The 68,804-nt window shown below is 41.3% G+C and overlaps 2 protein-coding genes, 1 long non-coding RNA gene and 2 other non-coding genes across 8 annotated transcripts; 1 reads left to right on the forward strand and 4 right to left on the reverse strand.

Annotated features, from left to right (window-relative positions):
* Positions 1 to 9,747: 9,747 nt before the first annotated feature.
* On the reverse strand, positions 9,748 to 48,540 carry RASL11A (RAS like family 11 member A). Of its 2 annotated transcripts, XM_088793351.1 has the most exons (5): positions 48,039 to 48,540; positions 11,933 to 14,761; positions 11,492 to 11,548; positions 11,308 to 11,387; positions 9,748 to 10,445 (listed from the first exon to the last, which is right to left on the reverse strand). In XM_088793351.1, the coding sequence occupies exons 2-5, from the start codon at positions 12,039 to 12,041 to the stop codon at positions 9,978 to 9,980; spliced, it is 714 nt and encodes a 237-aa protein (XP_088649477.1). In that variant the 5' UTR covers positions 12,042 to 14,761; positions 48,039 to 48,540; the 3' UTR covers positions 9,748 to 9,977. The 2 variants fall into 2 exon arrangements, with proteins under 2 accessions (XP_088649477.1, XP_019592169.1); XM_019736610.3 differs by lacking the exon at positions 48,039 to 48,540 and having other exon boundaries at positions 11,933 to 14,819.
* On the reverse strand, positions 18,754 to 23,317 carry RPL21 (ribosomal protein L21). 2 transcript variants are annotated; one of them, XM_019736582.3, is made up of 6 exons: positions 23,048 to 23,317; positions 20,708 to 20,786; positions 20,365 to 20,426; positions 19,717 to 19,829; positions 19,136 to 19,286; positions 18,754 to 18,945 (listed from the first exon to the last, which is right to left on the reverse strand). In XM_019736582.3, the coding sequence occupies exons 2-6, from the start codon at positions 20,772 to 20,774 to the stop codon at positions 18,856 to 18,858; spliced, it is 483 nt and encodes a 160-aa protein (XP_019592141.1). In that variant the 5' UTR covers positions 20,775 to 20,786; positions 23,048 to 23,317; the 3' UTR covers positions 18,754 to 18,855. The 2 variants fall into 2 exon arrangements, with proteins under 2 accessions (XP_019592141.1, XP_019592140.1); XM_019736581.3 differs by having other exon boundaries at positions 22,771 to 23,056.
* On the reverse strand, positions 19,546 to 19,672 carry LOC141571425 (small nucleolar RNA SNORA27). Its single transcript, XR_012496168.1, has one exon. It is a non-coding gene; the product is annotated as a small nucleolar RNA SNORA27 (small nucleolar RNA).
* LOC141571416 (small nucleolar RNA SNORD102) lies at positions 19,943 to 20,013 on the reverse strand. The gene has a single exon (XR_012496159.1). It is a non-coding gene; the product is annotated as a small nucleolar RNA SNORD102 (small nucleolar RNA).
* On the forward strand, positions 23,310 to 59,897 carry LOC109449801 (uncharacterized). Of its 2 annotated transcripts, none has more exons than XR_012495596.2 (5): positions 23,310 to 23,418; positions 24,317 to 24,343; positions 39,695 to 39,792; positions 43,411 to 43,566; positions 45,154 to 59,897. It is a non-coding gene; the product is annotated as an uncharacterized LOC109449801 (long non-coding RNA). The 2 variants fall into 2 exon arrangements; XR_002137756.3 differs by having other exon boundaries at positions 23,375 to 23,580.
* Positions 59,898 to 68,804: the final 8,907 nt, after the last annotated feature.

Raw genomic sequence — 68,804 nt, forward strand, 5'->3', positions numbered from 1 at the left:
CAAATGTCTCGTTGTTGCCTTCTTTCATTCACTCACGCAACAAATATTGATCGAGCACCTACTATGAGCGGGGCACTCAGGGTGGAGGGGTGCGGACGTGAGAGGAGGCTGCATGGAGAAAGCAGCATTTGCGTTTCCCTTGCAGACGGGCTGAGATCTTGATGGGCAGAAAGAATTCCAGGTAGAAGGAACCCATGGATAATGGCCAGAAAACAGGAAAAACTAAGCATATTTAGGGTTGAAGTCAACCTTCAGAGATCAAGGAGAAGGGGCAGCAACACCAGAGGAAGGCAGATCATTCTTCCTTCTGGGGAAGGGTGGCAAGAGGAAGGAAACAGTGATGACGAACGTGCTCTGACTATAAACGGCACGTGTATTCTTCCACTTGGAATGTACTGTAGCTCTGGGTTCTGACCATTCCAGTGGGCGTTCAGCTTTGCATGTCAGTTTGGGAAAAATGACTTGACTGCCTATTTTTGAGCATCTAAATCTGTCACCAGTTGAATGATGTTGGTATACCACTCACAGGGTGAGTGTTATTGCTCATGCAGATACTTCCTGTCAAAGCAGGATGGCGGGGGAGCCAAGAGAAGCCTATGCTGGGGCCCCTAATTGGCCTCTGAGACCAGTTAGTGCCTATAGCAAGACCCCCGCCAAGTGCCCCTGGAATAGAATCACAAGTGAACATGTTGGCTTCCTAAAGTATGCTGGGGGTGGGGACAATAGAGCGAAGCCTGTGCCATCCTGAACTGTCCCTTCTATGGGGCGTTTGAGAAGACCGACGGGGTTCAGACAGCCAATCCTAACTATTCAAAGCTGAGTCATTTGAGTAAGCAAGGGCCTTCCCGTCCAAAGGTGTCAATCAAGAGTTCCTTCTTGCTTGCTTATGGAATTCTGAGTTTTCAGTTCACCCAAGAAACGGTAAAGGAAAACTTGTTATATGTGTAGTTTTCCTTTCGGAGTATGAGAAGAGGAATAGGCTGCTTTGTCCCAAAGGAATGGGTGAGGCACTACCTCATTAGAAAGATGTAGAAATGTTGTTCAGGTAGGTTGTACTCTTCTCGCCCTGAGTTATCTTCTGACTTGAGGGCATCTTCATATTTCCTTAATTCAACTTCCTCCTCCACCCAGCCCTCTGTTGGGGTTCCCTGCAAAGAACACTTCTTTTCTCCCCTTTCTTCCACATTGAAAGGGTCACCTTCCATACTTGTGTCTGCTTCACTCTAAACCCCAGGCCCCCTCTTTCCTGTGGGCTCTGCATTTGAGCCGTTCCTCCTGTACCCTCTACCTCCCGTCCTTTCCCCCTGACGCTGCCCTGTCCCGGGGACTGTGGAGATGGCCGCAGGCTCCTGGAGTCCAGCTCGCTCTTGTGCTTCCTCAGCTCCCTCAGAGGGCTCCCGCCACCTGCAGAATGGAGCCATTCCCTTCTGGTCTTAGCAGGCCATCGGGCTCTTCACAATCCGCTTGCTCACAGACTCGCCCCACCTCCCCTTGGACCCTTCTTGCTTGTACCCCACACACCAGCCAAACCAAAGGACCTGCTCCTTGAAGAAGGCTGTCACGTCAGCACTTGGAACTCTGTGCTCAGTCGCCTCCCTCGGGCTAGACGCTCCCACCTCCCTCCTCTGCTGAGAAGCTCCTCACTTGAGTTCCCTCCTTTTCTCTGATGCTTTCCTTAATCCCGCCTGACAGAAAGGCCAGAATCCCCTCACCGACCACCCACCCTGCTCCCAGAGCACATGCTCGTTGCTGTCACGTGGCTCCTGTCCAAGTTTGCCTAGTACTCTGTGATGTGGGTCTTTGCTTCTTGACTAAAGTGTGAGTTCCTTAGGGGCAACTGTTTACTTAAGCAGCCAGCAGAGCAGCTGGTTTGTAGTTTATGACAGCCTCTTGTCAAAACAGTAGTTGAGAGCAGGGGATCTGTAGCCAAGGCCTGGCCTGGGTCTCAGCTGTGCCTCTCCCCAACTTAGTGACCTGGGGCATGTTTCTCAGCTGCTGTGTGCCTCAGTCTGCACATCTGTACATTGGGGATAATAATACTACATACCTCACAGGATCATTGCCAGATAAAATGAGTTAACCCACAAAAATCTCTTTAGAACGGTGTCCAGCACATGCTTGCACTGGATGGATGTACTGTTACTCATAGGACCCACCTGGAATTGCTGTCTCAGGGTCTCTGGGAGTGGGCCCAGGAGTTTGCATTGTAAAGTACCCCCCAGATGATTCTACTGCACACTAGGTTTCGTGGACCACTCATGTAACCTAAATCTCTTGTTTTATAAATGAGGAACTTGAGGCCAAGTTGAAAAAGGAATCTCATAATCCACTATCTAGTCCACCTTTAATCATTCATGGACTTGAACAAGCTCAAGCAGGGCCAAACGAGTTTGATTTTCAGATGCCTTCCCCACTCAAGGGTCTTTTACCGCATGGGCAGTCCAGAGGGGACCAGAGCCCATGGAACTGGCACAGACAGGAAGCCCAGTTTGGGCCACTACACCCATTTCCTTTTACGCCAGCAGTGAGAGGACCAAAGCCCATAAATTGCCACTGCTTTCATTTCTCCCCATTCCAAGCTCCTCAAGTTCACAAATAAGGATGGCCTTGACCATCGGATGGTTCTTCAGTCTAACCACGTCCCTCTAAAGCAGAGGACCTTGCTGTGATTTGTGCTGGTCAAACATTCTTCTGGGTTTCTGCATGAGACAAACATTTGAATTCATAAATTGAGCAAATAAAGCAGATTGCTCTCCCTCATGCGGGTGGGACTCGTCCAGTCAGTTGAAGGACTGAATAGAACAGAAAGGCTGACCCTCCTCGTGTGAGGGAGCTCCTCCAGCCTGACTGCCTTGAGCTGGCACGTTGGTCTCCTGCTGGCTTTGGAGTCCAGCAGCAACATCGGCTCTTCCTGGTCTCCAGCATACCAGCTTTTGGACTGGAACTGCACGTCGGCTCTTCTAGGTCCAACATGCCAACTGCAGATCGTGGGACTTCTCAGCCTCTGTAATCACATGAGCCAATTCTTTGCAATAAATCTCTTCATATAGAAATATATCCTGTTGGTTTTATTTCTCTGGAGAACCGTGATTGCTACACTGCAACACAATAGTGCATATTCAGTAATCATAGCTAGTTGTTAGTTTTATTATTATGCTACAAACAGTGTGACTAGCACACAGACCCCCGCCGATCGCCCCTCAAACATTCCTGCAGCATCCTCATATTTTCCCCATCTGGGGAAATTCATTGGCCTTTCCTTTTCAACCCTGAACCTGTTCCCTGTCTCTTGCCCCTCCTAGTATACATGGACACACACACACACACACACACACACACACACACATTGCCATCCTGGACCAGACTGAGTTGGGTGGGGATACACTTTTAGTTGCCACCCAAGATGCTTCTGGCATCTTTCCACTCGATAGTAAATCATTCACTCCCTCAGCCCTCCCCTCCCACCCCTGATATTCAGCCACTCTGTATCTCCCCCAACAAGGTGCTAAGCTCCTGCCTCCAGAAGAAAAGAATAGGCCTGAACCCCTGGGGGCTGAGTGCAGGCTGCTTCTCAGGACACTGGTCAGAGAAGAGGCTGAGGAGAGACAGCCAGTGGGAGGGTGTCCCTGGGGCACTCAGACTTTGATAATGCCCTCCACCCCCCACCCCAACCCCCCCATCTCCTGTCCACAGTCCCCAAACCCATCATGGCTTTCAGAGTGGTGACTCTGGGAAAGATGCCACCCTAGAGAAGGCTGTGGCTCTGCCAGGTGGTGCTGGGGAAGCTCCGGGAGGCCACCCCACCCCACACCCAGTCTCATCAGGAACAGCAGCAGGCCAAATGCAGAGGCTCCCAAATGCCCCCTTGTGTGGCATTTCTGTTTCTCCCTGCAAGTCTGACTCCCCCAGGTCAACAGGAAGCAAGTCCAGACTGTGATCTTGCTCAAAATCTCCAAACATGAGACATCCTGCCTCAGTACTACGACTCGGGGAGTTCCTTCAAGGACGGATTTCTCCGCCATGGCTCAAATACGAGGTGTGATCAAAAAGTACAGTGCATGTTTAAATAGACAAATTTATTACAGTAAAAGACACTTTGTCATTAATCCTCCTCAAAATACTCCCCCTTGCTTCGAACACACTTATCCCATTGTCCTTGCCACTTTCTGAAGCAGTTCTGGAAGTCCTCTATTGTGAGTATCTTTACTTCATCCTCCATAATGAACGTTTGGTGTCACACATCACTTCAGGTATACGGTAATTTCTGTCAAATAAAAACATTACGGTGTGTCCTCATCCACCTTATTCACCAGATATGGCACCGTGTGACTTCTGGTTCTTCCCCAGAGTCAAAATCATTCAGGACATCGAGGCAGCCACGGCAGCGCAACTAAAGACACTCACGCAAGAGGACTTTCAGAACTGCTTCAGAAAGTGGCAAGAATGAGGGGATAAGAGTGTTTGAAGCGAGGGGGAGTATTTTGAGAGGGATTAATGGCAATATGTCTTTTACTGTAATAATTTTTTTTAATTTAAACATTCACTGTATTTTTTTTATCACATCTTGTACATAGCAACAGTCTTCATTTTTCATAAGTTCCCCTAAAAGATGCTGGTGCAATACACCTGGCCATGGGAACAGCCCTGAGCTGATGGGAATTCTTGTCCCTGAAGCCGGGCCTCCTGGTTCCCTGGATTGTGTACGTTTCGGCCATTGGGTGACCTCTCTGAGCCTTAGTTTCCTAATCTGAAAGATGAGAGTGGTAATAGTTCAACCTCAAAGGACTATTGAGAAAAAGTGTCCGGTACATAGTGAAGGATCAGTAATGTTTGGTATCAATATTACTGAGGGAATAACTGCTCCCCTGCAAACTTTCTTTTTCCCAGATGTGAAATAGCAAAAGTCACATCTTTCAAAGCAACTACTATACCTTTTAGAGTATACAAGCAAGCTCAAAAAGCACTCTTTTTCCAAAAACCGCTTTATAGTTTACCAGTGTACCTTTAACAAAATAATAAGACAACTACAACACACTGAGCACCTCCTAGGTGTCAGGCTCTGCCAACAGTTCTGCCCAGTGGGTAGTATCACCTCCATTTTACGACAAGGAGACTTACAGTGCACCGTGCCCAAAGTCACACACCCATCCCTGGCAGTGTGGGGTTTGAACCTGATTTCACTCGGGAACCCATGCGATGTTGCCTCCTTAAAGCTCGTTAGTAACCATTCATGACTGAGAGCTCCAGAAACTTCTTTATTTTTCCAGAGTTAAAAGTCCAGGTCAGTCTTTCCAGGCAAAACCTGTTTATATAAGCAAGCCTTGCAGTTCACAAGGTTCTAACTTACATAGAGAATGACAGTAAGAAATGGCAGGAAATATTTCCCAAATGTAACTCATTAATCCTCAGCTAAACATAATGATGCTCAAAGGAAGTAATGCTTTACAACTTACAAAGCAAGAAACGTCATTTTCTTAGTAAGGGTGTGTCATGCAGGGCGACATGTGGGGTCTCAGCTCCCGCTCCCCACATAAGAACACAGGACATGGTGAGGCCAAAAAGGAACACCCACGGAGCCATAGGTAGGGGAGTCATACCACAATACTCTCGCTGGCGGCTGGGTTGGAGACACAGGAAGCAGGAGCCACACTATCCGCAACCTGCCATAAATAACTATAATCCACTCTTGCTAGTTCAGCCACCACCTTCTTGCTAGCCCCCCATTTGCTGCTGGCATAGCCACGGCAATTAGTGGCCAATGGCTCACTGGTTACAGCTGACGGCCAACTAGCCACAGCGTATGGCCATCCAGTCACAGCTGATGGCCATTTACTACCTGAGCTAGCGCCTTTCCACGTGAGGCCGAGAGCCTGGAAACTGCACTCGTGGCTCTGCCCCCACAGGGTGCTTTCACATTCTTGGGGTAGTTGCCTCCGCTCCCCACTCTTCTCTGATTTGCAGCCTCAACTAATTTTGTCAGCACCCTCAGATTCGGATCAGCGTCTTAGTTCACCTTTCACACCACAGAGCTGTGCCCTCAAGGCAGGGCCCCCAGAACTCCTAGACAAGGAATGCTATCTTGGTCACAACAACATAAAACACAAGGCTTTGCGTGAAGCAGGTTTTCTGTAAACGTGATTTGAAATCATGCAAATCACTATTATAGTGGTCTTTACAAAGAAGTGAGGGAATTTGAAAGCTACGATATCTGTTGTTTAAGCAGCCCTGCTCTGGAGAATGGCCATCTCCAACCGTTTGGCAGAGGGAACCCAGCATATGAGTATACAGCACTGGGCTCCTGTGCTCTACAAAAGTGACACCAGGGACTCCTGAATTTCTCTAGGGGTTCAGCTTAGCAAATAGTTTTGAGGATCCTGTTTTGTACCAGACGTTCTAACAGGTGCTGTGGAATTAAGAAGAATGAGACCCACCATGCCATAATGGAGCTGATTTCCCCCTGGACAGAGAAAATGCATGAGGGCTGACTATGTTTTTTTCTAGGATGGGAAAATTTCTACTCTGTACCCTGAGACCGGTTCTGTCATTGCAAAGGAATCATCTCTTACATCGATTAATTTGCCCTAGAGCCCTAGCAAGTTTAACAATGTTTGGAAAATAATCATCTGGGTTTTTTTCCCCTTTATCACATCTTTCTTATTGAGTGTCAAAGCCAGTTAAGACTAATTTTCACAAAGTCTCTCAAAATATTCCACCTTTTGGAGACAGATGAAGCAGTAAGAATAAATTATTAACCATACGAAATATCTTTGCAGTATAAATTTAAATTGGTAATTTTGCATTCTGCATACTGAGAAGTTGAAATTACAATACATACAAGGGAAAAAATGCTATTTGAGCCCCAAAGTCATGACTTAGGTATCCTCTTGTCTTTCCTATTTGCTCTTTGGTTCACTGCCGCCTTCCATGGCTATTTATTTTAATCTATTTCTTCAACAGATATTAATCAACTTTAGAACTTCTGTTGAGCCCTTGCCCTCAACATAAGCAAACAGATTTATTTTCTTCTGTCAGAATTGATTTCTTTTTCTCTTATTCATGTCTGCTTTTCATGAGTCGAGGGTGAAGACAGAATATTTGTAGGATGTACGATTTAGCCCTTGGATCCCGTCCATTTCCCCAGGACCACACTGATCTGCTCGTGAATGAGATCATTCTGCAGTTTTAGAGCTGAATGAGACCGAGCCTTGACCAGAAGAGGAGTGACCAATGGAGACCTGGGGATTTCAAAGATGGGGGAGTGGACATGAAGAGGGAGCAGGGACACTGTAGCTCCACTTTCCTCACGAGCAAGGCGGACACAGCACTCTACTGATGACACTCAGAGGTAAGGCAAAACTACCAGGTGAAAAGGTATAGACACTGGCCTCTTCACATCCACCCAAGTTTTCACTGTTCTGCCCAGTGTTTCAGGAATTCTGCCCCCACTGGCAACAGAATGACCCCATGTCTCCGACGGCCCTGCCCTCCTCATTCCCCAGGGGAAGGAAGATGGGCTCCGGGCACAGATTCCCCTATAAGGGCCTCCAAATGCTCAGATCCTCTTCGCCATACACACATCTAACAACTTCCCGCCCTAATCGCCTCCTGATATTTCCCTGCCTTCCACTTCCATCTCTACGGCTACTATCCCAGGAGCCTTCCAGATGTTTCCCAAGCACCTGACTCCCATGAGATCCCACTGCCATCAGCAGGAAGCCCCGGGAAGAGACAACAGGCTTGAGGTCCCTCTGAGACCAAGAAGCTGGGCCAGTTCTGGGGATCAAAGGATAGAGGAAGCTATGAGGCCCTGGAGGGCAGTTATCTGTGCAGCTGACGGGAAAACTACCGTGTGGAGCAGCCGGCCTGGACCCCTAGATGCTGTCACTCCCTTTGGAAGTGCGCTGTGACTCATCTGACCCCTCTGGCCCACAGCGTAGTGCTCTCCTTTGGGAGAGCTTGAGGGTACTTCCTGTCCTCACTTGGAAATCCATCACAGGCAGCCTTGGGACATCTCTTGCATTGCTCTTTAGCAGTCACATTACCATTTAGCCTGTGTCCATGGGATATTTGATCTCTGCTCCTTTAAGGCAGAGGAGCCCTGGCGCTGGGTGGCAACCTGGGCGTGCTGGGACACGACCCAACCAAGAGGACCGGTTGTTCTTCTTGTGTCCACACCTGCAATGTTAAGATGAGTGGCAGGAAGCATGGATGGACAATGACAGAAAGAACTCTTGTTCTGAATGTATGCAAACGAGCAAGGAGAATCAGGCACTTTTTAAAAAAATCATGGAATCTAAAATAATATTTTTCCTTAGATATTTGGCCACTCCTTTAGACACAAATTTTCCAGTTTTCTTAACCTTTCATGCCATTTTGCATAGGTAGATGCCCCTCAACCACAGGGAAGAATGGTATGACCCTCACAGGTCTAGACAGAGGTATCCTTGGAAGAAAGGGTAATGGTGTGTAATGGCCAGAAGCTTCATGTGTCACTTTCTATCACTGCCAAGAATCTTTACTCAGAATATCTTCTGTCCTTGTTCTGCAGAAGTGACAATTTGTGTCATTGTAATCTCCCATCATTGTCCCTTGATACTAATAAATAATGCATTCACTCATTTATTCATCAAATATTTACTGAAAACCTACCACTCCATGTGTAAGCACTGGGCTAGAAGCTTGGAACACGAAGCCATAAAATGCAGTTACTGCCTTCAAGCAGTGCTCCTTCCAAAGGAGGTGACGAATAGCTACATGACATGGTTGGGTTATAACACAAATGCTACAGGAATGGAGGAAAACTCAGAGAAGGCACCCAGAAGCTGAATGCAGCATGTGGCTTGGGTCTTGGGAGATTAGTTAGCCATCCTTTAGGTGGAGAAGAGAGAAACATATTCAAGGCAGAGGGAATAGTTCGTGCCAAGGCAGGGAGGCGTGAAAGAGCTTCGTATATACTGAGAAAGGCAGACTGTCTGTCAGGTGTGTGTGGGGGGGTTTTGGCAGAAGGTGATGATGAGGCTGGAGAGGTGGTAAAGATTAATTTGATGCCATGTCTCATTTATGTCTTATCCAGTAAATAAGGGGAAACCAGCTGCAATTTTTCAACCATGGAAATAAAATGGTTAGGGTTGGTTTTAGCAGTTGTTCTGGTATGAAGAGAGGTGTCATTCCAGAAGCCAAGACACCAGTCTGGCCTAGACTCTTGCTTGCCCGTCTAGGCAAGAGCTGCAAAGGACTAAAGTAAAGCAGAGTGATGCTTTAGAGAAAAATCAGAAAGAAAATTGACAGATCAGATACCCTACTGAATGTGACGCTCAGGGAGGCAGAGAAAAGGAGAATTTTCAGGCAACTCCTGCTTGGTAAAGTGCGCTTACTGACATAAGGAATACAGGAAAAGGGTGTTTTGTTTCTTTTAATAAGGGTGGAGAGGATAAACTTCCATTCGCACCAATAAATAATTTTTTTATGTTCGTAATTGTTTAGCTCAGTGCGCAATGAACTCCTTCCCTAGAAAATCACATGATTTCAATTTCATGCCTGTGGCAAAGAGCTCTAATTAAAGACATCCTGCAGTTATTCAGATCTCTTTCCTCCCCCACATACTTTCTTTTCTCCCACCACAGATTCCCTCTACTTAAACCCCTCCCTCTGACACCAATCAGAGTTCAGACTGAGGGCAAACGTGGAGCTGTTCTGGGCTCTGGTGCAAGTATGATTTCTATAAAAAGACATTTAAGAAACAAGGCACAATGTTGCCTTTTTGCCTTTAATGGAAAAGTGGCTAACAGTTACAGTACAAAAAAAAATATTTTATTACAAAAACCAACTTCTAGGCGATCACTGAATTAACACACACACTTACAAACCGATAGTCTGTATAAAAATAAACTCTGAATGTATGATTAAAAAGGGAGACCCCCAGTCTTCTCAGCTGCACAAATGCATGATAGAAAGGAGCCAGTCTGTCGGAGATGGATTTACCCCAATGCAGAGGGGGCTTTGGCTTTGGGAGACAGAGCCTGCTTGAAACGCCTCTTCAGGTCTTGCATGTTGGGAGAACGCGGCCGAGGAATGATGGAGGCCCTTCTCCTCTCCCCACTGAGGCTGTGCAGCTTGCTCACTTCTTTGCAGAGATGCTGAAACACATCACAGACGTCCTGGTAGTTTTCACTGGTGGAAATTTCAAGGAATAGGCTGCCCAGCTCGTTGGCTAGGTGAATGCCGTCATCCGTTGGCACCTGCCGGGCATGCAGAAGGTCCCCCTTGTTGCCCACGATGATGACAGGGACCTTCGCATCAGGGTGGACCTTCCGGATATGCTGGTAAAGGGGGCGGATGGACAGGTAGCTGTCGTAGTCTGTGATGGAGTAGACCAGCAGAAAGCCCTCTGCCCACTGCACACATTTGGACAGGCAGTCGACCACCTGGGTGAGGTTATCTTGGACCTGAGAAAGCAAAGGGAGCCTGGATCAAGGAAGCCTTAGTGGAAGGACCCAAAATAACATCAGAGTAGCCCTTGAAAACCCTTTGAACAAGAAATCACTAAATATAGTTCTTAGATTCTGCCCAGCTTCTGCAGAAGGAGGCTTTTGATACAGAGAGATCAATGCTCAGGCTCGTTCCCTACCTGGATGATTCTATTAGTTGTCACCAGGGCATTACTTTGAACCCCCTTGCTTAGCCGGCAGTTGGTGATAAACAGTGGCTGACGGAAGAATGACTTCAGTGAGAACTTTAAATCAGAATGTCGCAATTTTTAGGGAACTAACTCAGAATAAACAAAACTTTGAAAATAAGCCAAGATAAATATCTGTTCCCAAAACCCATAAAAATATTTTTAGCATGTCCTTCTTGAGAATGTTACAGAAACAAATTCTTTCTTTCTGTTCTTCCACAAGACCTTTTCCTCCCTAGAAGGGAGAGCAATTAGTAACTTGTTAGTCAAGTTACATTCCTGACCAGTGGCCAAGAGATGGTCTGACTGCAATTACTGACTGACTTGAGGGAAGAGCTTATAACAGAAGCGCTTTTGCAGTCCTTGCCGGAAGAGAAGACCCTCCATCCCACCCCACCAGTCTTGTTAAGGGTTCCATGGCCGAGCTCTGAAATAAGTGGGGAGACCCATCCAGTAGTGATGCCCTAACAGCTAGAAACGAAGCAAAGAGCACAGGAGGAAGCTGCCCAGCCTCCGCGCCCCTTTGGAGGGTTTCTAGCACCCCACTGACTGGCCGGGACAGCCCACTCCTCCATCTAAATGCACAGCAAGCGTGTTTAGACATGTCCCCGCCGGGTCTCGCCAGTCCTTACCTGGATTCCCCCGGGAGTGTCCTGGATCTGCAAGGAGAGCTGGTCTCCCTCGACAGAGACAAGCCGTGAATACAACTTGCCTGGAGAATGAAGGAGAGTGTGCGTTTAAATTCTTACAGTCTCAACGGAAAAAAGGAAATCGGAGCATGCAGCCACAAACGCGGGGACACGGAATTATTCTAACCTGTATTCGGTTCATAATCGCCAATGAATCTCTTGGTCAGGAAGCGCACGATCATTGCTGAAAAGGAAATAGGAAAATCAGCTGAAGGACTCGGACAAGACCGTCAAACACGGACCCTCTCGGGAACAAGGATGGAGGGATGGGCCGCGGCTCCGCAAAACCCAGCGGGCGGCCGTCGCAGCCTCCCGCGCCTTTGGTGGCCGGGAACTGCAGGCACTCGACCTGCCGCAGCGGCCGCCGTTCTCCAACAGGTGCCAACCTCGGCGACAGCCCACAAGTGGATGCTCTGGGAAGCGGCCGGGAAACCGGGCGGGTGGTGTCCTGCGGGTTCCTCCCTGTGCCCTGCCCTCCCAAACCCGCGAGCTCGGCTCTTCCCAGCTTCCAGTGGCCCCGGCCTGGCCCGCGGTGGGCGGCCCCCCGCGCGGTCCCTTAGGCACTCACCACTCTTGCCCACGCGGCTGGCGCCCAGCACGGCCAGTTTGATGTCCCTGGGCAGGAGGTAGTCGGAGGAGGACTCGGGGATGGGCGCGAGCAGAAAGTGCCCGGACATGCTGGGCGGCCGCTGCGGAGAGCGCAAGCCTACCCACCCGGGCCTCGGCCGAGCGGGAGCCGCTGCAGAGCTGGGAGCGCGGCGGACCGCGAGCTGTCACCGCCGGCGGCTTTTAAAGGGCTGGGCGCGCGGGGTGGGCCGCGGCAGCTGCCTCTGGCTCCTCCTCTTCCCCGCCCTCCCGCCAGCGGCGAGCGGGGGCGGGGGCAGGAAAGCGGGGACAGTCACCGCGGGCGGGGGCACCACCTCGCCACCTGACGCGCTCTGCGTGGCTCCAGGTTCCCGAGCCCTGGAGATGCGGCCACCGTCCGGAGAGCGCAGGGGAGGGAGGTCTCCCGCTGAGCTGTGCCTGCAGAGCCCTGGCGACCCTCTCCACCCGCAGAGGCGACCCTGGGTTACTAGACTAGTGGGTGAACCTGAGATCAGAGTTAGGAGCTGGGGAACAAAAGGAAGGAAAAAGTGAAATGAGTTGGATGGTTCTGCAACAATGGGAGGAAGAATTCCTGTCGAATGTTTCCCTTTATATTTTCAAAGAGGGCTGAGGGGTGACATTAATAGAGGAAAAGGGAGGGAGGGAGGGCCCACGAGCCCAGAGTTCGTACCAGCATAAGGTAACCGCAGTCTCTGAGACCTGCCTCAGCTATGTGGAGGCCCCCAGGCAGGAGCTGTTTGCAGCACAGCTGGCACTGGTTGACTCATTAGTGGCCACTCAATAAGCCTTCCATGGGCTGGGAGCTGTGGCTCTGGACTAAATCTCCATCATTGGTACTGACCTGTGTACCTGAGTCCTGCATGTGCTTCACTAGTCAAGTACTGACTTCCAGGCGACAAGTGGAGTTTAGGTCTGGGTTTCAAGGCCCGCCATGGCAAGGCAGACTGGGATGCTATCCTGGCAGGTTAGAAGACTTCCTGCATTCCAGCCTCTTGTCCAATCGCCTGTTAGCCAGCCCCACCCTTATCTACCCCTTCCTCTGTCCTGGTTGAATCAGTTAGCTTTGCTGCATGACAAACTGCACAGAACCAATTGGCTTAAAACAGTGATGCCTCACATTTGCTATCAAGTCTGAGGGACAGTGGGGGTTTTCCTAGTCTAGGCCAGGCTCAGTGGTCTTTGTCATGCACCTGCAGAGCTGGCAGGTGGCTGTGAGGGGGAGGGACAGTGACTGAGTCATAGGTGTCCATTCATCCAGCAGGCTGGCCAACGCTTGTTCTTTGGGGGCTGAGAAGGGTTCCAAGAGAGTGACTTGAAGTGGAAAAGGCCTCTTGAGACTTAGGCTAAGAGGTGGAACCTATTAGCTCTGTTGGCAGTGGGGCCAAAGCAAATCACACCACAAGCCCAAATTCAAGGGGTGGGGAAGTACACTGCCTCCTTGGTGGAGGGAGCTGCAGACAATGGTGAGGGCTGGGATGCAGAAAGGGGCAGAGGATGCGTCCGCTGTTAAATTGACCACGAGGGTTGATGCGCCTCCACCCACCCAGTACCCCAGCGAGCTCAGTCATCCTCGACTCCACGCTCTCACTGCCAAGTGCCGTCATTTCTACTGCCTGCGTTTCTCCGTGTCTCCTCCTCTCCACCCCTACTGTTCACTTCTCAATGGAAGGATCCGGAATAATCCTGAAGGAATAGATGGTGACTAGTTGACTTGTTCCTTCCTTGGAAGCTTCATCTGACCACTGCTGCCATCCACACCTTCTCCCAGTTACTCAGGGCACTGCTGGCAGCACTCACCTGTCACTACTTTCTGATGGAACGTTTGCTTCACATGTCTCCAGGAGGGCAGCATGTGTCTTCAGTACCCAGCACATAGTGGTACCTGGCACTTAGCAAGATCCTGAACAAATGTTCCCTTTCTGAATGAACAAATGAATGGGGTCTTCACTGTGTGAACTGGAAGACAGAAATCACGTGTGTAACCTTTAGCCCAATACTCTGGTTTAGAGAGCAACCTGCTCTCAGGAGCAAGTGTCCCAGGACATGTCCTGAGCTGAACCGCCATGTATCAGTTACACTGACTTTTAGCTGTTCACAAGGCAGCCCCCTCAGTTAACCTGAAAGATGTGAAGCAGGGCACCAAGGCCTTCCCTGACCGGGGAGACGGCACCATAAAGACAGTTAATATTTACAAAATATCCTTGAAACTATTAGGTTCCAGGGTCCCTGAGCAGTTCAGTGACGGGGTCTGGGTTGTCGTCTCACATTCTCCTGGCCTCTCCTTGGACACAAAATGGTTCCTGCTTCACCAAATACCAGGTCTTCATCCAAGCAGGCGGGGAGGGAGGGACTCGCTTCCTTTGTCCCTTTTTATTATTAAATAAAATTCTCAGCAGAACTCCGTCCAACTTTCTCTTACATCTCAATGGCCAGAACTGAGAAGCTGGAGAGTTTACCCAAGCATCTAGCAAACTGGGATTAGCAAATCTAGCCTGAACAGACACATTGTTACCACGTTAAAAATCAGGGGCTAGGGGGCCGGCCCGGTGGCTCAGGCGGTTAGAGCTCCGTGCTCCTAACTCCAAAGGCTGCCGGTTCGATTCCCACATGGGCCAGTGGGCTCTCAACCACAAGGTTGCCGGTTCAACACCCCGAGTCCCGCTTGAACATGGCACCTTGAGCTGGGCTGCTGCTGAAGCTCCCGGATGGCTCAGTTGGTTGGAGTTGACGGTTTGACTCCTGCAAGGGATGGTGGGCTGCGCCCCCTGCAACTAGCAACTGGCAACTGGACCTGGAGCTGAGCTGCGCCCTCCACAACTAAGATTGAAAGGACAACAACTTGACTTGGAAAAAAAAGGCCTGGAAATACACACTGTTCCCCAATAAAATCTTAAAAAAAATAAAATAAAAATCAGGGGCTAGAAAAAGGATCTCTTGAGCAGCTGTCAATAGGATGTGCCACAAATACCCTTCTTCCCTGGCGTTTAAATGCCTAATTTTCAAGGGAACAGAGACCTTTCTTGGCAGAATCTTGCATTTATACTGAGCCTTTGCTGAGAGCTCAAAATTTTATTCCATTCTCCTTGGAAAGCTTTTTGCATTTGCAAATACACAAGATAATCCATGACCTTGCAATGCAGGCAATATACTACCAAACAGTGGAATTATAGCCTTGCATAAATTGTTGCTGCTTGTCTTCTATTTGGATCTTTGTGTCGTTATGTAAAACTGGTGCCATCAACCTATCAAGCACACTCAAGTCCTTTTAGAAAGACAATGGAAATGCGTAGGCACAGGTATGGGTATCTGGGGGTGTTTAGAGTGTGAAGGACAGAATTTGATAATATGCAAACATCATGAGGCTTGGGAAGTTATTAACCCTTTACCAGCCAGGTAAGCGTGATTTCTAGCCCTGCGGCAAAACTTTGCCAAGGGTCCTTTAGTTCAACATCCTTCCCATCATCATATCCCCCAGTATCAGTTATCTTTCCTATGTGTCCTAAATCCTTGATATTGCTCTTAGTGGAGACTCAGAGACGGCTTTTCAGTACTTTCTTTGGAATAAGAATTACACTTCTGTCCTCTAAGCTCCCCCCTGTACTTCAGCAGTCACAATGACTTCAAATCTTCTCTCTGTAAGGCTCTGTCACAAAGAATAGCGTTCTAGTTACCAAACATTTGCTAAGAGGACAGCCAAGTGTGAGACCCTCCCACCTGCCTTCACAGACGTCCCATATCAGTTACTTGGCGCTGTCCGCTGGTGTGGAAGGCAGGATGGCGAGCACTGGTCAGGTCAACGGGACGACAACGCGAACTGTTGACTTATTTCCCACGAGCAATTCATCAAAACCTCTCAGCTCGAGTAAAAAAATGCAACCATATCTTCACTTCAGCTAAGCCAGCACCTCATTTTCTAGACAGTAGTGCCCCCATTGAATTTCTTCCAATCCAAACTTCCATAAATTCTAATCTTGCCAGGAAAGTGTGAGAGAACATTTTCTGTCACTTCCATTTGTAGCTTTGTGAGATGGCCTGTCAATCACTCTCCAGGCACTTTCATTGTTTTAATCACAACACAGAACCGTGAGCGGGCAGCTTAGCCACTCCGTGGTACTCTTTCCCTCAGCAGTAACAGCTGCAGGCACTGCCTCAGTTACTACTCATAACCAAGCAACTAGTCTAACAGATGTTGTGACGGTGTTTGCATGAATACGTTTTTTTTCCCTTTAAGTGGGGCTGGGATGAAGTATGCGATAAACTCTTATTCCAATAAACCAAATTCAATTTTCAATTATTTCTCTTTTACTCAATAAATTAGACTTACCTTGTTTATACTTTAGCAATTGTTTACATTTTGGCATTTCTCACGCTAGCAGAGAAAACACTAACCCACACTAGTGAGAATTTAGATTTTTTTTGCAACATTCAGAGGACAACTTCAGAGTGTGACAGTTTTATTCAACCCTTGGGATTGGGTTCAACTAAAAACAGACCTTTTAAAACATACCTGGCTAGATCAAGAGAATTAACAGTTCAAGAAGTCATGACCTCATTTATGATCATGGCTCTTATTAACAGGGTGAAAAGTTCTAGTTAGAATACTTTTCTTCATTCTCATCAAGTTTAAGAAAATTGTATAGCAAGGAATCTATAAATTCACAATCTGTGACTGTCGTTACTTAAAAAGACCTACATTTCAAGGCAGGCACACAATATGCACTTGCATTACTCAAGAGCTCAGGGACCTTCCGCTCATAGAACCTTGCTAATCTGTATTTGCAGGACATCCAGATGGAGTTGCCCAACAGGGAGCTGGAAATACAGATCTAGAGCTTCAGAGAAACTAGGCTCTGAAATCTGAATCTCGTGTCTTTGTAATTTCTAAGACAAATTGGTGGTTCTCAAACTTTAACCTGCATCTTAATCACCCAGAGCTTGTTAAAAGTGCTGGGCCCCATCCCAAGTTTGATTCAGTGGTTCTGGGTAGGTCTTCGTGTTTAGTGTTCCCAGATGTTGATGCCTCCAACAGGGAAACTGCATTTTGTGAACCACTGATTTAGATCACCCAGAAAGAACTCAGTGGCAGATGTGGAACATTAAGGTGTAACCAGAATGAGGGGAGCCAGGTAGAACTGAGTCAAGTATGATGGCACAAGCCTCTGGAAGAGAAAAAAATTGCTGGTTCTGTCAACTATTTGGGGAGATAAAGTAAAATTAAAGTCTAAATTTAATTAGCAAGTATTCGGAGACTGGGAAATTAAACTATGAAAGGCAGGCAGGCACTGGAAAAGTTGCTCATTTAATTTGCTGGTTTTAGTAAGGCTGAACTGAAGTCAAAGTAGCAGCAAGTAGGAAGGCCAAGGACACAAGACCCAGAACAATCAGTGCAGTAAGAGCCCTCCCTGCCAAACACTCGCCCCTTGGCTGTCCTTTTATATTCATGCCTTGTTTTATTACAGGGCTTGGGATCTTACTGCTCCTCCTGGACGGGAGGGAACCTTAATGGTTTGCTTCTCTTAACCTCCTTTCCCTCGCAAAGGGAGAAAGTGCCTACTAAAGAGATGGGAATAGGAAGAAATGGCTACGAAATATATTCAGGAAATAGAATTTTAAAATATGTAAATTGAGGGACACGAGTTTAAAATGACTCCAACTGGGCCCATGGTGGTGTCATCAACTAAGACTGATAAACACAGAACAGGAATGCCAACTGATATAACTGGCAAGATTTTCCTTGTTTTCTGTGGTAGTGGTAAATTCTGTTGACCAATATAATTACATTCAAACACAACTCTCTACCATTAGATGTGAACCTAATGGGCAGTTAACCACCATTTGAGTTATGTTAGGCATTTACCGAGTTTCTCAACCAGGTTTGCTGGATTCCAAAGCAGACCTATTACCATCACACTTCACTGGAGAACTGAAGGCCATCAACACTGGGTTTTTACCCATTCACAGCACTGACTGAAGTTGTGAAAAATGAACAGGTTCTTGTCCTTGAATCTATTAGTGCGCAAGAGAATATGAGAAGTCAAGGTTTCCATTTTAAACAGAGACTGTATTGGTACAGCCATCAGAGAAAGCTGCAAGCAGCAGGGATGGTTATGTGGAACTGGAGGTTTGCCACATCCCAGTAGATATCCGGGACACAGAATAACCTAAATATGATCCAACTATACAAAGTAGCCTTAAAATCTTCCCAATAATGAGGCAATACAACACTAGTGATTGAGGCCTGATTATGGAGCCAGATCACCTGGGTTTGAATCTTTGCCTGACACTTTGCACCTTTAACCTTGGGCAAGTTAACTGTGCCTTAGCTTCCTCTTACGTAAGATGGGCAAAATAGTACTTACAAGATTTTTGAGTAAATTATGTAAAGTGCTTAGAATGCCACACAATATACTAACTGCTATATAAATTTTTACCCTTGGTTAAAATAAAAAAAGGTATTCTAGTTCCAAATTACACACAAACACTATAATTTTCTGAGTCCTGTTCCATGAAAGGTGGAAGCAACTGACAACTAGTATGTAACTCACAAAGAACAGGTTGCTTTGAACAATCTATTTTTAAGTAACAGGCTTCAAAGGCGTTCCTCATCCTTAAAATAAGCTATTTATCATGCAATTATGAGTAATCAACTTTCCCTGAGCTCATTGTAATGCAACACATGCAGTTTCCTAACAAATGGAGTATATTCTGTCACACAATAAACCACTTCACATCTTTCAGCAAGAAGAAACGCTACATTAGAATAGAAAGACATCAGCCAATGAATTAGGACACAAAAGTTTTCCTTAAATAGTTCTTTGGGGGAGGGGACGCCATACTCCTCAATGAAGAGAAATATTTTTACAGAGGTCTTTTATTTTTTTACACTTATGCCATGAATTCATAGGGAATGGGTTCCAGCAGCTCAGGCTCCTTTCCATTGGTTCTCACAAAGTGTGCTTCTCTGGGTGGGGCAGGCTATTAAAAAGACAAGGTAATAATTATGTAAAGTACTGTAACTCAATTTCAAAGTGCTGTCAGAACCAAATGAAATTAACGTTTGTATTCAACTCCTTCACATCACTAACTTTCATTTAAAAGAAACTTATCACTGAGCAAGTTTTAAAATTCCCGAGACCAACCAGGAAACCCTTTGTCAAGCACTTACCTGGCGTTTCAGTTGAACCCAGGTACCTTTCTCTTTGGCTTCCTTCTTTTTCTGATCATTTTCCTTCACCCGTTTCAGGAAGCTGTCTCGGCTCTTAGAGTGCTTAATATGCTCAATACGAACATTAATTCTCTTGGCAAGAATCTTGCCCCTAGCGAAAGCAGAAATTCTTATAAATGCTTTGTACAAAATATAACCAAAATTCAAAACTCTTCTGGTATTTTCGTTTATTAAATAAACCATGAACATTTTATCCAGATAGGTTAAGGCGTCAGACACTGAAATACTAGAAAATTTAACGAAAACCAGATCACTAATAAAATTTACAACGAATTAAACTTTTTATACTCTAAAATCTAGAACTAATTAATACCAAACCCCGTAAGACTTTCTCCAGTAAGTGTATTTCAATTTGTTTCCTCTGACAGGATACAAGACAAACACCCAGTTTGCTTGAGTTTTAAAAGGATATTTCCTTTGCCCCACTTGAATGACCAATAAAGACATAAGTCCAATTGGCAAAGTGAAAAGGGGGTATGAGGGAATGCTAAGTAGCCACAAAGAACAATGACATTACTTACTTGACTTGTTTGTTTACAACAATGCCAACCGCATGCTGAGTAACATTGTAGACCCTTCCCGTTTTGCCATGGTAACATTTGTGGGGCATTCCTTTTTGAACAGTGCCCATTCCCTGTTTAAAGGAGATAAATGTTATGCCAGCAATTTCCCTTCCTTTTAAACCCTGACTTTTATTCAAGTATCCAAGACACTCTAAGATTTTTCTCTTTTAAATGGCAACTCAAAAGCTTTCAGAGCCGGTGAAATGCATTTTTCACATTGCTTTATGCAATCAAAAAGACAATCATCATTAAGCTTTAGAGTGCCAGGACACATTTAAATATTGGTCACAGGAGAACATAGCTTTTGCTGTTTTTAAATTAGTTATCTCTATCAATTGTTAAATTTTGCACTAAAGTATTCCTTTTCATCTCAACAAACTCTCATGATTATTTCCCCCAATTTTTCCACTGGCTGTTAAAACTGGTTTTGAAAGTAAAATTAAATTAGCTGTTCAATACTCTTGTATGAGCTTAGTCAGGGAACGGATTTTTCCCATTTAGGTGGATAAAAATGAGCCAACAGGTGACATATACACTAGTATTTTAGCTCCAATATTAGATTAAGTCTAACTTTTCCAACTTGTTACTTCCCGTTTTATAATTTACCTTGATGTCTACAATATCACCTTTCTTGTAGATTCGCATGTATGTGGCCAAAGGAACAACTCCTAAAAAAGCAAAAACCAAAACAAGTAGTATCAAGATTAAGAAGAATCAAAATACACAACCTTACTAGTTTTCAACACACACCATCTTTGACAGTTATGTACATTTTAAAATCTTGCTAGTTGACGATTTAAGTACTATATAAAATTCATGCTTATTACAAAATAGATAGGTGCTAGTTAATTTATATCATTAAGAATACATTATATGAAATGCAATACAAATGTTATTCATAAAACACAAATATATGCCACGATTTCTCTCAGAGAGTAAATCTACTCACCATGTTTTCTAAAAGGCCTAGAGAACATATAGCGGGTGCCTCGCCTCTTTCCCTTTGTGTTGGTCATTTTGACGAATTACTGAAACCAGAAAGTGTAACAATCAAGCACAACCACAAAATTGATTATTTACCTCTTTAACCAAAAATACTGTAATTTCAAATGGTTGCATTCTAGCAGCAATGTCAGAATAAGGAAATAATCCAAAAAGCTGGCTCACCAACCAATATTTCTTATGAAGGGTAAAAACCATCATTTTAGCAAAATCTTTGCCAAAACTGCCTAAGTTCTATAACATTAAAACTCCTCAGTAGCAGAAGTGGATTTTAGAACGCCAAAACAGTACTTCCCCTATTAGAATATAAAAACACAACAGGACCTCTACCACACTATCTGTGGAACCTAGGCTAGAATGCCACAGGCACTGGAATTTATTGTTGGCATTGGAACTTATTGTTGGAAAGCATAACAAAACTCAGCACTGCATTTTTACATGGTGCGTTAAACAAACTCCTTTTCTTACAAAGTTAATGACAGTATATCTTATACAGAATCTATTAACTGTCAAAATCTCCAACTCTTCACATTTCTAATTGTTTACACAATTCTTTGTTAGGTAATGTATAATGTAGAGGGGGAAAAAACCAAGTTTTATAACCACTGACCTAATTTTGACATAGGTTCTGCCACTTACTTGCTGGGAGCCCTACATTTATTCCTGATCACCTGTAAAATGGGATTAATACTTTTATAATGAACTGAGGTCATGTCTACAAAGCACTCAACAATTCCTAGCTCGTGCTCACACAAAGTGCCTACTAGTAAGTGGTAACTTATCACTGCCTAAGAATTCACCTACAGGCATTTAGAATGGAACATTTCACTTGGTTTCCCAAAAGGTCAAAGTAATAGTTCCAATTGCTTCGGACAGAACTACCATTGCTGGCAATTACTCCTACCACACGGCAAAATATACTCAAGTCAGGCTTAACCTGTTGACAGTGTTGTAACATAAATTAGTTTCAATTTATTAACACTCCTTAACCTTAAAGGAAACTGACTCCAAAGTACCTTCTCCATATAACGTGTATGGCGAGGAGACAAGAATGTTCCACCTAATCCAATAAAGCCAAACCATTCTCATAAGGAATGCATCCTTTCCTTTTAAAAGGCAGCTAAGGTCTATTAAGTGCCAGGAACATTTCAATCTTCACATTCTCTATTAAGTTCAAATACACTGTGCAAAGTTCATGAACAAGGAGATACTCTGCAGGTCCAAGTCACTTCATGTCAGAAAGTGGCAGAATCAGTAATGGGAGTCATTTCTGACCCCAGCGCCTCAGCTCCTGTACCAGACCCATTTTCCCGAGTAAGAAATTCATTTCACATCCCGTAAAAGTCAAACGAGTTTTTAAGATACTTAAGTATCAATGCAAAGCGATGATACTTTAGATTCGATTATTTACAAACATAGGACCCATTACGGGATACAACCTGCAGTTTGCTTAACTCGGGTAGCTACTATCTACAAACTAGACCCCCCCCCCAAAAAAAAGAAAGAAACTACGATTAAGTGGTTATTCAATAACTTTCCCCCTGAACTTCTAAATCAGACACAAAGCTATTCGGGAATCCATTCATTCAACACAAGCTATGCTAGCACTAACAAAACGGCATTTGCATGTGGCAAACTTAGTATTTTCGTTTCTCCAATTGAGATCGGGGCCAAAATTAAAAACTGGAAATCATTTCATGCACCAACGACGAGAGATCTGGGCTCATTATCCATGTCAACATAGTGGCCACCTATCCCGTTTTCCGACCCCGAGTCCAGGCTTTCACACACACAACTAGGCCTCACCGAAGATTAAAACCGACACCTCGTTTTAAACCGTTCCCACTGCCCTGAAGTCCCAACTCGACAGTATTTCAGGTGTAGGGTTTAGGTTACGGGTAAAAATGTCACATTGAAAGGAATTCGAAAGGCATCAGACGAGTCTGTCCTTCCGAGAGGACCCAAGATAGCGGGGCAGAGACACAGTTAAGAATTCCTGTCCAGACTGACCAGTCACCACACCCCGATGATTCGGCCTCGTTTTTCTCGAGCCTGGCCCCTGCAGAGCCGTGGCATAAGAATCTGGTTCACAGCCGCAGCCCAGGCCCGGCCCGGCCCGGAGCACGCCACTCCTAGCCTGAATGGCCGTAACTCCACCACCTAAGCCACTGGGTCCCAGACAGTTTACACAGTCTTGCTAGGGCCCCAGCGCAAGGTCTTAGCGGCCAAAGGGTTAGAACTCAAGGCCGTGCAATGAGACCTGCGGAGAGCCACGCGCGTGGCCTACCTGGAAGATGGCGGTCCCGGCCGAAAAGGAGGAGGCGGAGCCGCGGCGCGCGCCTTACAAGGGCCTGCGGGCTGCCCGCGGCGGTGCCTGAAAGAAACGCCAACCGAAAGCGCCTCTTCTGGGGTTAGGGAATGTACCTGAGAACAAGGAGAGCCTGTAAGAATATTTTCCTTTCTTACGAAAAATAGGCGATGGACCAATATAACCTGATACTTGGATCTTGCCAGACAGCCCGGAAAAGGGCTTTCAAAAGCGACACCATATCGCTTACGTCCTGAGCGTGCGGACGTCCGCCCTGCGTTAGAGGTTACGCCGGAAGCGAGCGTGTGGCTGCGTCTCTGGGCACCAAGGAGTGGTTTGTCCTATAGCGTGTGAGTGTTTTACGGTGCTCGTAGCTGCTGGTTGGTTGGTTGTAGAAATGACTACATGGCCACAAAATTCAAACTATAGTAAAGGCAAGAATATTATCAAATTTGTATGTCTTTCAAAAGCGCCCCCACCCCAAATGCGGCAGAACATACTACGCAGCTGCGGTAGGTGCCTAAATGTTGCAACCCCTTAGGAAAGCTTTTGGGCAAAATCTAGTGAAACTGAAACTGTTCAAATATTAAATCCCAGCGTTCCGTCCAAAGTACATATTTTATAGAGACTGATATATAGACAATGATGGCACTGTGAGTAGAAGCAAACAATTGGAAACATCCATCAATAGGAGAGTAAACACGTTATGGGATATCTAGGATGGAATATTACATGCCAGTAAGTTAAGACTGAACCTAGAAAGAGGACGAGGCAAAAGAGAATGGTGTAGAATATATGCACTTACGACAATTTATGTGCATACAATTTAAAAACATGTATTGTTCAGGTATGTATGCATATGTAGTGCAAGTAGTCAAGAAATACAAGGAGATAAAAATCAAATTTAGAAAAGTGCTGATGTCTGATAGGAAACTATAAAAGAGGTATAAGAAAGGCTTTAACTGTTGATAATTTTAAACCTGGATATTGAATATAGAGGTCATTGTGTTATACTATTTAATATGTATTAATAGAATTTTTTAAGAGTAGCTTTAGATTTATTTTTAAAAATTTGAGAAAGTAGTACAGAGGTATCATACTTGACACCTAATCTCCTTTTATTAACCTCTTAAAACTAGTATGATATATTTGTAAAAATTAATGAGCCAGTATTTTATATTATTGCTAACTAAAGTTCGATGTTCATTCATATTTCCTTAACTTTATAATATCCTTTTTCTGTTCCAGGATCCCATCCAGGATACCACATTTCAGGTATTTATCATGTCTCCTTATGCTGTGGCAGTTTCTCAAACTTTCCATGCTTTTGATGACATTGACAGTTTTGAGGAGTACTGGTCAGGTATTTTGTAGAATGCCATAATAAGGAATTTGTACGATGGTTTTCTCATAACTGTATGTATTGTTTTTTAAGTTTATTTTTTGATTACAGTTGACATGCAATAATATATTAGTTTCAGGTGTACAACATAATGGTTAGACATTTATATGCCTTAAGAAATGAGCACCACAAGTCTAGTGTCCATCTGACACCATATGTAGTTATTACAATATTATTGACTATATTCCTTAAATACTGTACTTTACATCCCCGTGACTATTTTTATAACTGGCAATTTGCACATCTTAATCCCTTCACCTTTTCCATCCATCTCTCTTAAACCCCCTACCATCTGGCAACCATCAGTTTATTCTCCGTATCTATGAGTTTATTTCTGTTCTATGTCTTCATTTGTTGTTTTTAGTTTCCCCATATAAGTGATGTCGTATATTTGTCTTTGTCTGTCTGACTTATTTCATTTAGCATAATACCCTCTAGGTCTATCCATGTTGCAAATAGCAATATTTCATTCTTTTTTATAACTGAATAATATTCCATTGTATATATGTACTGCCTCTTTATCCATTTGTCTGTTGATAGACCCTTAGGTTGCTTCCATATCTTAGTTATTGTAAATAACACTGCAATGAACATAGGGGTGCGTATATCTTTTTGAGTTAGTGTTTTGGATTTCTTTGGTAAATACCTAGGAGTGGAATTGCTGGGTCATATGGTAGTTCCATTTTTAATTTTTTGAGGAACCTCTATAGTATTTAACATAGTGGCTGCACCAATTTGTTATCTTACCAACAATGCACAAAGGTTCCCTTTTCTCCACATCCTCACCAACACTTCACTTGTTTGTTGATTTATTGGTGATAGCCTTTCTGACTGGTGTGAGGTAGTTTCTCATTGTGGTTTTAATTTGCATTTCCCTGATGTTGAGCATCTTGTCATATGTCTGTTGGCCATCTATATGTCCTTCTCGGAGAAATGCTCATTCAGGTCCTCTGCTCATTTTTAAATTGGATTGTTTGTTTTTTTGATATTGAGTTGTATGAGTTCTTTATATATTTTGGATATTAATCCCTTTTCAGATATATCTTGCAGATAACCTCTCCCATTCAATAGGTTGCTTTGTTTTGTTGATGGTTTCCTTTGTGGTGCAAAAGTTTTTTGGTTTAATGTAGTCCCATTTCTTTATTTTGCTTTTGTTGTCTTTGCCCTGGGAGACTATCCAAAAAAACATTGCTAAGACCATGTCAAAGAGTTTATTGCCCTTTTTTTTCTAGGAGTTTTATAGTTTCAGATCTTACATTTAAGTCTCTAATCCATTTTCAGTTTATTTTTGTATATGGTGTACGAAAGTAATTTAGTTTCATTTATTTGCATGCATCTATCCAGTTTCCCAATACCATTTATTGGAGAGACTGTCTTTAACCCATTGTATATTCTTGACTCCTTCGTCATAGATTAATTGACCAGATAAGCATGGATTTATTTCTGGGATCTATTCTATTTATTGATCTACGAGGTCTGGCAATTAAGTTCGCAAACTTGCCACCATGCACTTATATTGGCAGCAGTGTCCAAACAGATCAGTAAGGTTTCATAATATTGGTATATCAGTGTCTCACAGCTGTGTTCGTGTCGATGTGTGGTGGTGTCTTGCTGAGTGGTGTTCATTGTTGTTGTTGAGTGTTTTTGTGTGCCATCGCGAGAGTGTCTGAGCTTCAATTAGAGCAACGAACAAACATTCAGTTTCTTGTTAAACTTGGCAAGAGTGGAAGTGAAATCAGGGACATGTTAGTCCAAGTTTATGGGGATAATGCCATGAAGAAAACAGCAGTGTGCAAATGGATTCAACGTTTTTCTGAGGGGAGAGAATGCGTCACTGATGAAGAGAAGTCAGGGTGGCCAGTAACCAGCAGAACTGATAAACATAGCAAAATTCGTCAAATTGTCCATCAAAATTGTTGACTGACTGTGAGAAGCATAACAGACCAAGTGAACATCAATAGAGAAACAGTTAGGAAAATCTTACCTGAAAATCTTGGCATGAGAAAGGTGTGTGTAAAAATGGTCCCGAAGGAGCTCACCAATGAACAAAAGCAAAGGAGAGTCAAAGTTTGCCAAGACCTTTTGGAGAGGCAAGATAGTGTTTTGGGCTGTGTTATCACTGGTGATGATGAAACATGGGTGTACCAGTATGACCCTGAAACACAGTGTCCAAGCGCGCAATGGAAGTCAGCCAGTTCTCCACGACCAAAAATGTTCTGTCAGTCCAAATCAAGAGTCAGAACGATGTTGCTCACCTTTTTTGATATCAGAGGGATTATTCATGATGCATTTGTACCAACAGGACAAACAGTTGACCAAGTTTACTATTTGGAAGTGCTGAAGAGGCTGCATGAAAAAGTTAGATGAAAACGACCTGAACTTTTTGCTAACAATTCATAGCTGTTGCATCACGACAATGCACCAGCTCACACGGCACTGTCTGTGAGGGAGTTTTTAGCCAGTAAACAAATAACTGTATTGGAACACCCTCCCTACTCACCTGATCTGGCCCCCAGTGACTTCTTTCTTTACCCAAAGATAAAGAGAATATTGAAAGGAAGACATTTTGATGACATTCAGGACATCAAGCGTAATACGATGACCGCTCTGATGGCCATTCCAGAAAAAGAGTTCCAAAATTGCTTTGAAGGGTGGACTAGGCACTGGCGTCAGTGCATAGCGTCCCAAAGGGCGTACTTTAAAGGTGACCATAGTGATATTCAGCAATGAGGTATGTAGTACTTTTTCTAGGATGAATTCGCAAACTTAATTGCCAGACCCCATATGTGTCTGTTTTTTAGTACCATGCTGTTTTGATTACTATAGGTTTGTAGTATAGTTTAATATCAGGTAGCATGATAACCTCCGTCTTTGCTCTTTGTCAGTATTGCTTCAACTATTTGGGGTATTTTGTGGTTCCATATACATTTTAGGATTATTCTAGTTCTGTGAAAAATGCCATTGGTATTGTGATAGAGATTGCATTGAATCTGTAGATTGTTTTGGATAGTATGGTCATTTTAACAGTATTACACCTTCTAGTCAATGAGCATGGTATATCCTTCCATTTATTTGTGTCGTCTTCAATTTCTTTCTTCAGTGTCTTACAGTTTTCTGAGTACAGATCTTTTACTTCTTTGGTTGAATTTATTCCTAGTTATTTTTTTCTTTTTGACTCAATTTAAATACGATTGTTTTCTTAATTTCTCTTTCTGGTAGTTTGTTTAGTGGTGTATAAAAATGCAACAAACTTCTGAATATTAATTTTGTATTCTGCTCCTTTACTGAATTCATTATTAGCGCTAATAGTTTTTTTGGTGGAATCTTTAAGGTTTTCTATATATAGTATCATATCACCTGCAAATAATGACAGTTTGACTTCTTCTTTTCCAGATTGGATGCCTTTTATTTCTTTTTCTTACCTGATTGAGATCGCTAGGACTTCCAGTACTATGTTGAATAAAAATCGTGAAAGTGGACATCCTTGTCTTGTTCCTTAAAGAAAGAGCTGAAAGCTTTTACCATTGTGTATGATGTTAGCTGTGGGTTTGTCAGATATGGCTTTTATTATGTTCAGGTATGTTGCCTTCATCCCCACTTTGCTGAGAGGTTTCTGGTATAAATGAATGTGGGGTTTTTGTCAAATGCTTCTTCTGCATCTATTGATATGATTATATGATTTTTATTTTGTTTGTGTGGTGTGTCATTTTAATTGATTTGTGGATATTGAACCAACCTTGCATCCAGTAATAAATTCGACTTGATCATGGTGAATGATCTTTTTAATGTATTGCAGAATTCAGTTTGCTAATATTTTGTTGAGGATTTTTACAACTATGTTCATCAGGGATATTGGGCTATAATTTTCTTTTTTTTCGTGGTATCCTTGTCTGGTTTTCTTATCAGGATAAATGCTGGCTTCGTGACATGAGTTAGGGAACCTTCCCTCCTCTTCGTTTTCTTGGAACAGTTTGTGACGGATAGGTATTAATTCTTCTTTGATTGTTTGGTAGAATTCACCTGTGAAGCCATCTGGTCCAGGATTTTTGTTTGTTGGGTTTTTTGATTACTGATTCTATTTCGTTGGCAGTTATCGGTCTGTTCAGATTTTCTGTTTCTTTCTGATTCATTCTTAGAAGATAGCATGTTTCTAGAAATTTATCCATTTGTTCCAGGTTGTCCAATTTGTGGGCATATAATTGTTCATAGCATTTTCTTACAGTCCTTTGTATCTGTGGTATCTGTTGTCACTTCTCTCATTTTTTGTTTTATTTATTTGTGTCTTCTCTCTCCTTTTGTCTTCTTGATGAGTCTGGCTAAAGATTGATCTTTTCAAAGAACCAGGTCTTTGTTTCATTGATCTTTTGTTTCTTTAGTCTCTGTTTCATTTATTTGCACTCTGATCTTTATTATTTCCTTCTTTCTACTCATTTTGGGCTTTCTTCTTTTTCTAGTTCCTTTAGGTGTAAAGTTAGATTGTTTATGTATGATTTTTCTTTTTTCTCGAGGTAAGCCTGTATTGCTTTGAATTTCCCTCTTAGAACTGCTTTGGCTGTGTCCAACACATTGGGGTCATTGTGTTTTCATTTTCACTTGTCTTAAGGTATCTCTTGATTTCCTCTTTGATCTCATTGCTAACCTGTTCACTATTTAGTAACATGTTATTTAGCCTCCATGTCTTTGTGTGTTATTCAATTTTCTTCTTGTAATTGATTTATAGTTTCATACCATTGTGATCAGCGAGCATGGTGATAGGATTTCAGTCTTCTTAAATTTTTTGAGACTTGTGTTGTAGTATAACATGTGGTCTATTCTGGAAAATGTTCCATATGCATTTGGAAAGAATGTATATTCTGCTGCTTTTATTTTTTTATTAGTTTCAGGTGTACAAAACAATGTAATAGTTAGACATTTATACCCCTCACAAAGTGATAACCCCGCTCCCCCAATCTCTATCCCTCTGACATTGCACACAACTGTTAACATTTCCACTGTCTCTATTCTTTACGCTGTACTCTGCTTCCTGTAACTATATACACATATATGTATATACACATATATATGTACATATATGTATAAAATTACAGTTGCCGTTCATTATTATTCAGGTTCAGGTTCGGGTGTACACTGCAGTGGTCAGGCATATTCTGCTGCTTTTAAGTGAAATGCCCTAAAAATATCAACTTCATATGTCCTAGTGTGTCGTTTAAGGTTACTGTTTCCTTGTTGATTTTCTATTTGGATGATCTATCCATTGATGTCAATGGGGTAGAAAGTCCTCTACTATTACTGTATTACTGTCTATCTCTCCTGTTATATCCATCAGTATTTGCTGTATATATTTAGGTGCTTCAACGTTGGGTGTATAAATGTTTACAAGAGTTACACCCTCTTGTTGGATTGACCCCTTTATCATTGTGAAAAATCCTCCTTTGTCTCTTATTACAGCCCTTGTTTTAAAGCCTGTTTTATCTGATATAAGTATTACTATCCCAGGTTTTTTGTTTGTTTGTTTTTTGTTTTCATTTCCATTTGCATGAAATAATCTTTTTGCATACCTTTCAGTCTGTGTGTCTTTCGATCTGAAGTGGATTCCTTGTAGGCAGCATATGTACAGGTCTTGGTTTTTATCCATTGAGCCACCCTGTGTCTTTTGGTTGGAGCATTTAGTCCATTTACATTTAAAGTAATTATTGATAGGTATGTACTTATTGCCATTTTATTAATTGCTTTGTGAGTGTTTTTGTAGTTCTCTGTTCCTTATTCTCTTGCTCTCTTCTCTTGTTTATTAATAACCTCCCATGGTGTTGTGTTTGAATTCCTTTCTGTCTGTGTCTTGTATATCTCTTATAGATGTTCGGCTTGTGGTTACCTTGTGGTTCATATATACCAAGCTACGTTAATAGTAGTCTATTTTAAATTGATGGTCACTCAAGTTTGAGCACATTGTAAAATCACTACAATTTTTATTCCATGTTTATGGTTTTGTCAGTATGTTTTACTTCTTTTGTGTATGTCTCCTGTATTTTATTGTAATTACACATGATCTTCCTACTGTTTGTCATTTAACCTTTGTACTGGCTTTATAATTGGATGATCCAGTGCTTTTACTAAGTGTTTGCTTTTGTGAGTGAGATTTTTTTTCTTTCCTATATTTTCTTATTTTTTATTTTTTCTACTTAAAGAAGTTCCATGATCATTTCTTGTAATACTGGTTTAAAGGAGATAAACTCCTTTAGGTTTTTCTTGTCTGGAAAACTGTATCTCTCCTTTGATTCTAAATGGTAGCCTTGCTGGGTAGAGTGATCTTGATTGCAGTTTTTTGCCTTTCATCCTTTTGGATATTTGCCATTTTTTTCTGGCCTGCAAAGTTTCTGTTGAAAAATTATCTGAGGATTTTTCCTCATACTTATGGGAGCTCCCTTGTATGTGAGTAACTACTTTTCTCTTGGTATTTTTTTTTTTAAAGATTTTTATTGGGAAAGGGGAACAGGACTTTATTGGGGAACAATGTGTACTTCCAGGACTTTTTTCCAAGTCAAGTTGTTGTCCTTTCAATCATAGTTGTGGAGGGTGCCGTTCAGCTTCAAGTTGTTGTCCTTTCAGTCTTACTTGCGGAGGGCGCAGCTCAGCCCCAGGTCCAGTTGCCATTGCTAGTTGCAGGGGGCGCAGCCCACCATCCCTTGCGGGACTCAAGGAATCGAACTGACAACCTTGTGGTTCAGCGCCCGCGCTCCAACCAACTGAGCCATCCCGGGAGGCAGCTCAGCTCAAGGTGCCCTGTTCAATCTTAGTTGCAGGGGGCACTGCCCACCATCCCTTGCAGGACTCGAGGAGTTGAACCGGCAACCTTGTGGTTGAGAACCCACTGGCCCATATGGGAATCGAACTGGCAGCCTTCAGAGTTAGGATCACGGAGCTCCAACGGCCAGAGCCACTGGGCCGGCCCCTCTCTTGCTATTTTTAAGGTTTTCTCTTTGTCTTGAACTTTTGGCATTTAATTATGATGTGTCTTGATGTTGGCCTCTTTGGGTTCATCTTGTTTGGATCTTTCTGTGCTTCCTGGACTTGTATGTCTATTTCCTTTGCCAGGTTAGGGAAGTTTTCCACATTTATTTATTTATTTATTCATTCATTCATTTATTCATTCATTCGATCATTCATTCATTTCAGGTGTACTAAACAATATACTGATTAGACATTTACACCCCTCACAAAGTGATAACCCTACGAAGTCTACTACCCATCTGACATCATACATAGCTATTCCAATACCATTAACTATATTCCCTGTGCTGCACTTTACATCCCGTGACTACATCCTATATATGTCTATGTATATGTATATATATGTATGTATACACACACACATATATATATTTAGTTGACATTAAATATTATTTTATATTAGTTTCAGGTGTATAGCACAGTGGTCAGGCACTTATACATAATCAGTCTATGAAGTGATCCCCTACCCCAAGTCCAGTACCCATTTGACACCCTACATAGTCTTTACAACATTATTGACTATATTCCCCACACTGTATTTCACATCCCCATGACTATTTTGTGACTACCAATTTGTACTTCCTAATCCCTTCACCTTTCTCACCCATCCCTCAGCCCACCTCCCCCCCAATCATTATTTCTTCAAAGAGGTTTTCATTATTTTTCTCTCTCTCTTCTTCTGGGAACCCTATGATGCGAATGCTTATACGCTTGAAGTTGTCCCAGATTTTCCTTAAACTATCTTCATTTTTAAAGAATTATTTTTTTGCTGTTCTGATTGGGTGTTTTCTACTACCTAGTCTTCCAGATTGCTGGTTTGGTCCTCTGCTTCATATAATCTGCTGTTGATTTCCTCTAGTGTAGTCTTCGTTTCAGTTGTTGTATTCTTCAGTTCTGATTGGATGTTTTTAAGTGTTCTCTATCTCCTTCTTTATGTTTCCTATCTCTTTGTTGAAGTTCTCACTGAGTTCATCTATTCTTCTCCTATGTTCACTGAGTATTTTCATAACCAGTATTTTGAACTCTGTATCTGATAGATTGCTTGTTTACATTTTGTTGAGTTCTTGTTCTGCAGTTTTGTCCTGTTCTTTTCCTTTGGGACATGTTTCTTTGTCTCCTCATTTTTGCTGACTTCCTTTGTTTGTTTTCATATGGTAGGTAGTTCTGCTGTGTCTTCCAGTCTTGAAAGAGTGGCCTTATGTGGTAGGAGTCCTATGGGTCCCAGTGGCACAGTCTCCTTGGTCATTTGAGCCAGGTGCTCCAGGAATGTCCCCTATTGTGTGGGCCCCCTTGTGATTGGGCCTTTATTGCTGCTGGAACTTCAGTTGGTGGTGTTGACCATCATGCTGACTGGCTGTTAGGACTGGCCATGACTACAGTGGATGAGCTGTTGTGTGGAACTGGGGCCAGCTGAGGCCACCCTTCAGATTTGTTGGTTGTGGAGCTGGTTGGGTGGGGCTGTGGTGTGGTCTGAAGCTGGCCACTAAGAATGTTGGGTCTAGAGTCTCTTGAAGGGGTTCCAGTATAGGCCAAAGTGAGCTCCCATGTTTGCCAGGTTTGTGGCTGGTTGGTAGGAATTACCAAATTTTCTGCAGTTGGTTGCTGCTTTTGCTGGGCTTGGAGGCACTTCAGAGAGGCTGCACTATGAACTGAGGCTGGCTGCCACTTGTGTGAGGCTTAGGACCCTTTGGTGGGCACTATGATGCAAGTGAGGCACGCTGCCACTTGTGCTGGGCTTGCGGTCATTTTGCTGGACAGTGAGGCACGCTGCCACTTGTGCTGGGCTTGCGGTCATTTTGCTGGAGCTTCATTACAAGCCAAGATTGTAGCCACTTATTCCAGGCTTGGGGCCACCTGAGGGGAGTTAACAGTGCAAATTGAGATTGGTCACTGCTTGTGCAGGGCTTAGGGCCGCTTGGCAAGAGCTCCAATCCACACTGAGGCCAGGTACTCCTTGTTTGTAGTTTATGGACCTTTGAGAGAGTCTGTAGCGACAGCCAAGGGAAGCTGCCACTTGTGTAGTATTTGGTGACCTTTGAGAAAGTCTGCAGTGCATTCCTAGGGCAGCCACTACTAATGTGAGGTTTGCAGTCCTTTGAGTGAGTCTGCAGCATGAGCTGAGGCAGGCCACTTGTGTAGAGCAGCCACTGGAAGTTCTTCCTGGGCGATCAAATTGGGTGGGACAGGGTTTCAGGGAATCACTAGGGTGGGGCGAATGGTGTTAGCTAGGTTAATTGAGAGTACAGATTTGGTGCCTGCTGTTCCTGGCCAGCTGGGTGGGAAGAATGCTTAACAAAGGAACAGTGGCGCCTGCCAGCACGTCCGTCCCCATGGAGAGTTGTCCTAACCCCTGCCCCTCCAACCCTTGCCCTGAAGTTAGTCATTTTAATTCTTCCCCATATATCCCTACACTTTTCAAGCTGCTGCTCCTGTGCTGGAGCCTAGAGTTAATGAGTTTGTGAACAAGCAAGTCCATGCACGGGCCCTTTAAGAGCAGAGCTTCATTCTCTTGCAGCCTTTTGTCTTTCTCAGATGCAATCCCTGCTGGTTTTCATAGCCAGATGTTATGGGGACTCCTCTTCCTGGCACTGGTGCCACTGGCTGGGGAGGCCAGTGTGGGGCTGGGACCCCTCACAACTCAGGGGGTACTTCCATTGATGAGATATCCTTCCTGATTCTTAATCACCATACCATGGCAGTGGGACAGCCCGTTTCTCATCTCCATGCCTCCTACCAGTCTCCATGTAGCTTTTTCTTTATATCCTTCGTTACAGGAGTTCTGTTCAGCTTCTCAAGGTGGTTGTTTTATAATTTAGTTGTAATTTTGATATGATTGTGGGAGAACACGAACACAGTTTACTTACTCTGAAATCTTGACTGGAAGTCTCCCTGTATGTATTATTTGTATAATGGATTTTCTAAAAATCAGCTACGCAACAAAATCCTTAACTTGTTTGAATTTAAATAATGTTATCTTATTAGTTTTGAAATTTGCATTTCTTTGACTTACTCCCCTGATGCATCTGGGACTTATAGTTTCCAGAAACTGGGTAGGATCCAAAATTTTGAATTTTCACATGCTCTGACTATAGTCTCTAGCCCTTAAGTTTACTTGCTCAAGAACTTGAGGAAGAATAAGGATTCAGTCTTCACCAATTCCTTTAATACGTTGACTTTTCCACCTTCACTGTACCCATCAGCCCCCTTTAACTTCTGTGTTCTTCTTTATCCAGCTTAATTTTCAGTAGTTCATCATTACAATCACACCCTTTCAACTACCTGGAGTCATTCTTCCTTTCATGTCACTATTTGGATAAATTCAATCTCTGCCTGCTCTGTGTGTCCTCACAGCTGAGCATTGTGGAAGATCTTCCAAACAGGCCAACTGGTGTGACTGTAAACTAGTCATCTGTGGGCTTTATGTTTTGCATATACAGTGTTTTTTAAGTTAAAATATGTTACATAAAAATCAAGATTTCTGCTTCTTTTGAAAAATCGGAAGATTTGGCAACATAGGGCTGACAGTCTTGGTGGTAGCAATCCAGTGGCTACCTCCTTCAGATTGGGCATGGATCCTTTTTTTTTTTTTTTAATTTTTATTGGGGAATATTGGGGAATAGTGTGTTTTTCCAGGACCCATCAGTCAATTTAGTTGTGGAGGGCGCAGTTCGGCTCCAAGTCCAGTTGTCATTTTCAATCTTAGTTGCAGGGGGCACAGCCCACCTTCCCATGCAGGAATCAAACTGGCAACCTTGTTGTTAAGAGCTTATGTTCTAACCAACTGAGCCATCTGGCCTCCCCACTGGCAGCTCAGCAGCAGCTCGTTGTCTTCAGCCTAGTTGTGGAGGGCGCAGCTCACTGGCCCATGTGGGAATTGAACCGGCAACCCTGTTGTTAAGAGCTCGCACTCTAACCAGCCGAGCCATCCGGCCGCCTTGGGCATGCATTCTTGAGTGTCATGTCCATTCAGCCTGCTTGTCATTTACCTGCCTTGCCCCATAGGCATTTGAGTTTTAGTCTCTGCCAAAAGTTTGTGATCAACAGTTCTCAAATGTACTCAGTAGTGCTAGCATCCCCACTGCAATTCCAGAGTTAGTTTGCTTACTTATTCTTTATAAAAGTTATTTCGCAATTTTTTTCTTCAATTATCAAATCTCCAATCCCTTCTGTCCGCCTTTCTTTCAGCTGATGACTGCCTAATTTTTATAAGTGTGCAAACATGTTCTGTTCTTTCCATCTAAAGCCTACCACCTTCTCCTTCTCAGCCCTAATTGACGTCATTTCCCTTTTATCTACTGCACCCTATTTTCTTCCATCGAGCTTTTAAAAAAAAAAATGAAATTACTGTTTTTGTACATCAAAAGCCATCAGATTTTAGCAGTGTGGTTTTACTGAATATGAGGTTGGACAATTAAGTTCGCAAACTCATCCTAGAAAAAGTGCTACATACCTCATTGCTGAATATCACTATGGTCGTCTTCGAAGTCCTCCCCTTGGGAAGCTATGCACCGATGCCAGCACCTAGTCCACCCTTCAAAGCAGTTTTGGAATTTTTTTTCTGGAATGGCCATCAGAGCTGTCGTCGTATTACTTGTGTCCTGAATGTCATCAAAATGTCTTCCTTTCAGTATTCTCTTTGGGTAGAGAAAGAAGTCATTGGGGGCCAGATCAGGTGAGTAGGGAGGGTGTTCCAATATAGTTATTTGTTTACTGGCTAAAAACTCCCTCACAGACAGTGCTGTGTGAGCTGGTGCATTGTCGTGATGCAAGAGCCATGAATTGTTGGCGAAAAGTTCAGGTCATTTTCGTCTAACTTTTTCAGGCAGCCTCTTCAACACTTCCAAATAGTAAACTTGGTTAACTGTTTGTCCAGTTGGTACAAATTCATAATGAATAATTCCTCTGATATCAAAAAACATTGTTGCAAGAAGTTCACGAACTTATTTGTTAGACCCTGTACATCTCTTCCTTATCCCCAATTCTGTTAGTTTAATCTGATTTCTGCCCTAATCATGCCACTAAAACTGCTCTTGTCAGTTATCAACTACTTTAGTGTTGCCCAAACCAAAAGATATTCCCTGTTCTTGTCTTTCTTAGTCTCTTGGAAGCTTTGGACTGTTGGGAAAACCAGCAAAATAGCCTGTGGAGTGTTCCTTGAAAAAGGAGCCTTGCTCCTTGAAACATGATCCTTTCTGAACACTCCACAGGCTATTTTGCTGGTTTTCCCTTCTCTTCCTGGCCGCTAACTAATGCACTTCCTCAGGACTTGGAATTCCAGTCATGTGCTGCCTAGGGAAGGGGGCACATTTTGACAGATGTGTCGTTAAATGATTTCATCATTGTGTGAGTATCACAGAGTGCACTTACTCAGATCTAGATGGTAGAGCCTACCACCGTAACTGTATGTACCGTGCTTTTATACCATGGGCAGCGCAGTTAGGTCTGTTTACACCAGCGTCACCACAGGCACATGAGTAATGCATTATGCTACGACGTTATGACAGCTATGACATCACGAGGAAGCAGGAAATTTCAGCTCCATTATACTCTGTGGGACTACCGTCATATATGCAGTCCATCTTGGCCCAAAACGTCTTATGTGGTGCATGACTGTGCTTCCCCTGCTCTTCTCTTTCTGTGCTCTCTTCCTAGGTAATTCCATTTAAACCCATAATTTTAAATTTCATCTCTATCCTGCTTACTACCAGATTTATTTAATTCAGGCCTTTCCTTAAAACTCCTATTCAACCTGACATCTATTCTTGGCTACCATCTAGCATCTCAAAGTTAACATATCCAACATAAAACATTTGGTTTCGGGGCTGGCCCGGTGGCTCAGGTGGTTGGAGCGTCGTGCTCCTAACGCTGAGGTCGCCGGTTCGATTCCCACATGGGCCAGTGAGCTGTGCCCTCTACAGCTAAGACTGTGACCAGTGGGGCTGCCGTGGGCTGCTGAGTGCTGCAGTGGGCTGCAGTATACTGTGAGGGGCCGAGACTGATGACTGGCGACCAACTGCCTCAGCCGGGGGGAGCGTAAGGCTCCTAATACCAGCATGGGCCAGGGAGCTGTGTCCTACACATCTAGACTGAGAAACAACGGCTTGAACCAGAGTGGGGCTGGAGGGAGCCGGAAGAAGGGGGAAAAATGTAAATAAATAAAATGTTTGATTTCTACCCGTAAGCCTGGTTTTGCTCCAGTATTTCCCATGTCATTAAATGGCATAAGCCAAAGCCCTTGGTTTCATCTTTACATTTTCCCTTACTCCCTCCGTATCCAATCCTTCGGCAAATTTTGTCCACATTCCGCTTGCAAAATATATCTCCAGATGGCCTACCTCTGTTCAGCTCTACCATTACCACTGTAATCTGTCATCTGGACTGGTAATGGGCCCATTAAGGTCAATTTTTTCTCTTTTACCTCTGCTTTATCCACTTTTTACAGAGTAGTCAGAGTGCTCTTTTAAAAATGTAAACCTGATTATATCAGGTCCTAGCTCAGAGCCCTGGGAAGGCTTCCTATCGCGGTTCAATGAAACGTAGCTCCTTACCTTTGTTTACAAGGTCCTGCATAAACCAGTTTTTTTTGTGTTTTTTTCAGGTTCACTCAGTTCCTTGTAGCTCCCTCTGGAGTCTTTAGTTCCATTACCAAGCTCTTTATAGCCTTGGGGGCTTTATGCATGCTGTTCCCTTTGCCTTCCAAATGGGTCACCCTTTCTCGTCCTGCTTCCTAAATAAGTATAATATTGCTGTTCACATCCAAATAACTAGGATTTAATAAGATGTTTCAATTATAGAGCAAACCAAATGACTGTGATCAAAGTATTTACAATTACTTGTATTTTAGTTAACTTTTAAAAAATCCGTCATAGGAAAAATTGAGTTCTGAGTCAATTTTTCTGTTTTTTAGCATATTCTGTTATTTACCTCACTCATCAGTTGATCCAGGCTAAGTGTAACCAAAATGATATACTGTTATCCTAAGAAAAGCATAACTAAGAAAATAAAAATAGTAGTATACTTATATAAATTCCAAAATTAAATGTGTTCTTGCTGTGGCCCGCCATTTTAAACTTTGTACGTCATTCTTGACTTAATGTAAATTAAACCCCAGTTTGGGTGTGTGTGTGAGTGTGTGTATCACTGTAACAGCCCCTCCCCTAACTTCTCTTCCCTTCTATAAAACAGCTTTTTCCTCTTTGTTTCACCTTCTTGTACGTGGCTCACCATGGCTACAGTACAGGATTGCATTCCCTTCTTGTTCCCAGATAAATACTTTTTGCTGAAGGAATACCTGCCAGCTTTCTGTTTGCAGTCGATAATGTCTAACTTCATAAAAAATTCCCAAATAGTTTTCCACAGTAAACCTCTATTTTATTTATTTAGCGTTTTCCCCTGAAGACAATAAGGCATTTATTTTTACTACAGGCTTTTAAAATAGGTTCGCATCACTAGTTCCGTCATACAGATCTGAAAACCAAAGTGGTTTCCTGAGTCTCTGATGGTCAATTTGTTTCCACTTTGCGATCATTAATGTAAAGAGAAGAAGAAAAACTTTGAAACGTAGAGAGAAATGTGAAGTAAATGTAGAAAGTAGTAAAACTAAAAATTCATTTAATATTTATTACTAGCATCTAGATTAAATCAGGTACTGCACTGAGTGGTGAGACTATAAAAATGAATGAAACATGATTCTTGCTCTCAAGGTCTCCACAGAGTTTGGTGGAAGAGAAAGGTGAGTACAATGTTCTAAGGTCACTGAGTATGAACAGCATGAGAGTTCCCTGGGTGATGGCACTGCAAGTAGATTAGAGCAAGGGAGTGGGAGAGAGAAGAACCAACGCACAGAGAAGGGTCACAGAGGAGTTGAACTCAATGAAAAAGTAACACTTTGACCAGAGCACAAGTAGGAAGGGTGTTGTACGCAGAAAGTATTTTAGCTTATGTAAAGGCATAGTGATGTGTAACAGCTTTAAAAACTCAGAGAAATGAGCGTCATCCAGTAGCTTTAGAGAATAAGGTCAACAAATGAACAGGAATGTGACTTACCAAAGTGAAGCAAATTTATAATTTTGCACCAGGCTTGAGTAAAATACGAAATGAAGCCCGTAATGGTTGTGCATTAAGCTAAAGTCACATCTTTATTTTACCATTTGTGTGTTTTTCTCCCATGAAGGGATTTTAACAAAGAATATCTGTTGTTTTATTTTGGCTTTTAGATACTGGCCATTTCACTCCAGCAGGACAAATTTTCCAAGCCAGGAGGAAACATGAATCTGTCTTCTGCATGTGAGGCTCTAGCTGGGAACTCCATTTGGTTTGTACTTTGTCTTTGCAGATTGGCAGGAGAACAATTTTAAATAAAAACTGATTAGGAGTTTCTAGTGTAGAAAGTATATAATGAGAATTCTTGTCTCCAGGAAATGTCGCTGTAATGCTCTCTAAAGTGAGGGTAGAAATATATGAATAATTGAAAAACATATGGTGAAGAATAATTACCATAAAATAATATTTTTTCATCAAAATTTTCATTTGAGATCTTGAGAAGTAGAAAAAAATAAACAAGAAAAGATCTGTTTCTTAATGAGCAAGGCAAAGATTGCACTCTTTCAGAATTTGATTCTCTACCTGAAAACAATGAGGCATAATAAACAGACTGGTGACCATGTGATTGGACATTCAAATTGAATCTCAACCCCCTAACCCTTCACTGTCTGCATCCAGATTTTTCTTTTCCCGAGTTCTGCCTTTTGCGCTAGCTACTAAAATATCTTCAATTGCCATAGACTTGAAGGTCAGTGTAACATGTGGAAGAAGCTGGTCAAGTATCAGAAGTGTTCAGACGGGCATAGTATTTTATTTTTAATTTTTTTTTTTTTTTTTAAGATTTTATTGGGGAAGGGGAACAGGACCTCATTGGGGAATAATGTGTACTTCCAGGGCTTTTTCCAGGTCAAGTTGTTGTCCTTTCAATCTTAGCTGTGGAGGGCGCCGCTCAGCTCCAAGTCCAGTTGATGTAGTCAGTTGCAGGGGGCGCAGCCCACCATCCCCTGCGGGAGTCGAACTGACAACCTTGTGGTTGAGAGGACGTGCTCCAACCAACTGAGCCATCCGGGAGCTGAGCCAGACGGGGATAGTATTGAAGTGAGAGTTGGGGAAGCCATTGTAGTGATTTGTGGAGGCCTAATTATGTTGAGACAGTAAAGCACAATTTGGAAATGTGGAAACAGGTGCAATGTAGAGTTCTGTGGTCTGTAAGGAAGCATCTAAGTAGACTATTGGACTTGTAATAAATTCAAGGATACCAGTTGGTCAGTTGAGGTCAGTAGTTTTCCTAGGTAACGCCATCACTTGGAGCTGTCCGCATCTCTTCCTGGCAAACTTTTTGTATTTGCAAGAAGAAAGAAAGAGGTTTACCTTCTGATTCCACACACTTCGTTATGATTTAAATGAGGGCTGACAAATTTCATGTCTGTTGTTAGCATTGATGGATTGATGGATTGATTATGGCTACCTGCACCTGGATTAAGTAGTTTCTCAGGCCAATTCCAGGCTGATTGAAAATTAAATAAAGAGTATTATTGCCCTATGGGCACTCACTGGGGGGAAAAGACCCCTACATGCCATATTTTTGTCACCTCTGAATCATAACTGGTTGTAAGAAAAGTGATTTCACTGACAGAGGTAAAGCTACAGAAACAGGGTAGGAGACAGCGTGGGGGTTATGGCTTATCATGGGGGTGGGTACTCCCAAAGAGGGGTCCCCAAATCAAAGTTAGTGGTACTGTACTGGTGGTCCACAGCATGCCATCTCTCCTGCTTTCCTTCACAGCTTCTCTCTCAGAGTCTGGGTGCTCTCAAAGTCTGCTTTGAGAACCTGTGGGTATCTCGAGACCTTTGCAAGGGATGTGTGGCGTCAAAACTATTTTTATAGTAATGCCAAGACACTATTTGCCTTTTTCCCTGTGTGGGCATTTCTCTGATGGTACAAAAGCAGTAATGGGAAAAACAACCTCGTGCCTTGTGGTCACACAACAGCCTAGCCATTTGTCCCCCCCTCACCTTTCCTTAAGGAAAGAAGAGTCTGTGGGACTGTGTTTCTCTGGGACTGAGTTTGTTATACCTTGTGTCTCTCTGTTTGGTCTTCAAAAGAAGGATTTGCAGTCAAAGACGAGTAAGATTCCCCACGGGGGGGCGGGGGGACAACTCAAGCCATACGGAGCCCCATTGAGACCCCCGATGAGCTGTCTTGGAAGATTTGGGAAGGAGCCTTGCCTCCCCTTCCCCCATGCTTGAGAAAAGCTGCTGGGACTCTTGCTGCTCTCCCTCACCTAATTGTGAGAGAGGTCTTTAGAGCGATAAGATCAAGCTCTTTCTGCTCAGCTCATGGCATTGCTTTACCAAGAGAGACTTCCCCCCCACCCCCAGGGAGTCATCATGGGACTATATGCTTCGGCCGTTTTGGGACAAATAATTTCAGTTTGAAGTCATTTTCTGACGTAGTAGATGAGTTTCACAGACCATGTCTTAAACAATGTAACTTCCTAGTGTGTAATCAATAAATACCGTGAGTCAGCCCGATTCGGGGCTCCAGTCTTTCGAGGCTGCGAGACCCTTGGCCTTCGGAGATTTAACCGCATTGAGTCTCTGCTTCTTTCTTATAGCTTAACCCAAAGCCGCCTCTTCTCACCTCCCCACAGCCTGTGTTGCGCTGGATGCAGTGCCTCACCATGAGTCAAGGCGGTGGCAACAGATAGAACTGGTCATTATTGTGTTTACCACCATGTACTCACAGTTTTAAAAAAGCCAGGTCACTTACACATATTCTAGATGAGGGCAGTAGAAGTCATTAATTTTACTGAATCTCCATTCTTGAGTGTACATCTTTTAAATTGATTGTGTGTGACAAATGGACACTTGTGCTACATAATCAGTATGATGGTTGTTTGGAGAAAAAGCATCTATTCTGTTGTTTGAGGTGAAAGCTGAACTTTTTCCCATTGAACACTATTACTTGAAAGAACAACAGACATCAAATTGTGGTTATTCAGTGTTGAGTATTTGACAGAGATTTTTCTGAAAAGTAAATTAAACCAGACTACTGTTACTTCAAGGAAAACAACTGATAATGTTTGTTGCCAATGAAAATTTGAGCTTTTAAGTAAAAATTAGAATTTTGGAAAACTTGTATCCACCACTATGAGCTTGACAGCTTCTAACAGCTTAGATATTTTTTTGATGAGATCATTGGTGATACAAACCAGTGTTTTATATTGTATAATTAAATGTGTCAACGTTTGGATTATCTGTGTAAGTGAGTGAATCATATTTTCAAATGACCAACACATAATGTTACAAAATAAGGAATAGGAAAAGATCATTTGAAGTGTAAGCTAGACCAATAAGTTTTAATGTAACAGTATGAAAACTTCACTGGTAGCCTTTCAGATTTCACACTGCAACAGTTTTTTAAGATCTGCCACTTGTTGAGTGTTGTTGTAGTATCAAATAAGAATAGCTATAATTGCCTGAAAAAAGTTATTAAAATACTTTTATAACTCATTTGCATGTGTCTGGGTTTTCTTTATGTCTGGGTTTTACTTCAACCAAATAGCATTTGGCAATGGATTCAGTGCAGAAGCAGATACGAGTTTTCTGGCTGTCTTCAATTGAGCTAGACCTTAAGGACATTGCAAAAATGTGAAACAATGCCACACTTCTCACTATGTTGTTTTTTTTTTTGGGTGGGGGGCAGGAAATATAGTTATTTGTTATAAAAAGATGTTATTTATGTTAACATAGTGGGGGTTTTATTATTTTTATATAAATTAATGAATGTTTCTAAAATGTCTTCATTTAAATTTCTAATGTATAAATATGGATAGATAAAACCCACATAAACAAAAGTTCTGAGCAGTCTCCAATAATTTTTCAGAGGTAAAGGGGTCTGAGACCAAAAAGTTTAAGAGCACTGTCCTCGTCCCCTACTTCTGCTGAGTGTGCTTTGACTCCCAGAGGAGAGCCGGGACGTCACTGCAAGTTCCTGAAGTAATCTCCATTTGTAGCAAACTTGGACTACTCTGCAGTTTGGGTGAGTCCCATGTCAAAATATGCATGTTTCCATAGTGATCTTGCTTCTGCAAAGTTATTCAGGAACGTGGACACGTGGGGTTATTTCCATTTTGCTTTGTGAATCCTGGACAAGTCTCAGCACAACTCTGCTGAATTGCTTTGAACTAAAGGTTTTCAGTTTTTAATTTATCCTGTAATTAGGCTGATTTTGCTTCAGTGTTATTCTCTCATGTCCTTAGATTTCCGGTGAAGCTCCTTATGAGTCAGGTCAAATTTTGTGGGACAATCAGATAGGGAACTAGCTCTTGGTTATGCTTGTTAAAAATGTATCTTGGAGATGCTTTAAAAATAAACCCACTAAAGTTTTCTCAGAATAGTCTTTCTGGTTGTCAAATGAAATAGGTGAGCAATTAGGCTTATGTGCTATGAGTAGATTCAAAATTTTCTGCTGACTGGCACAGTGTCCTGTCTGCCTCTGAGTCTCATTCAGGACTTGGCTGTACTCTGATGAAATAAGAAGAATCTGTGGTTGAAATATTCTAACTACAGTACTTGCTGACAAAAGACTAAAACCTTTTTAGCCATTAGAAAAATTACTCTGGCTACCATTTCATATATGCCAGGAATTGTTAAAATAGACTTTTTTTTGGGAAAACTGACAATAACTTTAACCATTATAATGAACCACAATGACATCAATATATTCCTGCAAAATAATTGATACAAAATGCTTTTAAAAGTTTCAGCACTGGGATTTGTAGCTGAAGCATAAAATGTTATGTGAAGAACCTTTGTCAGACTACTGCTAATTTGCACTAAGCTTTCAAATTGTATAGATGCAATTCCACTGCCAACTGTTTTCTTCAAACTAGTTTTTAAACATCTGTGATGCTTAAAACTTGGTTTCTGTAGTATTTGAAAGCTGATTTGTGTGCATGAAATTGGTAAAGTCAAGTTTAAAACATTTACTAGAATTCTTAATTTTAGTTGATCTAAGAGAAGATACTTGAAACTGAGGAGTAAACTGGATAGGGAGCTTCTAGGGCTAGTGGTCTGATTACTTTTGCACAGTGAATTTCAGAAAATTATAATGTAAGCTTCATAAAGGTAATGACTTTGTCACTACAGATGTACTACTTTATATCTAGTGCTTAACATATAGTAAATGCTCAGAAAATAATTGGAAACAGAGATGGGAAAGATGGAAATGGAAGGGAGCAATAAGCTGGCCCAATTGGATCAGTGTTAATATGAGTACTTTTAGTAGAATTTTTAAAAAATGGTTGTTCACAGTTGCAGAATCTTTGGTAACAGAATGAGTTTATATTTAGGGTCCACTTGAGATTGATAGTGAATCCAAGTTAATCTGCTGCCCCGCTGACTGGTTTCCTCAAACAGTGCTCAGAGCATTCATTCATTCATAGAACATACGTTTATTGAACACCTATTGTGTAACAGGCACTGATCTAGTGCTGGAGGTACAGGGGAATAAATAAAACAGACAGAAATCCCTGTGCTCTTGAAGTTTACATTCTAGTGGGAAATGACAGATAATAAATAATATACTATGTGCATTATTATGTTACAATTTATACATTATTGACAGATGGAGACCAGTGCTATGGAGAAGAAAAATGAAGCAGGAAAGGGAATGATAAGACATTACAATTTAAAATAGAGTGACCAGAGAAGACCTCACTGAGAAGGATATTTGAACAAAGATCTGAAGGAAGTCATGCACATACCTAAGAGAAGAGCATTTCAAGCAAAGAGAACAGCAAGTGCCAAGACCCTGTGGATAAACAGTGCCTGACGTGTTTAAGCAGCATTGGGGGTGGGGTGTTGGCAATGGCTGGATAGAAGAGGAAAGGAGGAGATAGTGTGGGATGCAGTAAGAGGTAATGGGGGACTCATTTATTGGACCTTTAGGCGTTGTATGGACTTTGGTTTGTATTCTGAGCTAGGTGGGATGGCATTAGAGGATTTTAAAGAGTGACGTAATCTGACTTATTTTTTGTAAAAGATTACTCTGAGGTTAGTTTTACAATTAAAGAAGCTAATTGAAGGGAGAAATAGAAAATTCAAAAATAATGGTTGGAGACTTCCATACCCCATCTCTATAGTGGATAGAACAACCAGACTGAAAGTTAGCAAGAATAGAGAACACTTAAACAGTGCTATCAACCAGCTAGACTAACTGACATCCATAGAACATTCAAACAACAGTAACAGAATAGAAAGCTTCTTAAGTGCTTATGGAATATTCTCCCGGATGGAACATATCCAGGCCATAAAACAAGTCTCAAAAATTTTAAAATAATTGAATTCATTCAGAGTATGTTGTCAGACCACAATGGAAACATAAGGAAAATTTTGGAAATCACAACCTTGTGGAAATTACAGGGAACACTGTAAGTTACCAGTGGACCAAAGAAGAAATCATAATTGAAATTAGAAAATACTTTGAGATGAATGAAAATAAAACATACCAAAATTCATGGGATGCAGTGAAGCAGAGCTTACAGGGAAATTTATTGTGTAAATTTTTTTATTGAGGTGTAATTGACATTATATTAGTTTCAGGTGTACAACATGATTCAATATTTGTATATGTGAAATGATAGACCACAATAAGTCTCTTTAATGTCTGTCACCATACATAGTTATGAAATATTTTTCTTGTGATGACAACTTTTAAGATCTACTCTGTTAGCAACTTTCAAATATGCAGTGCAATATAATTAACTGTAGTCACCATGATGTACATTACATCTCCATGATTTGTTTTATAACTGGAATTTTGTACCTTTTCACCCTTTTTACCCACTTTGCTCACCCACCACCCCCTGTAAATCTTATATTAGAAAAAATATCTCAAATAAGTAACAAGTTTAGAATGCAAAAAAGAAACAAAACCCAAAGCAAGCAAGAAGGACATAGTAAAGAATAGAGAGGAAACAAATGAAATAGAAAACAAAAACAACAGAGGAAATAAATGAAAACAAGTTGGTGTTTTGAAAAGCAACAAAATTAACAAATTTTAGCTACACTGACCAGAAAAAAAAAGTGAAAACTCAAATTATTAAAACCAGGAATGAAAGAGGGGCATCACTACTGACTACAGAAATTACAAGGATTATAAAGGAACACCATAAACAACTGTATGTCAACAAATTAGACAACTTACATTAAACGGACAAATTGCTAGAAAGACTCCTGAAACTGACTCAAAAAATAGAAAATGTGAATAGACTCATTACAAGTAAAGTGATTGAATCAATCATTTAAAATTTTCCCACAAAGTCTAGGCCCAGATGATTTCACTGAAGAATTCTACTTAACATTTAATAAAAAATTAATTACAAATCCTTCACAAACTTTCCCAGAAGGCAGAAGAAGAGAGAAAACTTTCCAACTGATTCTATGAGGTAGTATTACCTGATACCGAGACCAAAGATGTTATAGGAAAACTACAAACCAATATCCTCCATTCATATAGATGCAAACAAACAAACAAACAAACAAAAAAGTCTTTAAAATACTAGCAAACTCAATCCAACAACATATACAAAGGATTATACATCTTGACCAAATGAAATTTATCACAAGAATTCAAGGCTAGTTTGACATCTGAAGATAAATTACTGTAATATATTAATAAAATAAAGGGCAAAAACCACATGATTACAATAGACACAGAAAAGCATTTGAAAAACCCAGCACCTATTGGTGAAAACTGTCAACAAACTAGAACTGGAAAGGAACTTCCTCTACGTGATAAAGAGCAACTGTGAAAATCCTACAGCTAACATCATACTATTAATAAATAGCAAAAGACTAAAAGATTTTCCCTTAAAATCAGAAACAAGACAAGATGTCCACTCTCCCCACTTCTATTCAATGTTGTACTGGAGGTTCTAGCCTGAGTGTTTAGGCAAGGAAACAAAGGCATCCAGCTTGGAAAGAAGGAAGCAAAACTCTCTGTATTTCCAGTGACACACAATCTTGTATATAGGAAATCCTGAAGAACCCACTATAAACTAAAAGAAAGAATATACTAGTTCAACCAACTACAGGTTGAACAAAATATACAAAAACCAATTGTATTTCTATGCACTATAATTAGTAGTCCAAAAATAACATTAAGAAAGCCATTCTGTTCACAATAGCATAAAAGAGAATGACATGCTTTGGAATAAATGTAGCACAAGTGTAAGATTTCTATACTTAAATTATAAATTATTGAAATTAAAGAAGACCTAAATTAATGGAACAACATCCTATTTTCATAGATTAAAAGACAGTATTCTGGGGCCGGCCCGGTGGCTCAGGCGGTTAGAGCTCCATGCTCCTAACTCTGAAGGCTGCCGGTTCGATTCCCACATGGGCCAGTGGGCTCTCAACCACAAGGTTGCCAGTTCGGTTCCTCAAGTCCCGCAAGGGATGGTGGGCTGTGCCCCCTGCAACTAGCAACGGCAGCGGCAACTGGACCTGGAGCTGAGCTGCGCCCTCCACAGCTAAGACTGAAAGGACAACAACTTGAAGCTGAACGGCACCCTCCACAACTGAGATTGAAAGGACAACAACTTGACTTGGAAAAAAGGCCTGGAAGTACACACTGTTCCCCAATAAAGTCCTGTTCCCCTTCCCCAATAAAAAAATCTTTAAAAGAAAAAAAAAAAGACAGTATTTTTAGATAGCAAAAACAAACAAACCCAAACCAAAAACCGCCCAAACCACATGGTCTGGATATTCAATGCAAAACCTATTAAAATCTCTGGTTTTTTTGGGGGGAGGGGCGAGGGCAGAAACTGACAAGCTAAAATTTTTATGGAAATGCAAATGACCCAGAATAGTCCCAACAATCTTGAAAAAGAAGGGTCAAGTTTAAAGACCTGCACTTCCTGATTTCAGAATTTAATACAAAGCTACAGTAACCATGACAGAGTAGTACTGTCATAAAGATAGACTATAGATCAAAGGAATAGAATTAAGAAATCCACAAAACCTTACATTTATAGTCAGTTGATTTTTGGCAAAGGCACCAAGAAAACCCAATGGAGAAAAAGGAGTCTTCAAAAATGGTTCTGGAACTCTGGGTGGTGAACACACAATGTGATATATAGATGATGTATTACAGAATTGTACACTTGAAACCTGTGTCACTTCACTAACCATTGTTGCCCCAATAAACTTTTTAAAAAAGCAGTTCTGGGACAGTTGGACATGCACACATGTAAAATAATAATAATAATAATTTAGACCCCCAACCTCACACCACACCCTAAAATTTACTCAAAATGTAACAGCTAAAACTGTCAACTTTAGGACAAAACATGGACTTTGTGACTTTGGGTTAGGCAATGATTTTTTAGAAATATCAGAAAGCACAGTGGTAAAATATAATAAATTAAGACTTTTCGGAATTAAAACTTTTGCATTTCAAAAAACACTTTCCAGAAAGTGAAAAAGCCCGCAGAATGGGAGAAATATTCATGAATTATATATTCAATAAGGGACTTATCTCTAACATAAAGAACCCTAACAACTCAAAAAGACCTAGTTTATTTCAAATGGGCAAAGGGTTTGAACAGACATTTGTAAAAAGTAGATACACAGGGGCCGGCCCGGTGGCTCAGGCGGTTAGAGCTCCATGCTCCTAACTCTGAAGGCTGCCGGTTCGATTCCCACATGGGCCAGTGGGCTCTCAACCACAAGGTTGTCAGTTCAGTTCCTCGAGTCCCACAAGGGATGGTGGGCAGCGCCCCCTGCAACTAAGATTAAACACAGCACCTTGAGCTGAGCTGCCTCCCAGATGGCTCAGTTGGAGCGCATCCTCTCAACCACAAGGTTGCCGGTTCAACTCCCACAAGGGATGGTGGGCTGTACGCCCTGCAACTAGCAACAGCAACTGGACCTGGAGCTGAGCTATGCCCTCCACAACTAAGACTGAAAGAACAACAACTTGAAGCTGAACAGCACCCTCCACAACTGAGATTGAAAGTCAACAACTTGACTTGGAAAAAAGGCCTGGAAGTACACACTGTTCCCCAATAAAGTCCTTTGAAAAAAAAAAAAGTAGGTACACAAATGGTCAATAGCTGAAAAGATGCTTAATAGCAGTAACTAAGAAAATGCAAATCAAAAGCACAGTGGGATACTGCTTTACACCCACTGTACTGGCTGTAATAAAAAAGACATGAACAACATGAACAAGTGGTGGCGAGGATGTGGAGAAAATGAAACCCTCATACACTGCTGATGAGAATGTAAAATAGTGCAGCCACTTTGGAAAATAGTTTGGCAGTTCCTCCGAAGATTCAATATAGAATAACCATACGATCCAGCCATTCTACGCGTAGGTATCTCCCAAAGAGAAATGAAAACATGTTCACATAAAGATTTTTATGTTGAATATTCAGAATAGCCGTACTCACAATTGTCAAAAAGTGGAAACAACTTAAATGCCCATCAACTGGTGAATGGATAAACAAAATGTAGTATATCCATATAATAGAATACTATTTGACAGGGAAAAGGAATGAAATACTGATACATGTCACAACATGAATGAACCTCAGAAACATTATGCTCAATGAAAGAAACTAGGCACAAAAGAACACATTGAATATTGTGCTAGTAGGATAATGGATTTCAGCATTGCCTTTTCCCCACCCCTCAAATATTTTAATTAATTCTCATGAAAAGCTTAGAAGAGGCATAGAATTTTTAGCACTGTCTGTCTTATCCCCATTCCTTTGTTTCTTTGTTTTCTTTTCCCCCCCTTATCCACATTTCAAAGGAAAATAATTTTCTGTTCTAGAATTTTGAGTGGGTGGCATTTTATTTTAGTGATCAAAAAATTCTGTCTTTAGCTCCCATCTAAAGAACTTAAGGACTTTCATTTAGCATAGTGTTTTTCGAGGTCTACCCATGTTGCAATATCAGTAAGAATTTCAATTCTTTTTATGGCTAAATATTCCATTGTATGGATATACTTTTTGTTTATCTGTTCATCAGTTGATGGACATTTGGGTTGTTTGCACCTTTTGGCTATTTTGAATAATGCTACAATGAAAATTGACATACAAGTATCTGTTCAAGTTTCTGTTTTCAGATCTTTTGGGAATTCCACCTAAGAGTGGAATTGCTGGGGCATCTGTTAATTCTTTGTTTAACTTCTTGAGGAACCACCAAACTGTTCTCCACAGCAGCTGCATCGTTTTACATTCTCAGAAGCAATGTACAAGTGTTCCAATTTTCTATGTCCTTGCCAACAATTGTTATTTTTCATTTTGGCTTCCATTTTCCCAAAGACTAATGATGTTGATGTGTTTATTGGCCTTTTTTCTGTCTTATTTGGAGAAATAGCTACTCAAGTCCTTTGCTCACTTTTAATTTGTGTTATCATTTGTTGTTGCATGGTAAGTGTTCTTTATATACTCTGGATACTAGATCCTTATCACATACATGATTTGCAAACATTTTCTTCTATTCCATTGGGTTGTCTTTTCACTTCCTTAATGGTGTCCGTAGAGGCTCAAGAGTTTTCATTTGGATGAAGTCCAATTTATCTGTTTATTCTTTCATTGCTTGTGCTTTTTGTTTCATATCTAAGAAACCATTGCCAAATCCAAGGTAATGAATGTTTATCTCATGTTTTCTAAGAATTTTATAGTTTTAACTACATTTAGGACATTTAGGACTTTCATATACGAGATGTGATCAAACAATACAGTGAGTGTTAAAATTATTATAGTAAAAGACACATTGCCATTAATCCCCCTCAAAATACTCCCCCTCACTTCAAACACACTTATCCCATCGTTCTTGCCACTTTCTGAAGCAGTTCTGAAGTCTTCTTTTGTGAGTTGCACTGTCGTGGCTGCCTCAATGTCCTGAATAATTTTGACTTTGGGGAAGAGCCAGAAGTCACACGGTGCCAGATCTGGTGAATAAGTTGGATGAGGACACACCGTAATGTTTTTATTTGACAGAAATTGCTGTACCAGAAGCAATGTGTGACACAGAGCATTGTCATGATGGAGGATGATTTACAGCACACTTTAAAACACACCTTCTCTCAACCATAGCTCACACCTGACTGACTGCACCAAACAAGTTGAAATTTGTCACACACTGTTACTAAGGTTCTACGCACTGCCGCCCGTATTGAAGATCCCTGCCTTTCTGTTGGATGGCACTCGGCAGCACCATTCACCATATTTTTTTTTATCACACCTCATATTTAGGGATGGTTTTTGTATATGCACATGTGTGAGGTAAGTGTCCAGGTTGATTCTTTTACATACGGATATCCAATTGTCCCAGCACTATTTGTTGAAAATATTTTTTTCCCTACTAACTGATCTTGGCATTCATTTAAACGTTCAGTTGACTGTAGATTTATGGGTTTATCTTTGGATCCTCAATTCTATTCCATTGATGTATATATCTAGCCTTACACAAGTACCACACTGTTTTGATCACTGTGGCTTTGTAGTAAGTTTTAAAATAGGAAGATGTGAGTTCTCCAATTTTTATCCCTTTTCAAGATTTCTTTGGTTATTTAGAGTTCCTTGAAATTCCACATAAATTTTAGGATCAGCTTGTCCCCTTCTGGGAAAATAAAAAGACAGTTGGAATTTGATAAAGATTGCACCGAATCTATCACTTTGGGGATAATTGCCATATTAATATTAAGGCTTCCAATCCATGAACACAAGACTTCTTTCTGTGTATTTAGGTCATCTTTTATTTCAACAATGTTTTTGTAGTTTTGTAGTGTGCAAGTCTTGAACCTCTTTGGTTAAATTTGTTCCTAAGGATTTTATTCTTTTTTATGGTTTTTAATAAATGGTATTGTTTCCTTACTTTCCTTTTAGGATTGTTCATTGTTAATGTATAGAAATACATCTGATGTTTGTATGTTGACATTGTATCCCATAAGTTTGTTGCAGCTATTTAATAGCTTTAAACTTTTCTTGTGGATTCTTTAGGAGATACTATATATAAAGTCATATCCTCTTTGAGTAGATTTACTTGCTCTTTTCCTATTTGGATGCTTTTTATTTACTTTTTTCTTGCCTAATTGCTCTAGTTAGGACCTTCAGTACAATGTTGACTAGAAGGTAGTGAAAATGGGCTTTTTTTTTTTCTTTCTCCTCATTACATGGGAAAAGCTTTCAGGCCATTAAGTGTAGTGTTTGCTGTGGGTTTTCTAACATACCCTTTACCATATTGAGGAAGTTGTCTTCTATTCTTAGTTTGTTGAGTGCTTTTATCATGAAAGGGTGTTGAATTGTGTTAAAGGCTTTTTCTTCATCATCTGAGATAATCATGTGTCCCCTCCCTTCATTATATTAATGTTCTGTATTTTTATTGATTTTCGAATGTTGAATCACCCTTGTTTGCTAGTATTTTTTTGAGGATTTTTGTATCTATATTCATAAGTGGTACTGGTGTGAAGTTTCCTTTTCTTGTGATGTCTTTGTTTGGCTTTGATATTACGGTAATGCTAACTTCATAGAAGGGTTTAGGAAGTGTTCCCTTCTGTACTGTGTTTTGGATGACTTTGAGAAGGATTGGTGTCAATTTTTCTTTAAATATTTGATGAAATTCACCAGTGAAACCATCTGTCCCTGTTTTTTTGTTGGCAATTTTTTGAACAGTGATTGAATCTCTCCACTTGCTATAGATTTGTTAAGATTTTCTATTTCTTCTTGAGTCAGTTTTGGTACTTTGGGTGTTTTGAGGAATTTCTGCATTTCATCTAGGTTCTCTATTTTGTTGGAGTTTAATTGTTCGTAGTGTTTTTTTAAATAATACTTTTTATTTCTGTAATGTCAGTAGTAATGTCCCCACTTTGTTTTCTGGTTTTAGTAATCTGAGTGTGCTCCTTTTTATTCTTGGTCAAAAGGTTTGTCAATTTTGTCAATCTATGCAAAGAACCAACTTTTGGTTTCCTTGATTTTTCCTCTTATTTTTCTATTCTCTATTTTGGTTATCTCCACTTTAATCATTTTTTTTTTTTCTTCTGATTTGGATTTAGTTTGCTCTTATTTGTCTAGTTTCTTAAGGTATAAAATTAGGTTATAGGTCTTTTTTCTTTTTTAATGTAGTCATTTACAACTATAAGTTTCCCTCTGAGCACTGGTTAGCTGCATCCCATAGATTTTGGTATGTTGTATTTTTACTTTCATTTGCCTCAAATTAGAAAAAATTTTTCTTGTGATTTCTTCATTGACAACAATTGTTGTTTAAGAGTGTTTTGTTTAATTTTCATGCATTTTAAAAAGTTTCAGATTTTCTTTTGTTATTGATTTCTAGTTTCCTTCCATTATGACCAGATAAGATATTTTGTTTAATCTCAGTCTTTTAAAATGTATTAAGACTTGTTTTGTGGCTTAACATATAGTCTGTTCTGGAGAATGTTCCGTGTGTGCTTAAGAAGAATGTATATTCTGCTATTTTGGATGGAGTGTTCTACATATATCAGTTCTAGTTGGTTTAGTGTTGTTCAAGTCCTCTATTTCCTTGGTGATCTTTTGTCTAGTTGGTCTATCCATTATTGAAAATAGTGTATTGAAATCTCCAACTATTATTGCAGTGTTGTCTATTTCTCCATTTAATTTTGTCTGTTTTTGCCTCAGATATTTTGGAACTCTTCTGTTAGATGTTTTAATTAGGTGCTTTATATATTTTGGAACTATTTTATTAGGTTTTCTATTTGGAGCTACTCGTATATTTTGAACTTCTTTTATTTGGAGCTCTTTTATTAGATGTAATTGCTATAACTTCTTGATGGTTTGACACTTTTATCAATGTATAATGTCTTTCTTTGTGTCTTATAACAATTTTTTTCTTAAAGTCTATTTTATCTGATATTAGTATAGACACCCAGCTTTATTTTATTTATTATTTGTAATAAAATCTTTATTCATTTTTTCATTTTCAACCTATTTATGTCTTTGGATCTAAAATGAACCTCCTGTAGATGGCATATAGTTAGATGTTTTTTAATGTGTTATGGCAGTCTCTGCCTTCTCATTGGAGAGTTTAATGCATTTTCACTTAATGTAATTATTATTTTTTTAAGATTTTATTGGGGAAGGGGAACAGGACTTTATTGGGGAACAATGTGTACTTCCAGGACTTTTTTTTTTTCCCAAGTCAAGTTGTTGTCCTTTCAGTCTTAGTTGTGGAGGGCGCAGCTCAGCTCCAGGTCCAGTTGCTGTTGCTAGTTGCAGGGGGCGCAGCCCACCATCCCTTGCAGGAGTCGAACCAGCAACCTTGTGGTTGAGAGGACGCGCTCCAACCAACTGAGCCACCCGGGAGGCAGCTCAGCTTAAGGTGCCATGTTCAATCTTAGTTCCAGGGGGCAGAGCTCACCATCCCTTGCGGGACTCGAGGGACTGAACTGGCAACCTTGTGGTTGAGAGCACACTGGCCTATGTGGGAATCAAATCGGCAGCCTTCGGAGTTAGGAGCATGGAGCTCTAAGTGCCTGAGCCACCGGGTTGGCCCCCACTTAATGTAATTATTGATAAAGAAGGACTTACTCTAGCCATTTAGCTATTTGCTTTGTATGTATCTTACATCCTTTTTGTTCCTCCCTCATTCATGCCTTCTTTTGTATTTAACTTTTTTCCATTGTGCTGTTTTGATTCTCTTCTCATTGATTGCTCTGGGGATTACAATTAATATTGTTATTTTTAACAATCTATAAATAGTTTGAATTTATACCAAGTTAGTTTTAGTAGTATACAAAACTTTGCTCCTATGTAATTCCATATATGTTATGTCCCCCCTTTTATGTTATTGTCACAAATTACATATTTTTACACTGTGTGTTGACATAGATATATAATTTGTTTATACATTTGTCTTTTCAATCATATTGGAAAAAAACAAGGAGTTAAAAACCAAAAATACAATAATACTGACTTTTGTATTTACCTACGTTATTACCTTTACTGGTGTTCTTTACTTCTTTGCGCAAAGAAAGACTCAGAGACAGAAGATTTTGAAAGGGAAGGTAGTTGCAAGAGAACAAGGAAGTCAGACTTCATAAGGACTCACTCCCCAAATAGAGAACCTGACCAATGTTTAATCAAATAAACCACAAAGTTATCATGATTCCCAAATTTATGTTACTTTGTTAATGGTGACAATAGACATATTCTCAGATATCAAAATAGCAAAATCAAGAATAAAATTGTTTTCAGAAATCCTGGCTTATAGGATATTTGAATATCTTGGAGACCCAAACCAGTTAGGATGCCCCTGTTATTTTTCGTTTATCTCAAAGTGCAAAGTACTTTCCTTTTTTTCCTGGCTGCTGTCTGTGAAGTGCTCTGTCATTTTGGCAATAGAGCAGTTTTGTAATCACAAGTCTCAGATCAGTAGAAACTCTTACTGCTGTTGGGACGATAAATATATAGAAATACTTCGGAGACAACTTGGAAATATCTTACTAGTTGAACATTCACACACCTTATAACACAGCAATTCCACTGGAATATACCCTTACAACAACTTTTGCACATGCACATAAGGAGACAGCTATAAGGACATTCATAGAAAGACTGAAACTTCATATTCCTACTGTCTTTTCTGAAAACATTGGATAAATGTGTCAGCTGATGTTTGTTGGCGCCAATTCAACACCAACAGGAATCCCCAATTTGGGGTGCAGTGAAAAAGGAAAATTTATTCAGTGCAGACAGCTCAGTTGTGATACAGCACAGTTGTGGAACCACTCAATAGCATTATTGCTCAATTATGAAATAATACAGCTGAGAAACAGCATGGCTGCAAGGTGGCCCTGGGGCGAGGCCCCTCTCTGGATAGAGAGCTCCACTCCACTCCTCTCTGCTCTGCTTGCCTGCTTTTCTCCACTCTGCTCTGGTGAGACATCTTTGGTGTTTCAGCTCCAACCAGGGAAATGCAGTCTTCCATCTTCATCTTCGGTGGAAAGGGAAAGTATGCTCTCTGAGTGAATGGGGAGCTGACTAGTATAGAGAGAAGTCTCTGCCCCTGGTTCCTGATTGGTCCTTCCTCATGCAAATGAGGATTCCAAATCCCCACAGTTTGATTGTTCCAAAAATCACTGTCCTGATTGGTCAGAATGGAGCTGCTCTGATTGGTCAGTGAAGATGCTAATGAGCATATAGCCACACAGCTCCAATTGGATGCGGAAAGTCTCAGTCCTATTGGTTGAAATAGGATTCCAGGAACTCCTTTACATGGGTTGGCTCAGACAGTAGGAACACAGTGCAGGCTTCTCCCCGAAGTATGGCTTATGTGAGAGGCCCCTATTTAGAAATAGCTGCGGAGGCTCCCATTTGAGCCCTGTTAGCCACCAAGAGACTTCTTGGTAGTTATTTTCTTACTAGGGGTCGACAGATGCAAAGGGCCTACATCTCTGGCCCACTGCTGAAGTTATCTATAATTTTAGTTAAGTGCATAATTCTTCAGGAAACGAACAAAGAAGATTTCCATAAAACTTTTTTTTCTGAATAATTTTAACATATCCTCTCACTGGCAAGTCACTGCTAATAAAATATAAACTGAAAATAGATATTTTTTCTTCTTTGTCTAGACTACTTAATTTTGTTCTCCTTTGCTATTGTCTAGTTCAAAAGTAGCAGCTTGGTGTGACATTTGTGGGAAGGATGCTCTTCAGTCTAATCTCATACGTAGGAACCCAGTGAAAATGCAGCAGGAAGCATGTAGATATTTCTAGAAGATGCTAAAAACTCTCTGAAAAATGAAAAATTCACAGACATAATTTCTCTAAAATAGAACTCTCAATCAGAGTTTGGAAATTGAATAAATGAATGAATGATTGAATGAATAGTTGATTCAAAATGTATCATTAATGAATTGGAAATAATCAACTATGTCATTTTGTCCTAAATATATTCCTCTAAGGAATCATTATTATTATATGGAAGACTTTTTAAAAATGATAACCAAGCCCCAGTTAAATTAAATCAGAATCTCTAGGAGAGGGACTTAGCCATTAGTATTTCTTAAAAGCCCCCAGGTGATTCTAAACTGTAACAATTTGGTGAACCACAGAACTATGCCTTGTACTCAAATTGGGGTCCAAGAACAACATCACCTGGGATCTTGTTAGAATTCAGAATCTCACCCCACCAGACCTACTGAATCAGAGACTGAAGTTTAACAAAGACCCCAGATGATGATGTGTAACATAATTGAAGTTTGGGAAGCTCTGGGCAGTCATAATTTTCATCCTGCACACCATACCATTTTGCTACATCTTGGATGAGGATATTAGGGACAGGTCTTTCTCTTTAAGGTTCTTGTTCCTACTGTAACCTGGAAGCAGCTCAATCACAATCATAAAGATTGTAAATCCAATCATAAAGAAACAGTTGAATGCACAGGTACGTGAAAAGGTGCTCAACATCACTAATCAACAGGGAAATGCAAATCAAAACCACTATGAGATACCACCTCATACCAGTTAGCATGGCCATTATAAAAAAGACAAGAAATAGCAAGTTGGGAAGGACATGAAGAAAAGGGAATCCTTGTGCACTGTTGGTGGGAATGTACATTGGCACAATCGCTGTGGAAAACAGTATGGAGGTTCCTCAAAAAATTAAAATAGAGTTACTATATAATCCAGCAATTCCACTTCTGGGTATTTAGCCAAAGGAAACAAAAATGCTAAAATAATACCTGCACCCCCCCGTTCATTGCAGCTTTATTTACAACAGCCAAGACATGGAAATAACCTAAGTGTCCATCGATGGATAAAGAAATACACACCAGAGTATTATTCAGCCACAAAAAGAAGGAAATGCCACTTATGACAGTGTGGATGGACTTTTAGGGCATTATGTTAAACAAAATAAGTCAGAGAATGACAAATACCATATGATATGACTCAGATGTGGAATCTGAAAACAGAAAAGCTCATTGATAGAACAGATTTCTGGTTGCCAGAGGTGAGGGATGGGGGTGGGAGAAAATGAATGAAGGGGGTCAAAAGGTACAAACTTTCAGTTATAAAAGCAAATTATGGGAACATAATGTGCAGTATGTTGACTATGGTAATAATACTGTGTTGTATATTTGAAACTTGATAAGAGAGTAAGTCTTAAAGGTTCGCATCAGAAGAAAAAAAAAGTGTAACTGTGGTGATGGATGTTAACTAGACTTATTTTGATGATCATTTTGCAATATATACATATATCAAATCATGTACACCCGAAATTAATACAATGTTATATGTCAATTATATCTCAATTTAAAAAAATAAATGATAGACATTCCACCTCCCAATGGGCAAAGTCCATATCTCCAATGACCCTGATCAAAAGTGTGAAGTAACAATCATCGTGCTGTCCACTCAGATAACCTCACCCCATCCTGAGAAGACTTCTTTGAACCCCACATCAAACTCTCATGCTTCATACATTTACAGTGCTTGCTAAAGATCTTTTACAAATTTTATTATACAAACTGAAACATATAAAACATACTAGTATAATGAACCATTATGTACAAATGACCCAGTATCAGTAGTTACCAAATCATAGCTAATCTTGTTTTATCCATGCCAAAACCCACTTCCTTGTCTTCTAAATTATTCTGAAGCAAATCTTAGTCATCAGCTTATTTCATCTATAAATATTTCAATATGCATCTCTAAAAGAAATAACCCAAATGCTATTATGACACTTTGAATAATTAACAATCTCTTAATATCATCAGTATCCAGTTACTGATCACATTTTCCCCAATTGTCTCATAATTTTTAAATAGTTTGGATGAAGATTCACGTAGGACCACTTATGATAGTTTTGATACGTCATTTAGATTTCTTTTTTCATTAAACTTATTGGGGTGAGACGTTGGTTAATAAAATTATATAGGTTTCAAGTGTACAATTCTGTAATACATCATCTATATATTGCATTGTGTGTTTACCACCCAAAGTCAAATCTCCTCCCGTCACCTCTGACCCCCTTTAACCTCATCTACCACCCCCCTATACTGCCCCCCATACCCTCTGGTAACCACTAAGCTGTTGTCTGTGTCTAAGTTTTTGCTTATTTGTTTGTCTTGTTGATTTTTTGCTTTCAGTTTTATATCCCACATTAGATCTCTTTTAATCTATCAATTTCTTCAAAATCCTTTTCTCCTCTTGCAATTTATTTGTGAACTGAACCTGTTTGTCCTGTAGAGTGTTCCACAGTTTGGATTTTGCTGATTGTAACTTCATGGTCTTGTTTAATATGATCCTCTGTCCTATTTCCTGTAGCTTGTTAGATTGATAAAGATTTAATAAACAAACTTATTAAATGTTAATAGCCCATTGTATTGCACTTCTTTGGTAGACCAGTTAGAGTGGTGCTAGTGTCAACCTGTTGCAGTTACCCAGTTCTGGTTAGAACTAGGATAAACCGTGCGGTTGCATTAATTGCTGTGGGGCAGGGCAGTGCAGAAGGAAACTCTTGGAGTGGAATGGGAGCTGCTCTTTGCTTCACCTCCTCACAACCTCTATTCTCGATGCCCTCTTCCTCTCTTAGAGTGGCACAGTGCATTTCTCTTCTCTGGACTCCCTCTTCTTTAGTCACATCTGCTGGACACATTTTTGGCACCTGGGAGAATCAAAGAACCTCCTAATCTGTGTGGGTGCAAAAAGGAGATATACCTAACTTTCCACTCATTCTTTAAGAACCAGTTGAAATCTTTCATCTGGGAGCAGTATTTCAGGTTCCCCCACTCCAACCCCCATCTGGAAGGCATAGTCGATCATTCTCTCTTTGGTGGCAACAGTGTACCTCACGTATGCCCCTACAGTGGTACCTCGATTTTCTAATGTAATCCGTTCCGGAAGACCGCTCGAGTTCTGAAATGTTTCAAAACCGAGGCACGGTTTCCCCATAGAAAGTAATGCAAAATGGATTAATCCATTCCAGACCTTTAAAATCAACCCCTAAAACTGCAAATTTAGCATGAATTTTACTATCTAATGATACCATAGATCCATAAAATTTTACGGCGTTCGTAAACCAAAATGTTTGTCAATGCAGATGTTCGATAACCGAGGTACCATTGTATTATGCTTTTTCATTACATATAATTTCAAGTGTCTTTCTACCTAATCCTTGCCTCTGTAAGACACATGAGTTCCTTGAGGTCGAGAACTATGTGTTCTTTATTTTAGTAACTTTGGTGCTGTGCGCAGAGCCTGGTGGTGTCAGTCAAGTTCGTGGCAGGAAACAGAGGGACCCTCAAACCGGGTACTTGAGGACAGTTTAACAAAGAGACTATTACAAAGGTCCAGGCAGGGTTTAGTGAAAACGACAAAGAATGGTGCAGCATCCCGGAATTAATAACAACAGGACTTGATGAAGGGGCAAAGGGAGGGAATGGTTACCAAAACTCAGGAAGAGGGTTGTGTGGAGCTTGTAATGAAAGGACACAGCCAATCCATAGGGAGCCAGCAAGGAGGGAATCAGGAGAATAACTAGCCCAACGTCACTTTTCTCCCACCCTTTGATCTCCTTTTCCTGTCTCCCATTGGCCAAACCTAACCAGAACCTAGAGGTCACAAGAGCCCATTGCTGCAAGCCATACAGGTCAGCCCCCCAAGTCTGCACAGAGCTGGGGGCGACAAATAGAAGAGACTAGTACAGGAGCCTCAGCATCCACTCTCATCCTGTCCCAGCACAGGCTGTCTCATAAGTTCTACCAACTGTTCCATCATTGCGCAGTGATTCAATTCAGTCACAGTCTGACCTGAAATGGAAAATGTTAGCCATTGCCAGTGGCCTCCATACAAGGTACGGAGGAGGGTAGGAGAAAGCGGGAAGGAGGGGGAACAGTTAAAGCAATCAACATGAGACATAACTGCTATAAACCTGGACCTGCAGCAAGTCACAAAGCCCAAACTGATAACCATTGTGTCCTTCTGCCACCACCCATCCCACAGTCGTCTTACCTTCTGCCCGGCCGAGTGGGGTTTGGTACGGTGGCCCAAACGTTCGTTCGCTTAGGCTCTGGATCCGTGGTGAACCTCTTTTGGATTGCCACCGTTTTCCATTGACTACTAGAACAAGAGGTGCCTCAGTGAATGCTGGGGTTCCTCCTTTGTGCAACAGCGTCTCAGCTTCCCCTTAGTAAATGGGACCAGCCAGCACGATTTCTTTCTCTGACTTACGGTTAAGCAGCATGAGAAGCCCCCGAATGGAACTGCGGCGTTCCCTGACAGAAACAGTCCTCCTAGGCCATTAAGTCCAAGGTCAAACAGGAAGCAAGACTGCTTTCAGTGGTTATTTGGTGTCGTAGTGAGAGGGTCACTCCTACCTCCACCCCTTGTTCCCAGTCTGATGCAGTCTGACTATGGGGGAGGTGCTGGCTGCTGGTTTGAGGAATTTACTGCATCCTGTAGGAAAGGAGCCCACCTTGCCAGATATGCCTCCCAGCTGTCGCTGTATCTGTGTCTTCCACCGGCCATTCCCCAGTTCTATTACGCCACCTCCTTTGGGAGGAGTTGTTGAGTTGTAGCAGCACAGGGACAGATAGGACATTCTGTAAGTCTGAATGGAGCTGGCTGACGTGCTGCAGGCAAGGAAGGCAGATCCACTCTTGGAGCAGATACCGATCTGAGGCTAATTCTGGCCCCTCCCTGATGGCAAGGGTCCAGTGTCATCTACCCGCAACCAAGTCTCTGGCTGGTCCCCTTGGGGAACTGTGCCGTTTCAGGGTCTTAGTGTTGATCAGCTGCCAGCTTTGGCAGGAGCCAGACCAGCTGCAATCCTTTGAGTCTCTCCCCCGACAAAGTAAAAGCTATGTCTGGGGTGATCTCCTGGTGACGGTGTGGGGGCTGCACATTAGGTGGGGCAGGTGCTGAGAGGCTTAGGGTCTCTCAAGAAGCCACAGGCCAAGAATCCATTCTCAGAGGAGATTCTTATTTATTCTGGCAATTCTGAGAATCCTGCCTGTGGGGAGGACACACCCATTTACAGAGACTTCTCACCTTCTATTATGCGGGGTGAGGGTGAGAGTGGGGTGAGGAAGACTTTTGGGTGAATAGGCCTACCCACTTGCAAAGGAAACTCAGCTAAGTCACCTGTAAAAATCAATATATCCCATCATTCATAGGCTACGTCCATCAAAACTGTAAGACATTTAAAAGTAAGAAATGCTGTGAAAGACCAGTTTGAACAAATAGAACGCATCACTTCAGAGAGTGGGAGACAGATAGTGCAAGAAATAGAACTTTAAAAAAACCTTTCTAATCTATTCTCCAAAGACGTATTATTTATCTATTGCGGGGGCGGGGGAGGAATAGAACCAGATGGCCATGAAAAAAGAGCACTGAGAAAATAAAAAATTCTCAAAAGTTAAAAACCTGAGTGCTAAAATGAAAACTCAAAATAGAAGAACTGAATGAAGTAAAAGATCAAATAGTGATCCAGAAGATACGGACAAAGAGATTCCAAACTATGGAGCACTAGTGAGGGGCAGTTAAGAAACACAGAGGATATGATATCTATCTCTTAGGAATTCCGGGAGGAGAGAATAGTGAAAGAAGAGAAAGTATTTAAAGAAATACCAGAAGATACAGCAGTCCCTCATTATCCATGCTTTCGCCTTCTGGGGTTTCAGTCACCTGCAGTCAACCACAGCCCCAAAATATTACATGGGAAATTCCAGAAATAATTCCTAAATTATAAATTGCACGCTTATAAATTGTTCTGAGTGGCGTGGTGAAATCTTGCACTGCCATTCTGTCCTGCACAGGATGTGAGCCATCCCTTCGTCCAGAGCTTGCACGCTGTAGGTGCTCCCTGCATGTCAATCGCTAGTGGCCCTCTGGGTTATCGAATCGGTTATCAAAGAGAGACCACATTCCCTTAACTTTTGTCCCAGTATATTGTTATAGTATATCTATTTTGTTAGTTATTGGTAATCTCTTACTGTGCCTAATTTATGAATTAAACTCTATCATAGGTATGTATCTATAGGAAAAAGCATAGTATAGTGAGGGTGCCAAAAAAAATGTATACACATTTTTAAAAAAGAAAGCTATTAGAATTGTAATACTCAGTATATACCGAAAACAAAAGATAAATACAAGTCATGTTTCACTTCTGCAACCATGTTTTCCCAAAAATAAGACCAGGTCATATATTAATTTTTGCTCCAAAAGACGCATTAGGGCTTATGTTCAGGGGATGTCATCCTAAAAAATCATGCTAGGGCTTATTTTCCGGTTAGGTCTTATTTTTGGGGAAACACGGAATTACAAGAGATGCTCAAAGTGGTTACCATCAGCGTCCAGACACTTCTGATTGCAGCGAACTACTGCTTGAGCAACGTTGACCAAAGTGCCCACTTGTGTACATTTTGTTGGCACCCTCGCTATATAAGGTTTGGTACTATCCCATTTCAGGCATCCACTGGGAGTCTTGGAACACATCCCTTGAGGATAAGGGGGGACTAATTTCCCTGAACTGAAGAAAAACTCAAATGTGCAGATTGATAAAAACGTCTTACCCATATTGTATTCTGGTGAGGGTGGATGGAGGGTGATATACGAGTATATACATATATCTCAATCAACACTTAGACGCATTCTGGTGAAAGTTCAGAATGCCAAATTTAGTAAAAGGAAAAACCCTAAAATCTTGTAGCAAGAAAAGAAGTTTCTCATGTGAAAATAAGGAATAAATTGGCATCACATCTATGTAGAGCAACTAACTGGCAGCTAAAAGACAGTGGAGCTATGACTTAGAACGTACCACAAAAAATTCTTTCAACCTAGAATCCTATATCCAATCAAATGAATAAAGTGAAGGTAAAATAAAAATGTTAAGCACTCATGAAGTTTATCTCTCCATACACCCATTCTGAAAAGAAAAAAAAAAGCAAAAAACAATAAACTAAGGATGTATTCTTCCTACACAGAGAAGGAATCCAAGAAAGAGGGATACAGGAATCCAAGAACCCCAAAAACCGAGTGGACTCGCCAGGAGAACACTGAACAGAAGCCACAGGGAGTCATTTGTGTAACAGTCCCAGAAAGCTCTCAGTTCAAATTAAAATAGGAAGTAAAAGGGCTCCAAGAATATCTTTAAAAAGAAAATTGATTTCATTACACACATTGAGTATTTAAGAACCTGGACGTACTTAATGGTAAAGTGAAGACATTTCAATAGCTGCATATAAATACACACACACACACACACACACACACACACACACACACACACACACAAATTAGAAACTTTGGGGAAAACAAATGCTGTATTAGGAAGTCACGATCCAAATAGGAAGCTAGTTAAAACATGACGCGATTCTCAGCTAGATACAGAATTTAGAAAAATATTCCGTTTGATCATGACACAGGTTTACTGACATAAGATACTTTTTTCTATGGGTTCAGTCACGTTGTTTTTGCAGTGAACCTATATACACAGCACAAAAGACTTCATTATAGCTCTAGAACAGAATGAAAGTGTAAGAACAATGGCAGATTTGAACAGAAACAGGGAAAGGGGCAGAGAAGCAGAAAGACCTGCTGATAGTTTAATGTCCTTACCAGGACAGCTCAAAAGGAAAAGTTGTTACCCCTGGGAGTGGGATTTGGAGAATGAAAAGGGAAAACAGAGGAAGGAAACCTTATACCCCCACCTCTGGCTTCAGCAGTGAGTGGGGTTTTGGTCTTTAGTCTCAAGTAAAGAAAGCACTTTAGAGAAGCCAGATTCTCAGCTGCCACTGCCACCTTGAGACCCATGGCCACAGGTCCCATATTCCGCCTCCCTTAGCTCTTACTGTTTTCTCTCTCTGTGTTTCTGGTCCTTGTAAGTAATTATCTTGTTTCTGAGCCATGCTATATCTTTTTTTGTTTTCTCCTTGCATATTTTGTTTGGCATTGCTTCGTGTTTGCAGCGGATGAAATGCATCTTACTGTACCATCTTGACAGGACAGCCATAGTACCACGTTCACAATTTAAAACCTGAAATCGTAAAACAGAAAATTCATTCCTCTCTCCTTGTAGGATCTGGTCTGCAATATACTGATATTGTGTAGTCACTATTTTTTATACACATGCAGGCTTTCACATCAACATAGCATCCTTTTTCTGAACTCCAAAACATAGTTATTCCATGAGGGAAACTGAGGCACGGGACAGGAAACTGTAAATGTTCAAGTCCTTCACCTGCCCCTTCTGTCCCCACGCACTGCCCTCAGGAGGAGCAAATTCAAATATCTCAGCGATGGGAGATGTCAATGTGTCATCTCCACATGCAGTTATTTTAATAGCCATCCCCTGTCAGCACATTCGTCCTTACTGGTCATCTTAAGTCACTTCTGCTTCCCTTTTCCCTCCTCTCCAGCCCTTTGTGGAGATGAACAGCTGGCCATGTTCCTGATCCTCCTCCTCCTCCTCCTCCGTGTCAGCAGGACCATTATTTAGTCACCCTCTCGCCATTTCTTTCCCTGGCTGACTCATGCACATTCCTTAAAGGTCCTGGTAGGTCTTGTTGTTTTGAGCTGTTAGTCCTCCTGGTGGCTTTTCTTTGAAATCCTCCCCAAATGCTTTCTCCTTTAAGCCTGGAATGTCAGAATAGGAAGGATACTCTGGGAAGCATTTCCAGAGGTGCTGAGAATATAATCCTTTTTATGATTTTTAGAATTGAAGCATAAAGTAAACCACTGACAGCTGTACCCTGACAGAAAAACCAATACATAAACCTGGGGGTTGCCCTCATTTCCCTTGAATATTATCAGTTTCTCGCTCAGAGCCACTTTGTTTTCCAGTAGGCTGTGGTAGGGAACCCTGTTTTCCTCCCTAATGCCCATACTAGAACCCCCAATTATTGGCTTGGCACAGGACCACTCAGAATGTATTTCCGAGGCTCCCCTGTGGCTCTGTGTGACTCTGAGACCAAGTTCTGGCCATCGGAATGTTAATGGAAGTGTTGGATACAACCGGTAAATACTTCTAAAGGCTAAGGGCATGCCCACTTCCCCCGTTTCTCCTCCCCACTGCCTGGAAGAGGAGATCAGGTGGTAGGGGTCAGGCAGCCTTCCCGGACCGGGAGACAGCTCGGTAAGAGGGTGGAGCAGTGCCAACCCGATCCAGATAATCGTGTAGCCATTAGAGCAGCCTGGGCTGCCCACCTTCTGGCTCATTTGTGTGTTAGGAAAATCAGTTTCTATTTTTCTCAAGTGCTGCTTTGTGTGTGTGTGTGTGTGGGGGGGTGTTATTTATTTATTTCATGCATCTAAACCTAATGCTAACAGATTCAGTGGCCCTCAGGATGTGCTTATATGTATGTTGTTTTACTTGCATGGGATGATATAGAGAGGAAATACCCAGCTGGTTGTGCTTTCCTGTGTGCATGGGTAGCTCACGGATACCAAATGCTTACTATTTACCCGATGTTTTTATGCCTGGTCTCATTTAATCCAGATAGAAATTTATGATGTTACTATTATTTCCATTTTTAAATGAGAATAAACGACAGAGGTTAAGTACCCACGTTCAAGGACACGCATTAGGTCAATAGTGGATGCAGGATTTGCATCTGGACAGCCTGGCCCCAGAGCCCACCCTCTTGATACTTTTTGAATGTTGATTCTATTTCCCCAGGACCTATCAGAAAGGTGTTTCTAGTAGCTACCATTTACTGAGTCCCTACTATGTGCAGGCACTGTGCTGGTTCGGAAAGCAAATTCTAGAAAGGACTGAACTGGGCGTAGGAGAAGCGGAGTAAGCCAGGTCTGGGGGCCCAAATTGTACTGTGGCCCTCACATGTTCTGAGCACTTTTCAGTGATGCTGTTTAGTGTAATTTTCTTCTGTTTCCACTGATGTATTTTGAAATTGTGATTGATGGATGAATTCTTTTTGAAGTTCAGTAATCCAGGACTCTTTTTCTGTACTTTTGTCTAAATTCTCTTAAATTGCTTCATCCGGACTTTCGCTTTGTTTTATGTTGAGAATTTTTGGTATCATAAAAATCTGACTCATCGTATGCTTATAATAATTCTGGAAAATAGTTACTCTGAGGTACATCTTGTCTTATTGACTCTCACCCAAACTCATTATGAGACAAAAAAATATTAGGTATAATAAAAATGTAGTAACTTATCAAAGCCGTTAACTTACAGATACTTACACATGGATTAAGCTACAAATAAAGTCAAATAAAAGTTTCTTTTGTGTCACTTTTGTAAACTAACAGACTAACATTAAAAAATCATCCCCTTTTATACAACCTATGGAAAATTTAATATTCAATGAGCACTATTGGTTAAATGGCCCATGAAAATAATTGTCCTTCTCATTTGTTCTCCTTACTCTTCAGCTACTCTTGAACTGAGAAGAAACTTCTCCATTTCCATTTTGAACAATTAGTAAGGTGAACTTTCAGTCCAAAGTAAACTACCCTTCTTTGTGAAATTCTGTTATGAATTTCTATGCTCGTATGATTCTTAACTATCAACTTCACTATCCTTTTAATTGAGTTTAATAGATGAAAATTCAGAACTGAGCGTCAATTCAACACATAACTTTGGACCAATATTGCAAATTAATTCTCTGAGCCATTTTTCCCTGCTGATGCACTGTAATGACAAATAATATCAGTTGCAGGATATAAGAACTACTCTTCATAGGAAATTGGTTATGGAAATAATAGGACCATGAACTACTCAAGTAGTTCTTAAATATGGAAGCAACATATTAATAGTTTCTATCGTACCATGCAGAACTATAAGAAGAAATGGTTTGGCATAAAAGCAATTTAAAAGAAACAAACTCAATCGTTTTGATCAAAAAAATAAAACAGCGTCAACTACTCTATGGCAAAAATATGGCATTCAAAAAGAAACAGCAAACTACAAATTTGTAGGAATAAATATAGAAGACTCATAGCAATAACTTAAAAAGCGCCAGGCCACCAACAGAAGCATGGGCAAAGACTACAGATATATAATTCACAAAAGAGGAAATGTAAATTGCTAACAAACATAAGAAAAGAATACAAAGATATGCAAATTAAAATGTACCGTGGTTTAAAATATCTCATATTAACAGATATTTAAAAGTAATACACTGTAGAAAAGAAGCAGTGGGAATGGACATCCTTGCTTTGTTCTTGATCTTAGGGGGAAGCATTCAGTCTGTCGCCATTAAGTATGATGTTAGGTGTACATTTTTCATAGATGCCCTCGATCACATTGAGAAAGCTCC

Source organism: Rhinolophus sinicus, chromosome 16 (genome assembly GCF_057876585.1).
Source record: "Rhinolophus sinicus isolate RSI-liver-muscle chromosome 16, RSI-T2T, whole genome shotgun sequence".
Lineage (NCBI taxonomy): Eukaryota > Metazoa > Chordata > Mammalia > Chiroptera > Rhinolophidae > Rhinolophus > Rhinolophus sinicus.

What these genes read in the sequence shown, in the direction of transcription:
- RASL11A (XM_088793351.1), bottom strand. Translation starts at nt 12,041, where the DNA reads ATGTCCGGGCACTTTCTGCTCGCGCCCATCCCCGAGTCCTCCTCCGAC. An exon ending in CAGCCGCGTGGGCAAGAGTG is followed by an intron (nt 11,549 to 11,932) that starts GTGAGTGCCTAA and finishes TTTCCTTTTCAG; the next exon opens with CAATGATCGTGCGCTTCCTG. An exon ending in CGATTATGAACCGAATACAG is followed by an intron (nt 11,388 to 11,491) that starts GTTAGAATAATT and finishes TTCATTCTCCAG; the next exon opens with GCAAGTTGTATTCACGGCTT.
- RPL21 (XM_019736582.3), bottom strand. Translation starts at nt 20,774, where the DNA reads ATGACCAACACAAAGGGAAAGAGGCGAGGCACCCGCTATATGTTCTCT. An exon ending in TAGGCCTTTTAGAAAACATG is followed by an intron (nt 20,427 to 20,707) that starts GTGAGTAGATTT and finishes TTGCTTTTTTAG; the next exon opens with GAGTTGTTCCTTTGGCCACA. An exon ending in GGGTTCAACTGAAACGCCAG is followed by an intron (nt 18,946 to 19,135) that starts GTAAGTGCTTGA and finishes TCTTTTTAATAG; the next exon opens with CCTGCCCCACCCAGAGAAGC.